General features: G+C 39.9%; 5 protein-coding genes and 1 non-coding gene across 6 annotated transcripts; 5 read left to right on the top strand and 1 right to left on the bottom strand.

Annotated features, from left to right (window-relative positions):
- Positions 1-16,079: 16,079 nt before the first annotated feature.
- Positions 16,080-16,153, bottom strand: Trnam-cau (transfer RNA methionine (anticodon CAU)). Its single transcript has one exon. It is a non-coding gene; the product is annotated as a tRNA-Met (tRNA).
- A 7,941-nt stretch (positions 16,154-24,094) lies between these two features.
- LOC126766753 (uncharacterized protein YcgL-like) lies at positions 24,095-24,883 on the top strand. The gene has a single exon (XM_050484475.1). The coding sequence runs from the start codon at positions 24,095-24,097 to the stop codon at positions 24,881-24,883; it is 789 nt and encodes a 262-aa protein (XP_050340432.1).
- Positions 24,884-25,596: 713 nt separating this feature from the next.
- On the top strand, positions 25,597-26,964 carry LOC126766752 (glycerol-3-phosphate transporter-like). Its single transcript, XM_050484473.1, has one exon. The coding sequence runs from the start codon at positions 25,597-25,599 to the stop codon at positions 26,962-26,964; it is 1,368 nt and encodes a 455-aa protein (XP_050340430.1).
- Positions 26,965-36,115: 9,151 nt separating this feature from the next.
- On the top strand, positions 36,116-36,817 carry LOC126766751 (chaperone protein MrkB-like). The gene has a single exon (XM_050484472.1). It carries the CDS (start codon positions 36,116-36,118, stop codon positions 36,815-36,817), a length of 702 nt encoding a protein of 233 aa, XP_050340429.1.
- Positions 36,818-36,951: 134 nt separating this feature from the next.
- LOC126766750 (outer membrane usher protein MrkC-like) lies at positions 36,952-39,285 on the top strand. The gene has a single exon (XM_050484471.1). It carries the CDS (start codon positions 36,952-36,954, stop codon positions 39,283-39,285), a length of 2,334 nt encoding a protein of 777 aa, XP_050340428.1.
- Positions 39,286-39,854: 569 nt separating this feature from the next.
- Positions 39,855-40,265, top strand: LOC126766748 (fimbria adhesin protein-like). The gene has a single exon (XM_050484470.1). It carries the CDS (start codon positions 39,855-39,857, stop codon positions 40,263-40,265), a length of 411 nt encoding a protein of 136 aa, XP_050340427.1.
- The last annotated feature ends 31,824 nt before the right edge of the window (positions 40,266-72,089 follow it).

The raw sequence follows: 72,089 nt of genomic DNA, 5'->3' as shown, positions 1-72,089 counted from the left end.
CGAGAGACACACAAGCGCGACGAATGTCACGGAAGTTTTTGTCTGGCTCGAAATAGACGCACGCCATGGAGATTTCATCCAGCAGCAGATCACCTTCGTAATCCAGAGTGATGATTTTCGCATGACGGATGACTGGATCTTTCAGCAGGTACTCTTGCCATACATCGATCATACGGGAGATTTCTTCACCGCGCAGATCCAGCAGGGTATGGTTGATAGTACCGAACTGACGAGACGCACCAGAAGGAACAGACAGAGTCTGACCACCTTGCCAGGTTACATCGACGAATTCAGTCGTGGTCTGTGAGGTAACACCGGAGAAACTACGAGTACGCGTTTCCATAGTGTTACGTAATACACCGTGAAGCAGATCACCGCCAGGGATACCAGAGAAAGCATCCGGAGTGGAAAGCACGATGCAGTACGGGCGTTCAGAAATGTAGGGCTCTTCCTGAACATAGCGGAAGTTATTCGCAGCGTAGCCATGCTGACCGCCGGTTGCGGCGTTCAGAACTGCTTGATCGCCCACGTCCATATTCCGATAAAGATCGGAGTTACGCGGGACAATCATGTCGGCTGTACGATGCGGTAAATTTGTGGCCATGATTTACCAACCTTATCTTTGATTGAGAAAGGGGAACGGATTCCCCTTATCTGTTATTACGCCGTAGTCGTCGTATCTTCCAGCTCTTCTTCGTTGCGTGCTTCCAGAACGGCATCCATCATGTAGCGCGCTTTGCCTACCCAGTAGATGACTTTGGAGAACATGCGAGAACGAGAGTTTGGTTCAGATTCACGGAACTCGGTTTGAACTTCCCAGGAACTCAGGCAGGAACCGATCAGATTGTGGATCTGAGAATCCGCATTATCACGAACAGTGGAGAGATAGCTCTGAGCAGGCATAGTCTGGCCAGAAACCATGATCCACTGATCCTGAAGAATCTTCTCAATGATAACACCGTACCATACATTCGGAAGATCCTTCAGTACGGAGTCAGTGATATTGTAAACGGTCGGCAGTGCCGGACGTTTCCATTGAGTCATGTTGCATGGACGTAACGTAATGCAACCATTGGTCAGGTTTTCTGCCGCCGGTACGTCATCTTCATAATCCACGGTTGGAGTATGAGCAATACGCAGAATTGCGTTGGTACCTGCGTCCGGAAGGTTGGCTTTGGAGACACGGCCATCCTGAGAACCACCTGCTGCAGCGAAGGCACACATCAGATCGATGTTCAGAGAGAACTTATCGAAAGTAGGCTCATCGATGTAGAAAGCATCCCACAGGTTGATGGAGATACGCGTCGCCGGTGCGTTGTACTCTTCAGACTCAGGATACTGGATCGCTTTGGAGTGAAGAACACGCGCGCGGTTGTAAATCGTTTCTGCTTCGTTTTTACCACCATAGTTGGTAGCGCACGCGATGGCCAGGAAGTCTTTACGTTTTTCAGTAGCCGCCAGGAACAGCTCTTTGATGCTCTGACGGTAGCCGAGATCCCACAGGAAAGAGGTACGGTTACGGATGACGTCAGTCCAGTATTTGGAAGACAGATATTTACCGTAGTAAACTTCCATCAGATCCTGAGTCATTGTCCACAACTGAAGTTTGGATGGTTGTGCAGTTTCTGCCGGAACAGTAACCCACTCGCCATTTTTGTCTTCATCCCAATCGGTCGGAGCCGTCGGGTAAGTTCCGTCGATAGTCAGGAACGGGTTCAGGCCGCCAGTTGCCGGTAAGCGAGAGCTTAAACCGAAATCTTTCCCTACAAAAGTAGCGTACTGAGTATTAGACTCAGCGACCACGCCTTTAGGGGAAACGATGTGACGATAAGGAACACCGGTTTCATTTTTCAGATCGATCGGGTTCATGATCGCCTGAACTGGCATGCGAGAGGTTTTGAGTTCAGGAGGAGTTTCACCACCGGTGGTGTACTCAGCATCGTACAGTTTCTTACAAACGGTATCGATGTTCTGCTGATAAACTTCAACGGTGTTATACGGAGTTTCTACTAACTCAACCGGACGGTTGTTGTTAGCCCCAGTATAATCGCCCAAACCTTTACGCAGGCTGTATGCAACATTGGTGTCGCTATCGAGCACGTCATATAACGTGAAGTTACCGATGGTCGCGCCGGATTCAGTTGCCGCGTCAACAGTCAGACCGGAGTCTTTGCGCTCACCAATGATCATCTGGAACGGATAGACACCATTGACTTTAACGAAACGTTCGATAACGTCCCAGTCAACGCTGGTGCTATGACCAAATGCAGCATACATGCTGTTGTAGTAATCACCCACACCAGAAACAAAAGTCGCTAATGGGTAGAACGTACCCTTAACGTCTTTGGCCAGGTAATCGTTACCAGTGGTGACGGTAACTTCGATTGGTGATAAATTACGAGAGTTGGAAGTAACACCTTCTTCATCACCGAAGAACTTCGGTTCGATTTCCAGATAACCAGGTTGTGCGAACAAACCAGTGATCTTGGTATCTTTCGGGATGAATGCGCCGTTAGTATCGGTTTTGAAACTACCGTCGTCGTTACGTTCGAAATCAGGTACTTGCTGTCCTTCGAACAGTGCGATACCCCAAACAGTACGTGCTTTAGCCACGTTGTTCGTCAGACGTTTGAAACCCATGGAATACTGCTGAGCATCACGGAGTTTCAGAATTGCAAAAGTGACCGGGTTGTAATACATCCCGTAGTGATCACTCACGGACCCAAAGCGACGTTCGAATGCCGCAAGCGTGACATTCGTACGGTCTAAAGTACCTTTCGGTGTAGGGGCCGCGAAGTCAGGAAAGTGTGCAGGTGAGGTCTGAACCACGTTAATGCTCGGGAAAGTTTCCCCGCTAACAATACCGTGGTTAACAACTTTACCAGGCACAACTTTAGTAAAAGTACTCATAGTTGACCTCTAGGGTTAGTTCGATTTTTTTGATCAAAAAAATTGAATCGTATGACCTGTAATTCAGTGGGTTAATTCTGTAAGAACCCATAAGATTAATACTATTTAGGAACCACAGTTATGATATTAAATGGTTACGATACATATGTGGGAAGCAAGATAACCATTTCCGACAACATTCCATCAACAATAAAGATGCTCTCCACAACGGACCGTTTAAAAGATGTTAGTCCAACCGGAGTCAAAACTGTTGATGCTGAAAATGGGAATGGACTTAAAACCTTTATCTTCCCTATCACCACCGTAGACTTCCGTAATAATAAAATCACAGTTCTGGATAATCGCCACTACATTAATAAAAATGGTAAGAGTGTAAATCCTGGCGAATATGAGATGATAATTACGGCTGCTCTCTTACAACAACTTGTTGCTAAAGGTTCTAAAACGGTACTAAATACTACGAAACCTTTTGTATTGAAAGCATTTGCACGTTCCATTGCTGGGCCTTTGGCCAGAAGAGGAAACCTTACTCGTAGTCAGAGTATTGATTTGCAGATCATTTTGGGGCATTATTACAACTGTTTATTAACAGATAAAAGTTCTGACTGGCGTTTTGTTTCGCAAAATGCAATCAATCAGTCACTTCGTTATAGCCCTGGTTTATCTGCCGGGATCATCGATGAAGTTGGTTATATCGATAGCTTTAAAGATCTCTTTACTGCTATTAAAGAATACCCGACACTTTCCACTTTATCTAAATTGGATCTTGGTGGATTCATCGGGCTCATTAATCAGATCTGGCCAGTTTACTCCGGGTTCCGAGAAATCGTCGGAGCTTCTATTGAAATGCCTCATTTATTCACTGCTATGTGTTATGTTAGCGTAACTAACAATAACTACAAAAAGTCAGGGCTGGGTCGTGAAGTTGACCCTAGAGAAAATGATGGTGCAGAAAACTTTGTTAAGACCATAAATAACGTATGGCCTAACTAATGATAATGGGAGTATAGTCGTGGCAGAATTACCTTCCATGGCGACCCAAGATCGTTTTCCTTTAATTAACTATGCTAAACGTCATTGCTGGGGAAACCCTCAACTGAACCAACAGTTTCAGTTACGTTTAGCACGTGTCTCTCACAAATTGGGATACACGAAAAACTTCGTCTATATGGGTAAGTATTATCTTCTACCTGATGCTGAACGTTTTTATAACGTCTTCACCTTAGGTGGACTGGACGCTGGTTTTTATGGTTTAGGGACACGAGTCTTTAGCTGGGCGCCTTTTGACAGATGGGTTAATGCTAGTGAGTACATTGAGAAGCGTGGTGTTATGCTCGACTTCTATAATGAAAAAGGTTTAATGTACAACCGTACAGAAACCTGGATCATGCAATGTTTCAATGGCACCACGCTGGTAGCGTTTGTTAAAAACAATGTCAGCTACCCAATGCCCGTTGATAAACCAATGTACATGCGTTGCTATAGTCCTGATGTCCCAACGGATAACACCATCGGCTATCAGGAAGACAGGGCTAAACTGGAACTCATCGGGACTATCTATTACGATTTCCGAGATTGGGATAAAGTAAAAGCAGCATATGACGATTACTCTTCCCGCAACTATGGCCGACTAACTGTTTGGCATAATGGTGTAGCAAAAGCGTTTACAGCCATTGAAGCTGCAGTAGGTGATCTGATAGAGTTGGTATTTGATCCAACAATTGAAAGAGTGCTGACTTTCAATTATAGTAAGTTATATAACTACTATTCGACCAGAGATAACAAAAGTAAAGTTATTCTATTCCCTTGGTTACAGAACACCAATCGCAGATATTATTATTTTGACGATTGTGAGTTTTATGTTCGAAACCGGAGAACGGGTATAAGCGTTTACCTGCATCGCAACAATCAAGATTGTATAAGACAGTTAACCCATCAGGACTATGGGGTGGCTGGTGATTACGTTGAGACGGTTGCTGATTACCTGATTAACAATGATCCAACTGGGGCAAGTAAATTAACGGATATCGATATCGTTGTTACTTACCACAGAACAACTTGGGACTTCAGTTTAGGACCAACCAGTTCCCGAATTGCCGAATTGTATTTACTCGAGGATCCTTCGAAAATCCTTGATGCGATGACGGGACCTAAATCCAATGTTCCTGAGTGGACTGCTCCTTATTTAGAGGATAGTGCGCACAACAGACTACTTGGGACTGAATATCTGGACATTACTAATGATCAGGTATATGAAGCATTGGGTTATAATGGTTGCTCCAACGTCCTGAGTAACGTTCTCTTTTATATGCCTGGGATTATGCCTGGAGATGATGGATTTGAGAACTTATACGCGACTCCTCCCTATCTCACAGGTAAAGGTTATTTAGTCCCTCCAACCTACCGTGTTTCCTCAACGGTATACGAGTATGATAAGGATGGTCATTATCTCCGTATCAGAACAATCAAGTGGAGTGAGTACTACAAACCTTCTGACGACGCAGTGTTCTGTGAATATGCTTTAGGTGAAGCCACTACTTATCTTGATGCTACGCTCACTAAGACTGATTTTAAAGTCAATGAAGACTATGGTTTTAGAGTGTACCGAGCACCATGGAAAATTGGTGAGTCTGAGGATCCTGAAGACGTCAGTAAGTTCTGGCAAACAGAATGGTCTATAAGTCGGGACGGTGAACCTTTATATCAAACCGATACGGTGGTTAATCTCCCAACTCAGGAAGACGATAACTCTCCTGATACCGGAAGACCATGGGACGGTGGGGAAATAGCTGGGGACTGGGAAGATATAACTGATGATGAGAAGTTATATACTTTCAATAAAGAGACGGGTTATATCTCTTGGAATATGAACATGAACAACTATGTTGCTATGGTTGTTAGTGATTCTAAGCATCTTTACTTCCAGGTTGATGTTGAGCACCTTGATCATTCACTGTCGTTCAGTTTAATTCACTTGTGGGAAATTGGTGGGATATTACTTCCTATCAGACCTGCGCAAATCGATATATGGATGGAAGAACATCCACTTATTGAAAACGTGGATTATATCTTTGACTTCCCTACGGTTTATATCGTCAATAAACAACACCTTGTCGAAGGTCAAACCAAGTATAAGTTTACCGCAAGAGCAACTGGATTTTCTAAAGATGGTCCATTGAGCCGCAGTGAACTTGGTTTCGTTACCAATGGGGTAATCGGTTATAACGGGCGTTATAATGTTCGTATAAACAGACCAACCAAAACAGTTGCAGATGGAAGAATCTTCTTAACGCAATCTATCGACTGGGCAGAAACAAAAGGCCATGGTAATAACTTTAATGGGTTAGAAGGCTTCCCGTACGAAGTTAAGCACTATGTCTGCTTGAATAAGTATGTTGAAAAATATACCACTCAAAAAGGTTTAGAAGAAGACTACGATCGCGATGTTCGTATATCAGCTTACCTGACTGAGTATGCCACGTATAAACCAGAGACTCCTCCGGATCTTCCATTCTTGACTGATCGTTACTTGGTCTTCAGCCCGTTTATGTCTCAGCTCTATAATGAATTACATTTAGGGTTCCTGACAATTCCTAATGGGGAAGTTACCGACCAGGTAGTTAACGAACTTTGTACTAATATTCGTTACCTGCTAGAATACGATCCTTGTGTGATTGGATTCAATGAAGCGTACTTTGAGATTCATCCTTGCTCTAATATTGGCTACCAGCCGATTACACCGAGACAGTTGATTGTTTTGGAAAAGGCAAATGAGATGTTCTTAAATAGTCGCATCCGCTTAAGAGGACACTTCGAGGTAACCAATGAGTAGTTCCAATATTTTTGATAACTACCCGAATCCAGCTAACCCTGGGTCAGTGGTTCCTGGTAGCATGCCAAGTCGCCCTAACGAGTATTCGTTTAAACGTGACTGGTATATCGACCAAGTCTACGACCCTGATCTTCATGATGTTACTGACGTTTGGGTTAAGTACGTCGTTCCTTACGAGGGAGAACTCGTCAAGGATATTAAAAACAAAAAGCTTTATGTCGTTTCCCATGTTGATGTGTCAACTTGGAAAAGTACACTAGTACCTTTCGAGTTCGTCAATACGGAAGGGGAGAATAATGATTATCCATTATTCCCTAAACACGAGTACGGAATGATTCAAGGGGAGTTACCTCTTCTTCTGGATTATTCGGTCAGCCCTCCTCAAGCTCGTGTGACAAATTTAGCTTACGTCGCTAATCCTTCATACGCTTTACTTTTTGAAGGAAGTACAATCCTGGAAGGGCAGAAACCAATCTCTGCGGTTTATGCTAACCAAGATTATGTTACTGATAAAATTCCAGTAATGACTGTAATGCCTGCTGGGTTTAACGTTGAGAATGATGTTCTCAAATGTACCGATGTGTTCAGCGTTATTCTTCCAAAAGAAACGTTAAAGAACGGAACACGTTGTACGTTGGTTTTCTATGATGAAAACAAAAACCCAATTGCTCCTACCTACAGTTTGATGGTTCAGCACAGCGAATATATGCGTGATCGTCGTTTATCTCGCAGATTCGTTAAGAGCATCGAATTGCTGTCGCCATGGTTTACTAATAGCGGGACACCAAACACCCTGTATATTCCTGTGAATCTGCCGTTAGTAAGTGTGGAGTTCAGAGCACGTATTAACTACAGCGATGGAACAAGCGTTGTTCAGCCAGTCAATGGTTATGATGGAACGAGTGGGTTTACCTTACACGGCACCAACCGTTATAAACCAACATCTCCAAACCAGAAAGGTTCATTGACTCTCTCATACTTCTTCCAAGAGGATGAGGAAGCTTATCTGGCACAGCCGGGTCAGCCAGACCATATTTCGGAAAACTATACCATGGTGGCCGTTCCTTCTGATGGGGCATACAGTCCTCGTCTTTACAGCTATCCATATTGGGATTCCGCGAGTGGTTGGAAAATGAAACACTGGCTGGAAGATCTCACTCGCAAGTTTGTAACTGATGTTACTGACTATACCAGAACTAATCAGATATCCCCGGCGTTCTCCGGTAATTCTTACGGTATAGAACAGCCGATGATTTATAATCTGACGCTGAGTGATGTTTCTCCTTCCTACAGTAACTGGACGTTTACCCAAGCGGTAACGGTTACTCTTTATAACGAAGGGACGTCTTCACTTCGTAAATGGGGCGTGATCCAATCTGCCGGGGTACCTGAATTCCAGAACTTAGAGATTCTCTATGTTCCGCAGACAAATGGTGGTCAGCTTGCCAGGATCGGTGGTACTTATGAAAATCTTGATGCATTCTTAAAACGCGCTTATTACGCGATTGATCCTTCGATTGATCCACTGCGTGAAGAGAAAGCATATGTTCCAACTCACATGACGTTCTTCCGTGAGAATGGTCAGAACTTAACGATGTCTGTAAGTTCTTATAATAAACTGAGCTTAGATGAATGGACTGTGACAAACGCAGAAACATTCTTCATTGCTTGGATTTATCGCGATTCCACTGGTAATGAACTTCAGCTGGGTGTTTCCGCTGGTATCGCTCGTAAAGTTTCCTCTCTTGATGAAGCAGGTACGGGTGCGGGTAATAGCGCTAACGGTTTCGTGGAAAACTATGCTCTCGATCATGAGACTACAGTTTCCGATACTTCTAAAACCGTTTCCAGTTATCAATTGCGCGTGAACGGTTCTAAAATACTAAGGCCTGTTTCGCTAACCAATCTGGTATTCTGGATTGATGGTAAGAAGTACACCAAACTCAATCACAGCATAAGCACTGCGAATGGTGGGACCTACATTCAGGTTGTTCTTCCTGTTGAAGTGTCTGGTGATCTTTCCACTAAATCTTACAAATGGCGTGTTACTGGCACGGCAACAGTTACCGATAGTACGAGTCAACCTGTGACGGTTAACTTCGATGATTCTGGTACTGTGACTAAATAAACTTAATTTAACTACACCTGACAAAAGTCAGGTGTAGTTAATCACATATGTTTTTAAACCTATATTATCTATATGTTAATAGGAGGTAATATATGTTTACTAATAGTATTTGGATAAATATCTTAGTCGGATTAAGCAGGAAGATACAACGGGAATTTATCAACAAATTAACTAATGAACAGAAGGGCCAGATATTTAATTCCATCAAAACTTTAACTGAAATACTTAAATTGGATAAAGTAGACAGTTATGAAGAAAGGGTCATTCTAAGAGAAAACCATATTACCAAATACCCCCATGTTGTATTCTGGGACTATGTCGAGTACCAATGTTTCGGTAAGGACGCTCTCGTATCCTCTAAAGATTTTATAGTCTCTACTGAAGGGGTGGTTATTAGGAAAAGTGAAAATGGTCTATATATCTACGGTACTGAAAGAAAACATGTGGAAGATTATTTTCGAGTTAAAATAGACGGAGAAAGAAGATTAATCCATCGGATAACTGCTAGTACATTTATCACAAAACCTGATGAGTTGAAATCAGTTTGTTTTTCTGAGTTAATGGTAAATCACAAGGATACCATTACTCACCATAATAACAGAACTAATCTTGAATGGGTGAAACACATAGAAAACATAAGGCATGGTCATGGTCACGAAAACTATAAGGGTAAATATTATTTCAAACTAACAGTTGCATTAGACAATGGTTTTAAAGGTAGGGAATTTGTCTTGGATGAAAATGATGAAGTCATTAAGCGTTTAGGAGTAGGGTACGTCAGACGTAATTCAATACGAGTTCCAAATTACTTATTAAGTGGAATGTCCGTTACACTTATTTCAGAAGAGGAGTCTAAAGGTTTCTGTATCGGCTGGCCCGATGATATAAAAACTCTATTGAAAGAAAAGCCTGAATATTTTAATCCCGATATTAAACCTGTAATCGGGACCATACTTAAAGGGCCGCACAAGGGTTTAAACTTTTCTTTGTTTGGTATGACGGAGACTATTCAGTTTTTTGATTTTAGATCAGTAAGTGAAGTTTCATTAGGAAAAAGGAAAAGTCATAGGGGCTGTTCTTTTGTTAAAGCAAGCATGAAAGAAGCTATTAAATTCCATGGTAATTTAACTTTAGAAATTTACAGCACTATACAGTAACGGTTAGTTCACATTCCCATATGGGAATGTGAACTAAAGTTATTCTTTTTTTTTTCTTTCTTTGAAGGGCATATTTTGTTATGTACAAAATTAAGGATTTATGATGGATCGCTTAACATTAGCAACACAACTTCTAGAGCATCTAGGGCATAAACCGAATGATCTTCCCTTACATCTATTTACCGATAAAGAGAAGGATTATCCGTTAGGGGATTTAGACGACAGAGTTTTAGCGCATTATAATGAAGATACGCTATTTGCAATAAAAACTGTAAGGTTTATAAAAGATTTTGGTAGATTTGGGGCTGGGGTTGATATAGATACCACTAATAAAAGCTTCCTTCGAACTGCAGAGCTTTTTAAGCAAATGGGGATAAAGAATTATTATTTTCATCTTCAGCTTAATAACCCACTATTAAAAGGTGTGGACCCTTGGGACGAAAACCTTCCTGATGAGATGAAGTTTATGGTAATGGCTGAAACTTCAAATATCTGGTTCATACTGAGAGAACTTATACAGATCGATGGACGTCGCTTCATTGGTAACCGTGCTGTATTAAGTTTTATTTGGTGTTGTCTTAATCATCTTAATACCTTGATCTTACTCCCTCGTCAGAGCGGTAAAGAATCATGGAACTCTAGTGTGGTTAAAATACCTGGTGGGTGGAAGTATCTTGGTGACATAAAACCTGGTGATACTGTAATCGCACCCGATGGGAAACATACGGCTGTTAATGCTGTTTACCCCCAAGGTAAAAAACCTGTTTACTCTATTAAGTTCCAAGATGGTCGTAAGCACGAGGCAGGCCCTGAGCACCTCTGGAAGGTCTTTGACCCTGAAGCTGGTACTTGGTCAGTCATTACAACGTTAGACGCTCTGGATCGTCATGAGGAGCTTAAAGAGAAGGGTATGAGGATATCTGTACCTCATGCTGTAGCAGAAGACGGACCTGAGTTAGATTTTCTCATTTCTCCTTACTTGTTCGGTAAACGGATGGCTTCTCAGGAAATCGTTCATGAGAACCGTATCAGACCAACAAGACAGGATCGTTATTTAAGACAGTTTAACTTGATGGATAAAAAACCTGAGCAGTTTTATATTCCAGAACGTTACCGTTTTAACTCTAACAAGTCACAGCGCCTTGAAGTTCTTCAGGGTTTGTTAGATCGTGTTGGTACGATCAATTCAGATGGTTCTGTTAACTGTAAAGTATTCTCCAAAGTTCTCGCTGAGCATATCCAGTATCTGGCTCGCTCTTTAGGTATGTTAGGTACCATCCAAGATGCCGTAACTGATGTTGAGGATATGAGTTGGGAATATAACGTTACCATCAATGCTGAAGATACATCTATCTTATTTACGGATGAAGAAAAACAAACTCAAGCACATTTAGCACAAGAGTCTGGAAGTACGTGGACAGGAATGGTTGACTTTGAATCGTTCCGTTTAATGGAAGAAAGAAAGGAATGTACGTGTATTGAGGTTGACCATCCTGATCACCTGTTTGTTACCGATGACTTTATTGTCACGCATAACACAGTAGGTATGCAGGTAATGATCTTCATACTTCAGTACATCGTTGGGCGAGGTTATAAGTCTGGGTTAATCACCTTGGCAAGTAACAACCGTCAACAGTTTGTGAATGCTGTTAAGAAGATTCGTTCTGGTGCGCCTGACTATCTGATCAGTATGTCCTATAAGGATAAAGATAGTGGTAATATCATGACTTATCAAGGTCATGGTGTTGAGAACAATAACATCTTCGAGATACGTGTACCAAGTGGCGGTGCGGATGGTGCAGAGAACGTGGCTCGTGGTTCTACCTTCGGCTCGTTACTCCTCGATGAACCAGCATGGATCAAATGGATTGAAAACATTGTATCAGGTTCTGGTCCTGCAACGTTAACAGAACAGCGCAACATGCTTGAGAAAGGCATGCCGTGGTTTAACGCTCAGGCTACAACACCTAACAGTGTTCTTAAACCTGAAGGTCGTTACATGTACGAAGAGTATCTTTCCTCTACTCCGTGGAAAGAGAACTTCTTTGACTGCTTTAGTGAATCGCATCTGTTCGCAACTGTCATCAAGAACTCACCTAAACCGACCACATTCCCGAAAGTCACTATTCAGTATAACCACCTGCAATTAGGATTTGGTGAAAACTGGGTGCTTGAAACTATGGACAAATTAAAACTGTCCTGGTCTAAGGCTAAGATCGACTTATTGATGATGTGGACGGAAGAAGGTCAGAATAAGATCTTTGATGACAAAACACGTGAACTTCTGAATGCGTGTAAAGTTGAACACCTTCGCTTCCAAGAAGTTGATAAAACTGAATTGTTCTTTGATTGGTTCATCAGTAAGTCTGAGTTAGAAAACTTTATTGATGATGAAACTGAATTTGGGTTAATTGGTTGATGAGTTAGTTGGGTTGGAGCAAGGTTCTGGTGGCCGTATAGACCACGCAGTTAAAGGTCATGATGATATCGTAATCAGTTGGCTCTTAAGCTATTGGTTCATTAAACTCGGTTACAATAAGTCACTTTACGGTATTCCGGCAAATGCTTGTTTAACTGAAATTAAAACATTAGCGGAATCTGCTGGTCAGAGTAAATACACTCAAGCCCAGATTCTCGAGTTTGCTAAGATACGTGAAAAGATTGCAGAGCTTACTAAGAAGTTATTGAATTGTGAAAGTGATCTTATCGCTCCTCGTATTGAGGAAGATATTAGAAAACTAACACGATTACTTCCAGGTGAGTTGAAACGTCTGATAACCATTGATGAGGTTATTGACAATGCAAGAAAAGAACGTTTAAAACGCAGACTTGAACAGAAGCGCCGCTATCAATTAGGTTACAGATAAAATAAGGTATACTCGGCCATTGGCCGAGTATACCTAAATTGTTAATACTTTCTTACTGAAATGCTATCGACTTTTTTCATTCTTGCATCCAGCTGAGAAACAATGTTCTCAAATGGTGTTAAATGATCAACCTTGATGACCTCAACCTTGTTACTTTCGGAAGTGATCATTTCTAGTGCTGTTTTATATTTTTCCTGCATTTTCTCGTAAACGTGTTTAACCATAATCTTCTTATCGAGATTATTCTGAGCACCACGTTCTTGGAAACGAGATAATGCTACCTCGTAAGGGACCTCAACATAGAGAACTAAATCAGGCATAATGTCATGCCCGTATGTCTTCAGTGTATCGAGGTTCAGTCGCAGTATGCGAAGCATGTCAGCATCACTATCGGACTGGTACACCATGTTGGTCAGGAAGTTACGATCGGAAAGCAAATAGGTCGGGGAATTATTTCTTGCAAAGACACTGAGTTTTTCAAACAACTCAATGCGTCCTGCAATTAAAAGCTGAGTTTCGTACATATGCTCAAGACGAGCACCGCGAATCTTTTCGCGAATGTCGGCGCTTGCCAATGATTCCCCAAAGGGTTCATGAACAACACGACACTTGTAAGTAGAAGCCAGCTGTTTAATTAAAAAGGACTTCCCTGCATAATCCAAACCTTCTGCGACGATATAAGACACAATTACCTTCCAGTTATTAACGTGTTAACGAAACGCATCCATAGTGATGGTGCGCAAAACAATATAAAGCATCAAACTTGTACGCATCGCAGTAATCGTACTACGAGTACGTATCCCCGTCATATTAGCAATGATCTCATCGCCTTCATCACGAAGTTTAAACAGTAATGAGTTTGTTGACTTATTCGAAGTATAAGCCCCTCTCATTCTCAAAATCACCTGACGAACATCAGATTGCTTAATGTTATTCGCCGAGATGTATTCAAACAAGTGTGTGATGGTATCCTCGACAAACACTCTGTACTTTTCACCCTTAGGGTTTGAGTATTGGTAAGGGAAATCACGGATAACCTGTTTGAACTTATCGGGTGGTGTTCGATCCATTCCTTTGATTGCATAATCCACAAGTTCTTCTTTGTAGAATGTATCGCCAGAATTAAGAACAGTCTCAATGAAACTACGACGTTGGTTGATATTCTTTTGGATGTCTTTAATGACCAACTTACCATCTAAAAGAACAAACCCGTCATCTGTTTCCATGAGCTGCTCATTTTCACGAACTTTATAGAACACGCGACTGTAATCGTTGATAACGCTTTTCAGTCTGGATTCCATATCGTTAACCATATACACAACATCTTTATCATTCGCCATAGTAGCAAACGTCTTGTAGTGTATACCGCGCTTAGGATCGATTACGTTCTCTGCGCGCGCTTTAAACAGTGCGTTCCAGCTACCATAACGTTTGATATCAAACTTCAACGTCAGTTTCTTCAGGTTCGCGTACGCAAGTACTTTACGAATCTTGTCATTGAACAAGGTCATAAACTCTGTTCCTGCATCACGATACCCGTCGATCTCATCTTGGAGATCATCCAACGGATAGCCATATTTCTGCACTGCCTCTTTAAGCCCACGACGACAGTTCTTATAGATATAAGCTTTCGTTCCCAGTACTGCAAGTTCACCAAAGTACGGGAATGCTTTTGGGCTGATGATCGAAAACTCTTCATCATAACTTAATATGACTTTAGCAGTTAAGTTGTAAACGACCATACCAGCAGTTCTGATAAGGAAGCTGTTACGACCTGTTCTGCTGGTATTAGTAAAACCAGATATCGCTTTATTCGTTGTCAGGTTATTGGTGATGCGATTCATAGCAGCGCCAATAGCACCATTACCACAAGTAGCTGCCTGCGTGCTGGAACCGTACATCATAGACGATCCTAAATTGCCAGGATAGACATTGACAACAGATAGGATCTCACGACCCCCAGTTAATGTATCAGGAACATTAACGTGGATCTGGCCATTTCCAATATAACGAACACGTGCACGACTAAGATCAATAATCTCGGTTGTACCACCTGCTACATTAAGTAAAGGGCCAATCATTTTATAAATAACTTTTTCTCTGATACCCTGTTCGATGCTGTAATCGGAATCATACTCCATTTGCATCCAGCTAGGATACCCGTGACCAGAAATTGGATTGTCGAAAGCCAGTTTCATGGCATAGTCTGACAGCTCATTCGGCCCATTTAATATATGGTTAATACAAAAACTAACTAGGCTCACTTTATCACCTCATTAATAATATTTTCAGTCAAGTTGCCGTGTAAAGGTATGGCTTCTTTATGACTACCAAATCTAAAACTACAGCCCATATGGGATTTTCTTTCACCTCTGGCTGTTCTGTGTACATGAGATCTATTAAAATATTTCTCTATTTCTTTACAACCAAATAAAGAAAATTCTAATCCGGCGTATTTACCATTAATAACTGTCCCAATGACGGGCTTACACCTAACATCAAAGTAATTAGAATCCAGGTGAAATAAGTTAGCTATATCCGCGGGCAAGCCAGTTTTTACATCGCCTAATATTTCAATATTGACCGGACTTATGGTCATACCCCAGAGTATATTTTTAACTACTCCGTTAACTTTAGCTTACCATACTCATGTCTGTTCTCACTTATATATGCTGATACAAAAAATGACAAAAACAGGACGAGATCAAAAAGATTAGACCTTTCTCGTTTTTTATCAGGAGTCCGCTTTCATTACACAATATCGTGTTTCGTTCCTTTTATTTAAAGTCTCGGAACTCATCAGATGAAAAAGACTAAGAGAAAAAGAAACCCTCGATAGCGCGTTTAATCAAGGGCTGGCAAATGCCAAAATCATCAATAGATTTTGTTAGATCTTACAACCACCACCGCCACATTCACCATCATCTTCGAGTTCTGGTTGTGCAACGTTTTCTTCGACTTTCTTTTCGGCAGCTTTCTCAGCTTCGGAGAAATCAGTTTGTTGGAAAAATTTATCCAGGTCAGGTCAGGTCCATCGAGATAATCTCTTTAGTTAGGTTAATGAATCAAATTTTTGGGATTACTTTGGCTTTCTTACATGCTTCACGATGAAACCATATGTTTGCACACTTAGGTTTTGATCACGATCCAACTGTAACCATTCAGTGGGGAGATGAAATGTATGGTGGGCCTGACGGGGCATGATCCCGTAACCTAGCGATTATGAGTCGCTTGCGCTAACCAATTGCGCCACAGGCCCAGATATTTTCCCCTACACTCTAACCAACTGAGCTAAAGGGCCTGAATGTTTTTGTTCTTACAATATAATACACTTCTCACGTAGAGAAATACTTTTTATTCTAAAAACAAAAAAAATAAAGGGGAAGTGACAGTTCCCCTTCACGTTAAAAATTTAACGTAAAACACTTGTGGTGATATTGATACGTCTTAACATAATATAAATAATATTTGTATAAAAATAAATATTTTGCTTAAAGGTACGTATAGTAGCGTAAAAGTCGTTAGGAACATTCATGTCAAACAAAACTAACCGGAGTTGCAGAACAATACACGTTGAGTATACGCGTGCATACCACGAGACACTAAAATATGAGGAGGTTCTTGAGATAGATCTCGATCGGATCTATCAAACGTATCTTAAAGTCTTAGCAGAGGCTAGAGCTACGAAAGATTTAAGTCGCGCACCACAACAGTCGGAGATCAATCAGATTGTTAGTGCTGTTTTAGATAAACTGGGAGTATAGAATAATGTCGCAATACCGTCAATCGGAACCGGCGATTCAGGCACTCGTTCATTTATATGAAGTTATAGACAAATTGGGTTCGGTAAATACTCTTCCGGGGACATTCGAAAATGATCGTCTCCCTGTTTTCAGTAATGAAGATTTGGAGATATACATTTTACGCGAAAATGGTACTATGTATCTGGTATCTGAAAAACAGTACCGTGAGCTTTTACCATTCAGGATTAAACTAGGTTCTGAACAGAATCCGTTTAATCGTCGCGTTATCAACGAACTAAGGGCTAAGTTATTCAAGGTCATTAGTACTGTAACCATGAAGGATGTGGAGCAGTATTTAGGGAATCTCCTTGAAGAAAGACTTACTCTGATCTTTGACTTCATTAAGAACTACCTTAAAGAAAATATCCTTGCGCTTTTATTCAGACGCCAGTCTGTTCAGACCATTTCTGACTTCTGGGAAGATTTCTGTTCTAAGCAAGGTATTGACGCACAGGTAAGTGTCAAACGCAGTCTTTTTGGTAAATATGATATTTCCGTACACGGAAACTTTTACCCTAATACTGCATTAATGAAAACTTTCTTTTTCACTGTAAAAGGTAAAGAAGATACAGTAAAACGTGACTTCATTAAAGCTTTGCGTAAAGCATTACAAGAAAAATAATAACTAGAGTGAGCGGGATTCCCGCTCACTCTAGCGTTTACATGCATAATTTAATACGTATATATTATTAATATGGTTAAACGTTAACCTTAATTGAAAAGGATATGTACGATGAAATATACACATGAAGGTTTGAAATCAATTCGCACTGGTTTAGGGCTTCGCCTCAGTACCATTATCGAAAATACTTTACGTTGGATGTCTGCTAAAGATATGGCTAAATGCCTGAAGACATCAACGAGTACGGTGTACAACATTAAAAACCATGGCGGGGAACGTTGTTCTCTCCCTTTGCTGTTGCATGTTGCTGACCATATGGAAGTCGACTACGATCTTTCCGTTAAAAGCGTATCCGGGGTTAAAACCTATCGCTGCGAGCTGGAACCAATCGGCCGGGGGCTTTATGCCACAAATGTCTTTGCTGCATCATTGATACATAAAGAACCTAAAACTACTGTTAAAGGAGCAAAGCAATGGCACTAAGACATTTCGGTCGCATTGACATTATGGAAGCGTACGGTATCTTTGGACTTGCCGAAGTTGACTTCGATAACACCTACCCTCAGCATACCAAAGCTATGGAAAAATGGATGAAGGATAATGAAGACATTACCCTGGATCCTCCTTTGGCTGTAGCGAATGAAGATGGGACGCTTACCATCTGTATCGAGTCTGGCACGTATATTTATAACATCGTGACACATCGGCCGGACACGATCAAAGCCATGGCTCAGCTGATTAACATCACACGGCCGTCCACGCTCCCTTTGATCGATCACATGATCAGGAACGTGTACCACAACGTCTATCTCGCCAAATAAGGAATATAAAATGGCTAAGTTAATGGAATTGTTTAAAGATCTTCAGCGTAATTTTCAAGATATGAATTCGCGTGGGGATGAAGGTATTTGGACTGACATCAACAAGTATGCTCCATCTGGGCTGGTCCGCTGCAGCACAACTGAACGAGCAGGGTTTATCGTCTATAAGAAATACGTTTTCAATTTCTTATTCAGCCAGGGTGGAAATAACTTTATCCATGCTGTGGTGCGTGCGAGTAATAAAAGTATTATGATCTCCGGACCTAAGTCAATGGAAATCTTTTGCTCGCCTCCGTCACTCAGTGGGCTAAATTTAGTCGGCACTGCTGGCGCTTGTTACGATGACAAGCTTTACTGGGAAACTTTTTTCAAGGCTTATGGAGTCGATGAATGAGTTTTATTATTAAAGCACTATTGGCGGTAGTGGCTTCTTTGACTTTAGTGGGATTGCTTCCTAAAGTTGGGGCAGCTATAAACCCACCGTCTGATAATTGCCAACCTATCTATTTTGCCGAAACAATGGATGGGGATCATGAAGTCCTTGTTTGTATCACAAGCCATGAACTCATTTACCAATACGGTAAGACCGATGGGGAAGTATTTGAAATAGAGCGTTTTAATTTAAAAGATGTAGTAGTTAAAAACTATTACGTCAACGCCTTCGATACGGCAATGTACGAGGTATATCTGGAGAACAAAGAGAGCGGTAAACTCTACGGTCTTATGTACAGTACGGATTCTAAAATCCAAATTGTCGACGGTAATGAACTCTCGGCCGTTATTGTTTTAAACCAGGATACTGAAATTAACAATCTCGGAAACCTGGTCGGTATAGAAAAGTAAATCAAGTACACTTCCGGGACTCCCGGAAGTGTACTTGCTGTTTTAAATCAATGTAACTTTTATTATAGGGGAATACAAAATGTCAAAGGGTCCTGTTGACAAAAAGTCTAAAACAACTTACGTTGGATCTAAACCAATGGAACAGAAAAATATGACTAAGATGGACTACCTCTATCTTCTTCGTAAATTTACGAAAATCGAAACGCTTGAGAAAATTATTTCTCATAAAGAACTGGTTCTTGATGAAGACCAGTTGTGCATGTTCTATGCCGCCGCAGATCATCGTCGGGTAGAGATTATCTCTGGGAAATTGTTCGACAAGATCCCGGCTGAAGCTTGGAAGTTATTACTTTAGTAGGGAGAAAAGATAATGTATGATTACCTGGAAAAAACTAAGGAAGCCAAAAAGAAGAAAACAAATTACATTGTTATTTTCTTTGCTTTCATTTTACTGGCACGGGGCGCATTCTGGTTATTCAACGACCCGACTCCTAAATGCGACGGTAAGGAGACGATAGCTAAGCTTGATGATATTATCAATAAAGCTATCCGTAACTCAGAGTTTAGTGGGATGGCTGCTAAATTCTCCAGCGGTACTGAAATCTCCAAAGGGAAGAATTTCAGGGAATGTAAGGCGCCGGTAAAGATGGTGGATGTAGATGGAACTCAAATAGAAATAGTTCGCTACTACACCATCAGTAAAAACAGCGATAAAGACTATCGCGTGACGTTAAAATAAAGGAGTGGTCATGGAATATATTAAAAGTTTTTTACGGGATAACGTTTGGGGTTTCCTTATCTTTATTTGTGTTTTGGCCACGGCGTATATTTATGGTCAGAATAAATCAGATAACGGACTTCCGTCCTGTACTGATGCTAAGATCACATCAACATTCACAAATGTTGTCTTGAGCGATGTTCTTAGTATTGGGTTCCATGGCCCTAAACCAGACGTTACTAACTTTCAATTCATCAGCTATGATGAGAATGCCAATTACTGTAAAGCAACAATAACCATTGTTGCGGGTGACGAAGGAAATACTTTCGATACGTTATATAAAGTTTATCGCGAAAAGAAAGGTTCTAATTCTTATAAAGTTGGATTTGTCCAAAAAGGTGACTAAAATGAAAAAACTGATTTGCTTGTTTGCTCTTGTCTTAGGTTTTATCTTCGGCACATCTTCCGCGATCGCTGGGGAATGTCCGAATGTGGTTTTCTACGGAAAAACGCTCAACCATAAAAAAGAAGTATTTGTTTGCTTGGTGAACCCAAGCAAACTTTATTATTCTTTTGGTAAAGTAGGAGTTCCCAAACCGGAACTCTCAGTCTGGGCAACACCAAAAACTTCTTCTTGGGCAAGAAATTATAGCAGTGTCGCAAGTCTGTATAACATCAATATTTTCAATGGCCCTTATGTCTATTCGATATCTACCGGAAATAATGATGAAGGAGTTCAGCAGGCTTCAATCGAAGTGTATAAAAGTGATGTTCACATCGCTTCGATCAAACTGGATCCAAATGACTATTACAGCGATATTTATAGTCTGAGTGAGACCAACATTCCTGAAGACGACCTGCTGCGCTAAGGAGAAGATATGAAAAAATTAATCTGTGGTTTTATCCTGGTATTTGGTTTCATCTTTGGCACCGCAGGGGCATTTGCTAAAGGTTGCAATGAAATTGTTTTCTACGGTAAAACAATTAATCATAAGAAAGAGGTTATGGTCTGCCTGATTCTAGTATAGCCGTAGTTAATGTCGCAGATGGGGAAATCTCATATAGCATTTATTCTGGAATAAATGAAGACGGTAAAGCGTTTAGCTCCATCGTAGTCTATGAAGATTTTTCACGGATCGCTAAGATTTCTTTAGACACTACTAGTGTTTATAACAACATCAATGTACTTCGCGATACCAGTATTCCCGAAATAAATAATTTGTAATAACTGCTGAGGTGGGATTATGATAAAATTAATTTGCAGCATTGTGCTTGTATTAGGGTCTATTTTTAATGTCTCTACTGCACTGGCCAATGATTGCCCGAAAATTATCTTCTATGGTGAAACTACTGATCATAAAAAAGAGGTATTTGTTTGCTTGGTTAGTCCAAGCGAGCTTCAATACTTTTTTGGAAAAGTTCGGTCGGGGGACCCTGAAGTTTCTTTTAGTGCCGACCCTAGCACTGCCAGTTGGGGAGATAAGAAAGATGGTGATGCCATTCTTTCAGAAGTAACACTTATCAATGGCGATCTTAGCTATGTGATAAAATACGGGTATGACCATGAAGGTGACTCATTCGCAGGCATTGAAGTATATAAAGATTACAAACGTGTATCTTTAATTCCGATATCGCCAAGCGGTTACATAGGCAACACTATCGGTCTCCGGAATACTGACATTCCGGAAACTGACGATCTTTAATAAACTCACTAAAGAGAAAACCATGAAAAAATTAACTGTAGCAATTATCTGTTCCCTGGGTCTTGTCGGCGCTGCCAGTGCTGCTAGCTTTCACGGCTGCCCTGATAAAGACACCATTTTTGCGGCCCCTACTGTTAAAGGCACCAAAGCAGTAGAACTTTGCAAAGTCAGTAATGGCTTTCGTTATACCTTCGGCCCGGTGGGCAAGCCAGAACTGAGCGTTGTACAGCCTGCAGATAAAGTTACTTTTTATGGTGGGATGGCCGGGGGCTTTGAGTTCGTTAATGGGAATATCGAATATTCCGTAGCCCTCGGGAAATTCAGTGGTGCCGACCTCGTGGTTACTAATCTCAAAACTCACAAAACACTGGCGACCATCGCCGTTGATGACATTTCTGACAATTATGTTAACGAGACGTATCAATATCGTTAATATAATTATTTAACAAAGAGGATCCCATATTGGGATCCTCTCTTTACATCTTTTCTTTTTCTTTTAGGAGTTTATAATGTTTAAAGATAACGTTTTAGAATACGGTGGAACACGTATTGAATATGACCCGTCTGCTCGAGTATTTTTATTCCGCTCTTTCCATCGGTGTAATGGAAAGGTAGAACTTTTAGAACACGGTAAGTTCCGTATTTTCGATCCGTACACAACTGTCATGTCCAATGGCTCTCACAAAGGAATTCGTGAGATCATGGTTATCAATGATAAGATCTGGGGAGGGTCTGTGAAAGTAAAATTTGCCATACTTCCTGATGATTTCCAGATCGAAGATATTGGAAAAGTCATCAAAGCTCTGGTAGACAAAGCTAAACCTAATTTATAACTATTTAGTTAGTAAGGGCATCTGCCCTTACTAACTAAAATTTATTTTAACATCCATTTGTTTTTAATTAGATATTATTAACATGAATAAGTGAATTAATAACTTTGTTAAAAGGAGTCTACTATGTTTATCGAATATACCCCGACCGAAGAAGAACTTGAAATGGTGGAACTAAAGACGTTCCTCAGTCGTAATAATGACGGGCCAACTAACCAAGATGAGCTGATTGCCAAATTGGTTCATGCAATCCGTCATTTCGATTTCTATTATCACTATAGCGATGACGTTAGTGTCTGGCGTAGTGGTGAGAAAGAAAAAGATTGGATCGATGATAATCTAAAAAAGGTCGAAGATCCAACTATCCAATACCATTTGTCTTCTCATTTCAATAAAGATAAGTATCAGGAAGTGGGGAGTATTTTATCGTGGGGAAAATACCTGGGTAAGTCAAGTACTTATGTCCGTTATCGTTGGAATGGCAAAACCGACCTGGAAGCTCGTATGCTGGTTGGACTTAAAGAGTGGTTTGATCGACTAAGCATTATGGCTATCGAGTGCCATGCTCAGGGCCGTGTGGTTTATTCCGACGATATTCTCATCGCAAATAAACTTTTGCGTGAAGGTATCACTTGGTACGATGATAGATATCCACTATCTCCGGTTACAGTTTCAAACAAGTTTTGGAATGAGTTATGTGAATTTTCCAAAATGTATCTAAACCGTGTAATTTCTTATCGTGACCTAAAGGAATGCATGCCGTTTTCAGTTGAATTGATATTAACGGAGAAGGCGGAGATTCTTCGTCTCGGTAATTTCTACGTTATGTTCACTTATAGTAAACTTCTTAAAAAGAAAGGAATGTTGAAATGAAGACAGTTGTTATTTACACAAGCATTCTAATCGTTCTTATGGGCAGTGCCGCCTATCTTTGTTTCACTGGTTAACAGGGGTCTATTATGTTCGCTACCATGCACATTAAAATGAACGGAGTAGAAACTGAATCTGTTCGTTGTATCACTTCTCAGGCTACGTTCCATTCTGCCAAGGGATCAAACAGTAGTTTCATGAAATCGATTCGCAGTAAACGTTTCAATATCATTCGTGTTATCTTTGAGCGCACTATGAAAGATTGCATTGAATATCACTGCGTCGATTTCACTGGCAATTCTTTTGTCATGCAGGATATTCATAAACGAAATCATACCGGTAAAGGGTTGGTTGCATGGATCGATCGTGTAGATCAACATTTAGGGATGACGATTCATGACAATTTGATCGTTCATGAATGTCGGGAGAGTGGTTTTATCAGCCGTTCTCCTCTGGAAGAGGAAGTTATATATCATCAGTTCATTCGAACTGAGGTTGGTGAGTATTTTGGGTGTAAACCATTAAAGATAATCCCAACAGCTGATCCATCTCCAGAGGAGCTTTCTATATTAGAGAAAGCTTTAAAAGGTAAACAACAATGAAAAGCATGTCATTTTTAAATTATTTAACTCTGATAGTCTGCGAACCGTCTACTTGGAATAAACCTGATACTTATGGAACAGTTCACTTAACAGATGTGGACTATTCCCCTGCAGGCGTAATTACGCAATTTAAAGCGAGCCATACGTTAGGTTCTATCTTTATCGAGGCGGTTGGTACGGATGAAAAGATTCGTATCTATAAATGGGGCCATACTGCGTGTGTGCTGGAAGTCTATGTGGGAGAAGAAGAGAATGCTAAGATATTCCATCTTCCTATTGGCGCAGCTCCAGCCTTTATCGCTAATGCCATCAGGGCTATCATTAAGGGGGATGTATGACATCTTCATCTTTTCGTCGTTTGAATAATACCGGGAATCTCACGGGAGAGATGGTAGAGCGTATCAGAAGTAAGATTGTAGAGATTGAAAGGAAAAAGAACATTCGGGTTATTAACTCTTGTGTCTCCGGAAGTCGTTCATTCAATCTTCATAATGAAAACAGCGATATCGATCTTCGTCTGATCTATGTCGATCATCCTGATTGGTATTTCAAACTGAATAAGGATAATGACTGTTTTGAAGAGCGTGATGGTGATTTGGATATTGTTGGGTTCAATATGCATAAATCCATCAAGTCCATCATCGACAGTAATGCCGCTTTCCATGAGTGGGTAAAAAGCCCTCTTGTGATTGAAAGAAGTATTACTCCAATGGCGGGTATCGAGCACTTCTGTAAGAAGTTCTATAACCCCCTGCGTGTTTATCACTATTACGATAAAGTTGGCAAAACAACGATTCGTGAACTTCAGGGCGAACGTGCTAAGTACGGTGAAGATTCACTAACACCGGAAATGATAAAGTTGATCACGTTGTATGTGCGTTGTACTTTATCTAAAACTCTCTGCAATAGCTTCTCATCCATACCACTTAACTTTTCGGCATTAGTCCATGATGCCAAAGTACCAGTAAGCCTTAAAGGGTTAATCTGTGGTTATATGGATTTCATTGATACCTATAACGGTACGGGTAGTATCGAAGATGTCAATGTGATGTTAGGGTCATTAATGATGTTCAATACAGGTATAGATGAACGAAACATTCAGGCTAGTGAATTTGTTGATCCTTCTGAGATCTTTAAGTTTCATCGTGATCTTGTTATCCGTCGTTGTGGTGTATAATTATTTTATTATGAAGTAATTGTATATTATGTTCGCAAGAATACTTCTCTCCTAACGGAGAGGGGGAGGATGGAAAGCTTGGCGGTGAAACCCTGGTTGAGAGGAGGTTGACTTATTATATACGGAGAGAGTACTACTCAGCACTAGAGTACTCTGTTAAGAGTACGGTTAGTGTGAAGAGTAGTAGTACGATCGTAGTATTCCTTTTAAGTAGATATGCTCTAAGACAGCATATCTACGCTTAAAGGGTTTATGCTGTTTATTAGAGAGAAATAAGATTACAAGGAATTTGTGATGAATGGTATAATAAGTTTTTGTGGTATAGATATTCGTAGGGTAGGGGATGTCTTATGCTGTTGTAGTTTTGTCAGTAAAGATAAGCCTTATACACCTGAGATTAAGATCAGTGCGATTCAGGATGTTTATTTTAAAACATTTAACAGTAATCGTACTGATGATAAGCCGTATATTGCAATACGGGCATTAAAGGATTGTGGTAGGGGATCTGCGTATTATCATTTCTATATTCCGACTTATATTGGAGTAGGAGAGAGTGAATGCGAAGATTTTGTTAAAGGTATTAAGAAAATGATCGGAATGGAGGTAAAAGACCAGGAAGATGTTGTTTAAGTAATTAATAATCAGACTGTAATACTGTGATCAGTGAGCATGATCGCTTAATAAGAGTAGTATTAATAACTACGAGGTATAACATGAGTAAATTAACTGAATGGCTGAAAGTACCCGAACCGGCCCCACGTCTGCCTGCTAACAAGGTTAAAAGTGTTTATAACTTTAACCGTTATCGGGTGTTCCTGAGTATCTTCATTGGTTACATGGGTTATTACTTTGTTCGTAACTCAACCAGTGTGCTCTCAGGTGTACTGGAAATGTCGGCAACAGAGATCGGTATCATTACCTGTGCTGGGTTCTTGTCGTACGGTCTTTCTAAGTTCATCTCCGGGCTTATTTCTGACAGAAGTAACTCGAAGGTGTTTTTGGCATTGGGTCTTTTCTTAAGCGGGTTGGTTAACCTGATCATTGGTGTGGTTCCAGGTATTGTTACCTCGGTTCTGCTCTTTACGATCATGTACCTGCTGAATGGCTGGATTCAAGGGATGGGTTATCCGCCTGGTGCACGTACCTTGATGTACTGGTACAGTGATAAAGAGCGTATTACCTGGGCGACACTTTGGAACTTGAGCCACAACTTCGGTGGTGCTATTGCGCCGATCTTGATTGGTCTTTCCTTTGCATTCGCTGGTGATACTGCAGTGAGTCAAGTACAAGCTGGCTTTGTTGTCCCTGGTCTGGTTTGTATGGGCATGGCTGTACTGGTGTTCTTCATGCAGGTGGATAATCCACAGGCAATTGGTCTTCCGACCATTGAAGAATATAAACCGGATGAAGTGATCAAATCAAAAGGTGTTGCAGAAGCAAGTGATCTTTCCATCATGGAAATTTCCAAGAAGTATATCTTCTCTAACACTAAACTGATCAACTACTCCATCTACAGTGCGTTCGTTTATATCCTGCGCTACGGTATTGTTAGCTGGGCGCCTAAGTTCCTGAGTTCCAGTGCAGAAGTTGGTGGTAAAGGTCTGGGTAAATTGGCCTCTATGGGCGGTTTCTCTGTATTTGAAATCGGTGGTATCTTCGGCATGCTTCTGGCCGGTTACGTATCGATCAAATTCTTTAAGAACTCTAAACCACTGACCAACGTGATGTTCCTGCTGGTAACAATCGCGCTGCTGGGTGTTTACTGGATCATCCCGCCGGGAGAAGAATACCAGATGTATAACTACATCATTCTGGTTGCACTCGGTTTGGCGATCTATGGCCCGGTAATGTTCTGCGGTCTTTACTCTATGGAACTGGTTCCTAAGAACGTAGCAGGCGCTGCTTCTGGTATCTCTGGAACGTTCTCCTATATCTTCGGTTCAATCGTTGCAACTCTGGGTATGGGTATCATCGTAGATAACTACGGCTGGGGTGTCACCTTCGTTGTACTGGTAGGTGCTGCTATCGGCGGTATTATCTTTAGCTTACTGGCCCGTGATAAATCACTGGAATTCAAGTAATCTATAATTCTCTACCTGGGAAGTTCCCAGGTAGAGAAGTCTAACTTATGTCAAAAGGAGAAATACAATGAAAAATAAAGACAATGTTGTTAAAGTTCTGAGCTTCCATTTAGGTGAAGGGAAGTGGGTTTCATTTGAAACAATTCTTGATCTACTGATTTGTAGTAAAGTAAACCCTGAAGATGTCAAGATTGTTGTTCGTGAAATGACAATTATTGATATAAAAGAACATCCTAGTAAGTATGTTGGTTTCCTGGGAATGTCGGATGGGGATAATATCTGGGAGAGCGAAGATATCTCCTGCTGGAATCTTAAGTATGTTAAGGAACGTTTCCTGAACCAAACTGCGATTCGTAGTTCACTCGGTAAATTGTACGACGAAGTGATGAACATTGAAATAGGTGAGCCTGCTGCATGAATGTAATCAAATTAATTAGTGGTATTGATTTCAACAGCTACAAAACCGCATATCTCGATCAAGCTGATGGTGATAATTATCTTCCATTGTTGCCGGTTGGATATGCAAGCTTTATTGATGCTAAAAATAGCTCAATCGTAAATCCATGTTCAGGGATTATTTTTGGTGATGCGCTGAAGGTTTGTATCACGCCAGGTATTCTGGAGAAACTTCGGATTATCGATCCAGTAAATCTGTCCCCAGTCCAAGTTGTTCTTGCTGGGGGTAAACTTCATGTTAATCCCCTGTTTGGTTTCAGAACAACTTCATTGGTTAAGGACACGGTCATTATCGGCAACTTAGGTCCCGATAAAAACATCGTTAAAAACTTTGTTGAAGTGATGGGTAAAAATATTATCGATCATCCCCATCGTGATTCTATCGGGATCGCAAGAACCAAAGCCGTAACAAAGAAACGTAAAGAATGTGAATTGTATCAAAATCATGTTTACGATTTATCATTCTACCTAAGGGTTCTTAAGAAAACACCTTTAGGTATTTATCTTTAATTATAATTCTAGTAGGGTAAAATTATGTATACCATTAAAATTAAAACTGCCGATATTATTTCCATGAAATCTATTTTAATCGGGGGGATTTTGTTAGATTGTTTTAACAATCAAGATAACAATGTCACGATTTTAGTACTTAAACATTATCAGGTATTGGAGATTACTTTAACCTCTAGTACTTTGAAGAAACCAAAAACTCGATTGATTCGACAGCTTTCTTCTCCTATTAAAGATATCGTAAACAATACAGTAATAGGAGATCCGGTAGTAGTCTTTGTCATTGGAAACGATGAATTTGATTTTGATATTGTCCCTAAGAAATCAAATTATCACATGAGATATGATGAGCTTTGCCAGGCTGAAGATGATACTATAAATCTTAGCAATTACAAAACCTACCTTCCCGGTTATCATTTAAGTAACTATGAAGTTATCAAAGAAAAATTGGAGCAGGGTATTGATATTCCTACTTATGGTTTGTATCAGGAATTTATTACACCTACTGGGACATTAGCGATTGTCCAAGGGAAAAGTGTGCAGGATGGTTCTGATCAAGTTTTGTTCTTTGAAGGAATTGTTAGTTAAAAATATTTTAGTTAGGAGTCTCATATGAGACTCCTAAGTCATATGTTATATTTCTTTTTTAAGGTGAGAAAATGGACTACTTATATGATAAATTTATTAATTAACCTTAGTAAGATTTGTAGGGAACGATATTTATCTTCCCTTAGCAAAGAAACTTTAACTATGGTATTTAATTCCATTCCTACGCTCACCAAAGTACTTAGGTTGGATTTAATTACTGATTATGATGAAAGGGTACGATTAAGAAATAAATTCATTATAGAGAATCCTGAGGTGGTTTTTTGGGACTACCTGGAATACCATCATGAAACAGGATATTTTAAAAGTAGTAATCGTATTATTTCTACTGAGGGTAATGTGATAACTCTTAACAATAAAGGGTTATTTATTATTAAGAGTCAAGAAAGACCCTCTAGCTATTACGTTAGTATTCAAGATCCATTAAAAACTATTTCAATGGTGGTGCATAGAGCAGTTGCATCCACATTTATCCCGCGTCCTAGCTTTCTGCAAGGTATTTCATTTGAACAATTGGAAGTCAACCATAAAGATAGAATAAGGAATAATAATTTTACCGCTAATTTGGAGTGGACTACGCGTTCTGGAAATAACCTCCACGCAACAAGGATGATAGATTACCAGGAATCCATGATCACTGGTCCGTGTACATTAAAAACTAATTAAAAAAGGAAAAGATGATGGCTAACAAAACTTATGCAGTTGTTCACACAGATACCGAAATTGTTTTTGCACAGAACTTTGTCCGTAATTACAGCGATCTACCTAAGATCAATAATGCAAAGCTTGCTATTATGGATTACGGTCTTTCTCATGAAGTACGTGAGGTAATGACGGTTATTACTGTTAATTTATCGAGCACTAAGAAACATATCGATCAGATTAAAGATCTGGATGTTGATACTCACATCATTAACAGTGACTGTCAGGAATATGATTATATCTTCCTGGCCCGTAACCCGGCTGCTTTATTTGAGAAATTAGGTCTGGAGGTTTGTAATGAGCAATAAAAAACAGCGCTTTGAGAATCCGATGATTGAGGATAAAACTATTTATTATTCCCGTGAGCTTTTTAAGGCTGCGGTACAGATTCTCTCTGAGAATCTGAAAATAGAGATAGAAACCCCAGAGCAACTCATGGTCATAAGTGACATACTGACCAGAACCTATCTTAACGCAATCGACAATCGTGGGTTGGTAATAGATCCTATCCCGTTCTTCTTTCTTTATCTGCCCCCGCGCATTAATCTACAGACCGCTCAGTCAGAATACAAGATCGATGAATATACGTACGATTATGTTACCGCATACTTCGTTATGTCAATTGAAAATCTATATGAACAGCTCGACAGACTAACTAAAACTTTTTTACGCTTTAAAGAAGAAGTGGTCGATCGAGATGACGAAATACAGTGGGTTACTCAATACCTAGAAGATAAGCTGATCAAAGAAAGACCTGATTGGTGGAAACTTCTTGACGGCACTCGGATACGCGTTGAGGTAACCGAGCCTTTGTTAATGAAAACATTAGGGCCGAGTATTGGTACCGAGTTATTAGTTTGTAGACCGTATACGTTACAATCACGCCGCAATCGTTGGGAGATAGAAAAGCAGGCTGTATTCATTAAAGGCGGAACGCCTAGTAACGGTCCATTCTATCTGGACTACGCCAGAATTAAAGTGACCCATAAAACAATCGGTAGTTATGGTGCCGTCAGCATCATTGCTAAAGATGAATATGGCGATAACTTTGTTTGCGATATCTCTCCCGATACTAAACCGGAAGATGTATTATGTTGCTGGCGTGTATTTGTCGACCTTGGTTTAATGGGAAATAGTTATTCAGAACCCCACACATTTGTTTCGATAAATGACTTCAAACGTGTGAATGAAGTTTGCGGTAATCCATTAACCGAGTTCAAACTTAAGACGTTAACCGAAGATGCATTAATGAAAACTATCCCAATTAATCATTCAATTTTATAGAGAGTGCTCGTCGCTCTTTTGGCTACATCAGTTTAGTTAGTTAGGGAAATCCCTAACTAACTAAACATTTAAATACTCATTATTTTTTAAACAAATATTATCATTATGTAATAACATCATGATCTTTATTTATTAGGAGATATCATGGCTCGCCCAGTCCGTAAGAAACCAATTAAAGTAGAAAATTTATCTAAGGTTGCCGTGCAAGCACCTCCACCTCCTCCCCAAACACTTTCCCCAAGTGGAAAGGTGGCAGTTCCATTCTGGAACAAAATCAGTAATGAAGAATTACATTCATTACGGGATGATAAAGCACTTTTAGTTGAGTTACAAAAACTAGTTGTGCAGGATCCATACTTCTATTTTGTAAGGTCTGAGCCTAATGGTATTTCAGTCTTTGCTAATTCTAAGGGAAGTATAAAACTCCCAGTAAGTGGTTTTAAACTTGGCACTTGTGTGCATATGTGAGGTAAGTATGGCTAAACGTAATTTGTTATATGCATTACCAATCCAGGTATCTCTTTACAATGACTATGATTTTGTCGACTTAAATGTTGAGATCTTTCCAACATTTAAAAACCAACCCGGTGTCCTGGTCAAGTTTCCATTAGTCCAGGATAAGCTACAGTCATCAATTGATGATATCTTCGCTGATATTGTTAATCATGGGTTTTCTTACACTGCCACTGATAACACTATTGACTTCCCTAATAGTTTTAACAATACCTTTACCGTAAAAATTAAGGTATTGGTTTATGGCGATGTTGAGAAGGTGATGACTTATCTTAATAAGCTCACCGATAAAACCAATGGTTGTTATAATTTTAATGGAAAGGAGAAATCAGATGATCAAGATCGAGTTTCCTGATGGTTCAATCGGAGTGGCTTCTCCTTTCGGCGACAAAGAAGTAGATGACTTAATCAAAATGGTAAGACCGTTAATTAGCGGAAATGCTTACGTTAAATTTATGGATGAATGCCTAGAGTACATCCAAGATTTTTTAGATTGGGAAAACACTGAACTGACAATTGTTGAACCACCAGTGGATGAAAACATATTCACCGGGTGGGCGACATTAACAGATCCTTTCCAAAATTACGAAGCACAATCAGTAAGAGCTACTCGTTGTTCAGCCGGTGATTTTGGGGCAATGCGCCGAGTTCATTCTGAAAGTAAATCTTTACGCAATAGTTAATGTTATGGGGTGCGTTATTAGGTCTGATCGCCTGGGGAATAGGGCGGATAAGTTACGTGGAAGGAATGCTTAATAAGATAACATTGTCCGATAAACAGATTGGAACAATTTGGCGTTTCTCATGTCGTTATTCTGTTGGTAAGGATATTAATTTCCAAGACTTTCTGGATAAAGTTGATAAGTTAGTTAGCGAAGTATCTGACAGGGTTAGAGCAGATGGCGCGGATGTTTATTCCGTAGCCATGGCCTGTATGTGCATTCACTACTCTAATCTTTGGAAAGGGAATTGGTGCGGGGGAGATGATGGAATTAAAAGATTAGTGAGTAATTTTCATGATCCAATGAAAATGGTCGAGCATTATAAATCAAGTATATAAGGTGATATAAAATGAGAAACAATCCAGGTGTTAGTGTGAAACGTGGTGACACTGAGATTCTTCTTATAGGTAAAAGAGAAAACTTATTTACGGAAGAGTTTATTGGCTTTCGTAATCCGGCTTTTCCTTACCTTGAAGTTTCACTTACTGCATTAAACTTCCATGAAAAAGTAAGAACAAAGAAACTATTCAAGAAAGCAGTAAGGTTCGCAATAAACCACCTAAGAGCGGAAAATAAGATTCCTCTGAAGATGGGTAAGGAAGCGAAGAACTTGGTCGATAAAGAAAAGTACGATCAAGAAATTGAAGATATTATTTTAACTCATCAGTATCTTCTAAGAGAAGATTATGAGATTCTTCCTCAAATTACCATTGGTAAAAAATCCGTAGTGGTTGTTTTTGAGAGCCAAACCCAAGGGGTTAAGGTAAGAATTACGTTCCAATTCAAAAGAGCCCAGTATGTCGTTTTCGTCATTGCATATGACGAAGATGGGAATGCTTATAACTTAACCCGGTGGAAGAAACTGAGTAATTGCAATTCTCTTATTAAACAGTGTAAAGATTGGGAAGAGGAAATCAATGATCCCAATAACTTATTCACTAAAGCGATGCCCACATTAAAATCACAGTTGATTCTCTATCGTTTCCAGATAGACAGATTAATTAGTGATATTAATGACTACACTGCCTCTTTCAAAAAGTCATAAGGAAATCGATATGTTTAGTTATGTAACTGACGAACAATTTGCGAAACTCTGGGAACGTTGGGAGAAAACAGATATTTCTGTTCTCGATCCCCGTATTATTCCCACCCTTACCAAATTAGCGGAGCACCCTGACTTAGTCCCTGTATGGTCGTGTTCAGGTCATAGCGGTGCCGAGCAAGAAAAGAAAAAACCTAATAAAAAGACTGTTACCATGCTGCAGTCTCGATATATCTATTTTGGAGTGCGCAAAGGACATACCAAAATCTTTGAGAATTTTGATAAATATACTAGCGAGCTTAAGTATATTGACCATAAGAAAATTCATCCCCGAATGACAACAACATTGTTGAATTACGGGATTGCTGATAAAGATAAAGATCTTAGTACATTCAGTGTCTGGAAAATTGAAATCACATATAAATTATGTAGTGATTCTTTCCGTAGCGAATATGCTATTAGCCCAAGTTGGGTAGAAGATCTTTGGGATAAACTAATTAGCACTCTTCTGGAGGAATGATGAAGCATATGCCATGAGCGGGTGTGCTGTTATTGTTGGTGATTCCCAAGTAGAATAAGGTTTGAATATGAAAAACTTAAATGATTTTATTGACGGGCATAAATCAGTATTAGTTATATTGAAACAACCTTTTAATACTGAGTATATTGCTTTTGTTGGGACTGATGAATCAGTTAGTGAGCTATCTTCAGCATTAACCGCAGGTTCCGATGAAAGTTTCGACATCACTCACGGACTGTTCAAAACTGATTGGTACCCAGCTGCATTTGGAAACACCATAGAAGAAGCAATTATTAATCTTAATGTTAAGGTATCTGCATTTATATCAGATTCTGGGACCGTAGAACTATACGAATTAGCTTATTGTATTTTAAGCAATAACTTATTCAGTTTTGACCAAAAAACCTGGGACGGCGGTTTTAATAAATTATTATCACAGAATAAGTTTCCTAATTGGTTAAGAAAGTATTCAACTTTGTCTCCAGAAAAACTCTATCAATTACAAGAGGGTCTGAGAAATGACTAAATGTTTTCGTTGCGGTTCTTCTGATTTGCCTGAGCGTTTCTATGAAGTAAAACCTGGCGATAGTCTTTGGGCTATCGCATTACGTTATACAGGAGTAGGGTCTTATTATACAGACCTGCTTCCCATAAACCAGCATGTCAAAAATCCAGACATGCTTCCTGTTGGTGAAATACTGAATATTCCTGAACACTGGGCCAAGATCAAACAGTTGGGAATTTCTGGCGATCGTATCAAATATGGTCAGGATATGGTCAGGGAATTACTGAACCTCTGGGTTAATTACTGCCATTATAATTCTAGCTACACTATCAGTAGATTAGAACTGTATGGACTGTTCTTAACTGAGCAGGAGATCGGAACGTTCCTAGGTGAACATAGTGTTCTTACCGCACTCGTGTTTGGACATGTTATTAAAGAACGACTCGATGGAATATTTCCAATCTCGTTCTTTCTCTCCTCCGGTCAATATTATATTAAAGTCGGGGATTTAGCCTTTAGCGGCGAACACCGTGAAAATCATCCGGTACCGGATACAATTAAAGAAGTCACTTTCGATGAGTTACTTTCAAACTTCGGAAGTAGTTTGACTCTAGAAGAGTCCAGACTGTTCGTGGGATTCTGTTCTCAATTAGGTTTAAATCCACCTGATGTTGTTCAAATTCCTTAAGGAAAAACAATGGGTATAAAAGAAAACATTATGGCAGTCCTTTGGGTAGTCGCATTTATTATTTCCTGGATGCTTGGTTTATATTACACCAAGAAGAAAGGATACCTCTTCAAAAATAAAAGGCTGAATGCTTTTGCAGAAAAGTATTTTCCTTTGATCTATGCGGCAATTTTAACTTGTCTTTTACTATTGCTCATTGACGCTTTCTTATAACGTACAGTAGAGTTAAGGGCTAATAGCCCTTAACTCTTTAGGAGAATCCCTATGAATTTATCATTACCAAAACGTAATAAAGTTGCAGAGATCGCTCATTGGCATGGAAACCATACGGTCAGGTCTTATATCCATTTGAAGGTAGTATTGGAATTGGCAAAAGGTAGGATTTCTTCACTTGAGAAAAGAAAAGAAAGACTTCCCCTTTCTTTCTATAAAAAGGAAAGATTAAAATGGGGAATTATGTTAATGACCACCTCTGCAAAGTTACGTGCTAGAAAAACATTACTCGCCAATACTAACCTTTTCTATTAGGGAGTTTTATTGTGCCCACGGTATTCCCAGAGAAATATAAACGCGTCATTACTGCGTTTAACCGTAGTATTGATGAGTGGTTTGATCCTAAGCCACCGACCAAGTCTAAACGTGTCACACAACGCCGTGCCCCTGACGGAGGTCTGAAAGTTACTCGTGAACGTTTACCTAACAATCAACTGAACACTCTAATTGATGATCTTACTTCTAAAGTAAAATTAGAGCTGCATGTGATTACTCAAAACTACCAGACCACAAGAGTGATGGCATTGAAATACGGCCATGCATTTTCCGATAAACCAAATGTGCTATTGGCAGAATTTCCTTAACTAAAGACTTTATCTTATAAGGCAGATATATGTTTAAGATATTTATATTCATTTTATTTATAGTTGCCGTATTCGGGTTTCTTATTTTTATAAGAAGTAAAGTTGGTAAATAAAGAGTGATCAGGAGTCCTCTATGATTTTCTATTGGTTATTGTTATTGACCGTGCTTGGAACATACGGTTATTTTCTTTGGAAACTTTCACTGAAAAAAGTTGGGCCTTTATTCCAGTATCGAAGGGTTTGGGTCCTTGAAAATATTCAGCGTATTTTAATAGGAGCATTTCTATTATTCGTCCTGATAACAACCATTTTAGTTAAACCAATTGGTAAGACTATTTGGTGTTCTTATAAAGGCCATGAGCACAGAAGGTGATAAAGATAAAGAAACCAACCATAACGTCACTGATCAAAATACGGACCAATAAACTTTTATTTATTTTGTAAGTAAGGTTCGTATAATTTGTAAATAAAATAGAGATGAACGAATCATCTCTACAGGTATGTCTTTTTGCTCAATCGAGATTTTTAACATACAAAAAAATTCAGGTATATATTATTTATATGCTTTAATGAGATAAGTAATATTATCTTTAATACATCTACGTTTATTAACACATAAAGGAAATACCATGAAAAAGACTATTATCGCTGCTATCGCAAACAAAGTAGTTAACACTTATCCTTAGTCATAATAAGAGATAATGGCGAATGCCATTATCTCTTATTTTTTTTGTTTAGAGGTTGATATGAAAAAGACAATTGGTATTCTTTTACTGGCTTTAAGTGCTACAGTTAGCGCGAAAAACATTGTAGTAAATGGCACTCGCTTTATCTATCCTGCGGGAGATAAAGAAGTTACCGTTCAGTTGAACAATACGGCTAACCGTCCGGCATTAGTTCAAACCTGGTTGGACACCGGGAACCCGGAACAAAGCCCGGATACGATTACAACCCCATTCTCCATCACTCCTCCAATCACCAGAGTTGACGGGAACGCTGGTCAAACTCTCCGTATCCGTGCAATCAATAAGGCGGGTATTCCTACTGATCGGGAAAGTATCTGGTGGTTGAACATTCTGGAGATTCCGCCCAAACCTACCGCAGCAAAGGCACAAGGTGAAAGTGTATTACAGTTAGCAATTCGTTCTCGCTTTAAGTTCATCTATCGCCCTGAGAATTTAGGTGATCGTGATAATGCTGCTGAGAAACTTGTACTCAAAGCACAAGGGAAGAATTTAAGAATCGATAACCCTACTCCGTTCTTTATTACTGTCAGTAAAATTACTAAAGGTACGGGCGTAAGCTTAAATAGTGCCGCTGTCATGATTGCGCCTAAGAGCACGCAAACTGTTTCTTTGAAAGCTGAAGTACGGTCAAATGAGAAGTTGACTGTGAGCAATATTAACGATTACGGCTCCGATACGGAGACCCCACTTACTACAAACTAATTAAAGGAATACCCATGAATACGACGTTAAAGGCACCGGGGAAATTAAACTTAGTCACCATCCTTATCCTCTCTTCATTAACATCTTCAGTTTTTGCTGATGAACAAGTTTATGAGTTTAATGATAACTTTATTATGGGAAGCCATGATAAGGCAGATCTCTCAAAATTCACATCTACCGGTATTGCCGCAGGCGTTTATTCACTGGATGTTTATACTAATGGTGAGTGGAAAGGTCGTTATGACATTACGGTAAAGAAACAAAAGGATGGTAAGATAGGGGCTTGTTACGATAAGGAAATGCTGAATCAATATGGCATCTCGGAAGAGAAACTTAATGACCAATTGAGAAAGCAAACTAATTATTGCGGGCCGTTGTCTGAATGGATAGATTCGGATAACGTAACTGATGCGTTGAGTAAGCCTAAGATGAGACTGGATATTTCAGTTCCACAGGCTTACCAAAATCAGACTTATCGAAATTACGTAAGCCCTGAATTCTGGGAAACAGGTATCCCGGCCATGAACATAGGCTGGAATGGAAACATTTGGAATTCTCACTATAACTCAAATGGTGGGACGGATACCACTACTGGGTATCTGGGACTTAATGCTGCAATGACGTATGGCGGTTGGTCATTGAAGCACAGAGGAGCGTTATCTTGGCAGGACAAGAAAGGTACTGAATGGAATAGTACTCAAACGTTCTTACCACGTCCACTACCTGCAATTAAGTCAATCATCTCTGCCGGGCAGGTTAATGGCAGTGGTGAGTTCTTTGATTCGGTATCTATCCGTGGTGTTAATCTTAAAACTGACGATGAGATGTTCCCGGATGGAATGAGAAACTTCGCACCTGAAATTAGAGGGATTGCTCAAACCAACGCCCTTATTACTGTCCGTCAGTCAGGTTCGGTAATTTATCAAACTACGGTTACCCCGGGTCCCTTCGTCCTTAAAGACGTATATCCTACCGGATTCGGTAATAACCTTGAAGTAACTGTAAAAGAGTCTAACGGTTCGACAACAAGTTTTATCGTACCTTATAACTCTGTCTCTAAGTTACTTCGCCCTGGAATGAACCGCTATGAGTTAACAGTGGGTAAACCAGATGACTCTTATCTTAAAGATAAACCGGTTATCTACCAGGGAACATTCCAGCATGGTTTTAATAACATTATTACCGGGTATGCTGGTGTTAGTGGTTTTGATAACTACCAGTCCTTCTTACTTGGAACTGGTGTCAATACAAGCTTAGGTGGTTTCTCCTTTGATGTTACGGATTCTAAACTTAAAGGTAAACGGAATCCTGAGAAAGGAAAGATGTATCGCGCAACTTTCTCTCGGAGTTTCTCAGAAACAAATACTAGTTTCTCAGTAGTAGCAACTAAGTATTCCGATAAAGGGTTTTATAACCTGAATAATGCGCTATATATTAATGACCGCCCATGGGAGACATACCGTACTGAAAAATCCAATATCAACCTTTCTGTCAGTCAACAGTTACCAGATGGCTGGGGTAGTGTGAATGCATCCGGTCGTTTGGTGGAGTACTGGGACCAAAGCAAAAAGGATAAACAATATCAGGTTACATACAACAATGTCTATAAAAGACTTTCTTGGTCTGTAAGTGCAGAGCGCACTAAATCACTGCTTAATGGCGTTGATCGTTCAGATAGCAGAATCTCGTTGAACTTCAGTTTGCCTATGAACTTCGGCGATAACAGAAGAACAACGTTAACCTCAAATACCTTAGTGAATAACTCACGTTATAGTTCAACGCAAGTTGGATTAAACGGAGCCTTAGGAGAGGACAATGATTTCAATTATGGGTTGAACACCACGGTTGGGGATAATAGAAACATTTCCTTAAACGCAGGATACAAAAATACCTGGGCCAACTTAAATGGTACATACGGACAAGGTTCTGACTATCGTCAAAGTTCCATCTCTGGATCTGGGACGATGCTTGTTCATAGTGAAGGCGTGACATTCTCACCTGAAAGTGGTAACACTCTGGCATTGATTAAAGCAGAGAACGCCAAAGGTGGTAAAGTTGTTTCTTCACCAGGAACCCGAATCGATTCTAATGGTTTTGCAATTATCTCTACATTACGTCCGTATAAAGTAAACTCTATCGAGGTGGATCCAAAAGGGACTTCTGATAATGTAACGTTAACAGAAACTGTAAAACACGTTGCCCCATATCAAGGCGGGATTGTCAAAGTTACGTTCAATACGGAACTCAATGATAATCTCTATATCAAAGCTAAACAAGCTAACGGTAAAGCTATTCCATTCGGTTCTATCATCTATAATACAAAGGGTGATGAAATCGGTACCGTGAGCCAGGGCAGTATGTTATTTATTAAAGATGCCTCTTCTTCAAATGCCGTTGTTAAATGGGAGAGTGGTTCTTGTAAATTCGCACTGCCTAAAAATAAAGAAGGTGAAGTGAAATGCGATTAATCAAATCGATAATAGTGGGAACAGTCTTCATGCTAGGATTAGGGACGAGTATGGCCTATGCAGGTTGTAATCGTCTAGCTTCTAACCCAGTAACATTAGATATGAATCTTGGCAGGGTTGTGGTTAACCCAGACATACCTGTCGGGGGAGTCATTGCGAGTAGAGAATGGTCATTTAATAATGCCCCCGCGAATTACAAATGTACCGCAGGGAGATATAACTTCATAGCCAAAATTGTAAGCGATGGTGTCGATGTCGGCAACAAGGTGTATTCTACAAATATACCTGGAATTGGATTGAGGATGATTAGGACTGGGGCGATAAGCATGACTTACCCTAGTGTATACCAAGCCACTGCCGGGAACGGAACTACTTTCTCGTTAGCAAACTCCACCTTTACTTTAGAAGTTGTGAAGACTGCTGAGATAACTGGAACTGGAACATTAAAAGCCGGTCAATACTCTACTTATGACTTAGAGGGAGGAACAAAACCGGTTCTTATTACGTATTTATCCGGTAGTTCTATTACGATTATCTCTCCATCATGTAACGTTCTCTCCGGGACTAACATGGATGTAAATATGGGAGAAATTAGTAAGAACAAATTTAATGGTATCGGGAGTACAGGTGGAGACAGGAACTTTAATATTGAACTTCAGTGTAATGGCGGAACTACATTAGTAGGGTATGCTAATATTAACATGTCTTTCTCTGGAAAGGTTCCTGGAACTTTATCGAACAACTCTGGCGTTCTTGAAAATGAGAGTGCCGGTAATTCAAAAGCCAAAGGAGTTGGAATTCAGGTAATGAAAGATTCTCAGCCAATTAAGTTCAATAGCAACTATAAGGTTGGGACGGTTCAATCCGATGAAACGCGTTTCATTACAGTCCCGTTACAAGCTAAGTTCTATCAGTATGAGAAAAGCATATCGGCTGGTCAAGTTGAAAGTCATATGGTCTTCAATCTCAATTACGACTAACTAATTAGTATGCAGCGCTTTTGGCGCTGCATACTTTTATATTCAAATATTCTTTTTAGATTCCGATATCAAGAGGTTGCTTTATCATGTCTACTACATTAAAAGGTAAACGAGGTTTTTATTCCATAGATAAAGAGAATGTTTATTATCGTCTTTTTGACAATGGAAAAACCAGACCAAACACTTGCCAAATAAAAGGTATGATAGATCCACTAACCCATGAAGTTGTGATCTATTCAGAAAGAGATCGGGAATTTTTAATAATTAACAGCGATAAGTCTGTTATGATATCTTTAGGTAAAGTTCTTAAACGTGGAATGCTGATTAGCGAAATTATCGTTGAAGGGGTTAAACGTAAAATCCTGCACGACCGTATTAAGTTCAGACGATTACCATGGGACGATGTATCGGTATATACCAATGAACATCGTTTCTACCATTACCTCAAAAACGCATAACGGGGAACAGAATGTCAAGTACTGTTAACATTCCTTTCTTTAAAGAAAGTACAATTGAATTAGTAAAGAGTAAGATCATTGCCGAGTACGGTGATGTTCCTCCCACTACTGCGATTATTATCGATGTTGAAACATTCGGTAAAAATTCCAATACCGCAGTATTTAATCTGGCCGCATTATTCTTTTCTCTTGATCACCGAGATCAGGCAGAACTCGAAGAGAAAGAGCCTGACAATAAACTGGAATATCGTTTTGATCCAGTTGAGCAATTAGCGCTCGGTCGTGATATGGACGCCAGTACAATTGCCTGGTGGAAGACCGAGAACAAGAAGGCGGCATTGGAGGCTATCTCCGCATTACCTATCAGTAACTTTGTCGATTCGATGCAGGAACTTTACGACTGGGTTCGTGCCAAGAAAGAGAAACATAACTGCCGTGTGTTTTATCGCGGCATGGATTTTGACGGCCCTATCATTGACAGTCTGTATGAAAGTGCTGGTATCAAAACTGAATGGCGTCGCGGTGATGCAGCTCGCGATATCCGTACATACATTGATGCTAAAATCGGGACTTCCACTGGGTATCTCTATGGAATCCCAAAAGAAGACCGTTTAGTATCTCATACTGCGATCGGTGATTGCTATAACGACGCACGAGCGATGCAGCTGGCTAACTACCTGAATAAAAGCTGGACTGCACTACACATCTCTAAATGAGGATATTAAGATGAATGAGCCTAATTATTATAAAACCAAAATCTATCCTGTTTTCAATGAAGAAAATGCGGATCAGTTTGTGAGTCCCGATATCTACTCACCCACAATGATAGATTATCCTGACGATACCCTTGAAAGAGAGTCGCATCTTACTAGCTATCTCTCCAACACTAGATTGTCGAAAATAAGACCCATTTGCCAGGATTCTAAATATAAATTTGTAACTGCCCGAAACGCATCAATCTATACTCCTAACTTAAAATTCGATAGCGTACTGATTGGTGTGGATAATAAAGCAGCGGGCGGTACTACTGTCTTTGAAGTATCATTATTAAACAATCCTGATCAATTCAGATATGTGGGCCAGCATACTTGGGTATTTGAAACTACCGCAACTATTAAAACGGAAACCGATTTCGAATTAATAGTCAACGATGAGTATATAAAATCACCTACATTTGAATCTAAGTTAACAGTTATCTCAGTCTTTAATTGGGGTTTCGAAACTTTGAAAACTGATTTTTACTTCATTAATGATCCTGCGCTTACTATTAAGGTATTGGGATATAAATTAGACGCTACGATTTATAGCCGTAATTGGGTTTTACCGGAAGAAGAGTAATTTTATAATAAGCTAGTCGTCTCTTAATAAGAGACGACTAGCTAGGAGGTTATATGTCAGAAGAAAATAAAAATGGTCCTTTCTTTAGTAAAGAATCTGTAGATGAAATCAATAAGATGTTTGAGGACAGTTTAGAAAAGGGTCTTCCGAAAAACAATGACGTCCTTGACATGCTGGATATAGTTAATGCTAAGAATGACCCGGCTGCTCGTCAACGCATTATTGATTTAGTTGAAAGAGTAAGGAAAAGAGTAGCCAATACCACCTTAAATGAAAAATTCGGAATTAAAGAAGGGCGGGAAGGTCCGGTATTAAACGCAGATCTATTTCTTTCTGAGATGTCCGCGGAGTTTGAGAAAGTAGGTCTTCCTCGATTAGATGGAATTCCTATTCCTCCGATGGATTATCCTAGAGTAGATCCAGATCCAATAATTGGTGAGATATCGATTGATTTCGAGGAAGTGGATCTGGGTTTACTGCTGACGGTCTGGAAGATGTAGAATTCTTTCCTTTCTCGTTGATAGACATGGATCTGTTTGTATTCAAAAATACAGACAGAATTACAGGTCGGCTGAACATTACAAATAAAGGAACGCACTTTGAAGTTCTGGCTAATTTTGCAACTATGCCTCCTTATATCTTTAATGAATATAAAGAGATGTTCTTGGTGAAAACAAACGAAGAGTTTGGAGAAATTGTTAATAAACTCAATCGACTATTTGCCGAGGTTACTGAACGTGAACATCGATAAGCTACCGATAGGTTATCTTCGTACTTTCGTTCTGGTCGTGGACGGCGGTGGTGTAAATGCCGCCATCCGTTACGGAGTCATGACCAAAACAACGGTTTATAATCACATAGCTGCTATTGAAGCTACTGTATTAGGTAAACTCTTTGAGGGTGGGTATAAGAGGGAAAATCTTACTCTCATAGGAAAAGTTACCTATAAACAAAGTGTTGAAACAATAGGGCTTCTAGATGGTCTAATGTCAACTATTTTAAGTGGAGAAGCGGAAGATGGTAAGCAAAGCGTTTAAGATAAAAAGTGCGGAAGTCACCTCTTCAAAAGGTGCCAGTGAATTCCTGAAAGAGAAAGGGATTCAAACATTATCACAAGAGGAAAAAGATTTCCTTTTAACTCAACGAAAAGATACACGGGATTTCACCCCACCAGCTCGTTGGAAGTTGAATGGGGAACCTGACCCGCATGGTGATCGTTTTAGTTCTGAAGAACGTAATCATTTAGCCATGGGGCATTTGACTGATGATGAAATAGCAAATGCTGCATTCCTACTGGGTGATGATCGTATAAACCCATTAGGGGGAATTGTAATTTTGACGGCTGCGAAGGAACGCATACGGTGGTTGTCAAGACGCGTTACGGAACTGGAAACTGCGTTAAGTAAAAAATCTTAAATTGACAATCATTTGTATCTGGAGAGAGTTATGGTAATGAAAAAGGCCCCAAGCATTGAGTGCATCATTTCTGTTTTAGAGGCTTTAAGCTCTAATGAGATTACGAGTCTCGACGATGTACAAAAGGCAACCAAGTATTCGAGAAGTAGTTTAGAAATTGCAGCATCCTTCTTGTCTTGCTGTATCAGGCACGAGGTTTATTTAGATTGTTATTTATTTTTACAAGCATTCGATTTCAAACCTATATTATTTATATGAATATACGTTAATAAGGGAACTAAAAATGTTCATTCCATATCTTTTATTAGGCTCAACTCTGGTATGTTTTTTAGGTATTTGGTTTATTACAGTTAAGACAGATCAGATACTTTCCAAAAGTCCATTGAGAGGACATGAATACACAAAACTTTATTCACTTGTCAGGAAAGAGTTTAACAAAGGCAATTATAAAACGTGGACTCATAACGATATCATTGAAAAATGCTTAAATGTCAATACTGAATGGAACGAAGATCCGATTAATACAAAAGCCGATGTTTCCATTTGGGTATTGATTTCTGCATGTCTTTATATCTCAAATAGTCACTGTAAAAAAGCCCCGATCAAAAAGAAACTTTTTAAATACAAACACAAGTACTTTTTGGAATATTTACTATTAAAGGCAATGGTGAAATAAAATGAATAAAGTATTTTTAGATTTGTCATACCCTAAAAATTGCTCCAGGCCCGAATGGAAGAAAGCCATGGAAAGGGTAAGAGAAGGAAAGGATGGACTGATACATTTAGTAGAAAACAGAATACAATCCAAGGCCACTTTCATTAAGATAATGATTTGGGGCACGCGGGTTGATATAAACACTTGGCTTGATTTGCTTTTGGAATCAAACCCCAATGTGGCGTTAGAAGTTTTGGAATTAAAAAGAGCAATACGTCGTTCTTTTATCCAGAATCATGTTAATGAGTATGGTGAGTATATTATCACTTTAGGAGACCTGAAAAGAAAGGTTGGTACTTCTGAAGGGATTATTGCTAAACCGTGGTTTTGGGAGAGGGCAAGTTAAAATGAAATAAGGTGGTAGCTATGAAAGAAATATTGGTAGCATTAACTCTGGGTATTTTTACTAGCTTAGTCACTCCGTATAGTGAAAGCTATGCCGCAGAGATTGTTACAGGTGGAGTCATTCATTTCAGGGGCGAAATTGTCACAGGACAGTGTGATTATAATTTCTCCGATAACAACCAAAAGGTGACAGAGGAATGTTATCCTCACTCACCAGTCTCTTATACATTTAACATTAAAGATGGGCTGGCTAACTATCAAGAAATAAACGCCAGGATTACCCACGAAGTGATAAGTGAAAGAGTCATTATGTTTAATGTAGTTTACTATTAATAAGCAAAAGTGCCGGATGAACCTATCTGGCACTCACTCATAACTCTAAAAAAAAGGTATTCGATTATGTTCTTAAAAAGTGAAGCAAAATCAGCAATCGCCAATGTCGAAGTAGCAAAAGAAGGTTATGATAAAGTAGCCAAGCGCGTAGAGAAAACTTGCCTTAGTCGCTTTGACCTTTGCCAGGCAATCCGCCAGGGCGTTTACCCGCCACTTGATATGATCATGTCCATGATTACCGAAATAGTAGGTAAAACTGCGGATGCGAAAGTGGGTGATCGCAAAGTTGATATCGAACGCAGAATCAAAAGAACCACACGTAATATGAAACGGGCCGTAGAGATCTTTGATAAAAATATCACTGATATCACTGCGGCTTTTGAAGATGTTAAATCAACTACAATCGCCAGTGGAACTGGGGTTGTTGCTGGTGTAGGCGTTGCTACAATGGCCCCTACTGGGTTATTAGCATTAGCCACTACGTTTGGTACCGCTTCTACTGGTACTGCGATCTCGTCGCTCTCAGGAGCTGCTGCGACTAATGCTGCAATCGCCTGGTTAGGTGGCGGAGCAGTGGCCGCAGGCGGCGGTGGAATGTTTGCCGGTAATCTGCTGCTTACCTTAGCAGGTCCTGTTGGTTGGGGTATTGCCGCGGCATCCGTTATTGGCGGTGGATTATTTCTGCGTAAAAAGAATAAAGCAGCTATCCAAAATGCAAACCAGGAAGAAGCCAGAATTCTTGAGCAGACCAATAACCTTAAAATTAAAGGCAAAATCCTGCGCGAAGATATCAAACTCAATCGCCCGCGTGTAGACGCAACTATCATCCAGATGGTTAGAATGAGATGTTAAACAATGACGGTTTAACAGATCCAGTCCTCAATGAAATTCAGGTTCTCATTGAGGCAGTCAAACAACTTACTATTTTCATGAACAAACGCATCTCCCTCACTGAGGAAGAAGCGGCCTAAGTATTCCTAGGGGGAATTATGCAAACTGAAACTATCGTATCTAAAACTGTCGCTGAAAGCATCAACTCAATCCGTGAAGACGCTTTAAACATAGCTATGGAAAATGAGTTAAATCTGGCAGACAAAATCCATGATCGTTACAAACTCGACAAAAATGATATCTTATTCGGTTACTGTAACGGCCCAGAAACTACCAGACATGGTGTAAATGCAGAACACATCACCGTTGCTGAGTTTAACTATAATGAAGCACGCCAGGCGTTTATTGAAGGCCGTGAACCCGTCTACATGGAGAAGTCCAGTGATGTAAATGGTCCTCATGATATGATCAGGGTCTTTAGTGATACAAAGCGTGAATTGTTTCAGGCTAAGTATTGCAAAACTACAAATTCCTCCTTGGATCTTTGCATCGGGCATATTAAAAAGTACCCCGGTGATTATGCTAATAATCCAGATGCATATTACGTTATTCCTAAAGATCAATTTCAGATCCTTATGGATATTAAAAATGGCAAACTTCCAAAGGGGATGAAACAACACGTTGCAGATAATCTTCGTAAAAAGATCAAAGTTTATGAGGAACTGAAGGGTGCTTCTTTAGAGGAGTCCATGCAAGGCGGCGCAGTAACCTATTCTGATTCATACCAAGAACATAATCAGGAAACCATTAAGAAACAATCTAAGGAAATCAAAAAGGAACATAAGAAAGAAAAAGAATCTATCATTGAAGAACATAAACCAAAACTGGTTGAATGTGTTAAAGCTGCTTTAAGTGCGGCAGGTATTGGCGCAGCGTTGTCTTCTGTATTCCATATTTACAATCAGTACACTGAAGGTAAAAATATCTTCACTGGTGATTATACAGAAGAAGACTACAAAGAGCTAGGTTTGCAAGCCGCCCGTTCCGCAGGAGTAGCCGGTGTTTCTTCTGCCGTACTTTATTGGGTAAATGCTGTCGCTAAGTCACATGCTAAATGCATCGTGGCTTTTGGTGAGATCTGCAAGGCACTCCACCCAATTCGTACTGCATATATTAATAAAGAAATCACCTTCGGTGAATTCATGGGCGCTGCATACGCCACAAGCTCGACCATCATCCTTACTGCTCTGGGTGATAGTGGGATGTCGGCAATCGTAGCTGTTGCTATTGAAATGATTGCCACCGCAGGATTTACCATGCCTGCTATCGGTGGTATTGTGTTAGGTATTGTCGGTTCCATTATCGGTACTATGGTTACAACCAAAATTATCGATATGGCTGATAATTTCCTGAATGCAGATATTCAGGCCCTTATGGCTGAACGTAACCAGTTCATTAATGACTTGGCAGTTAAGTTAGAACTGGATTACCAAGCAATCGAGAAAGAATATAAGATTGCTGCTAAGCACGCAAAACGCGCCGGTGATCTTCGCTTTTCTCCAGAAGAGCGTTTGAAGGCCATGGCTAAAATGTCTAACCAATATGACGGTTATCAGGTCAATACTAAACTTGATCCTAAAGCCACACTTGCTAGCTTATTATCATAAGGAAAGAACTATGAGCATCAAAAGCGATAAGAAAATTATTTCTGAAGCGTGTAAAAAACTGTCTTTAGAATATACCTTAACCGAAAGTGTGATGAACACATTTTATTCAATGAAATGGCGTGTTGAGGATAAGAATCATCTTATTGCTTTCATTGCATATCTGTTTTTGCTGCATCGTTATCCGTCCATTCCTTTATATTACATCTCTGGGTACATTCAACCAACCATTGATGCATTGAAGGAGTTTGACAGTATAGAGAATAAGGTTGAGCTTGAAGAGTTACTGACCGAGGCTTATAATAAGCAATGGTCAATCAGAAATGTTCCCGATGTGCATGTGACAATTCTGACACATTTTACACTAGGGTTCATTCCTCTATATCGTCACTACGTGGATCGTAATTTCTGAGGAGAAGTTTATGGTAAATAAGAAGGTAGGTTTGTTTGGGCCAGGTTTACCACACGGGGCAAATGAAATGGAAGGTGTAGCGATTATTCCAGAAACACCGGTCGATGGGTTTACCCCAAAACAAGTCGGTACGTTGATCGACATGTTCGATGTCTTTGATTATGACGCCAGTAAGCCTACCATACTGGCATGGATTAATTCTTTCCTTTCTACGAAAAGTAACTTTAACAACAAAAATGACGTCTTTGCCTTTTGGTGCTGGCAGTCGATGGGTAATGATCAATCTGAAGATCATTACATTAAAGCCGGTGAAGCGTCATTTGGATTCCGGCCTTTCAACCTCGATCCCTTCTGGACGGAGGAAGCTTTCACTGCGTTAAAGGAAACACTACACTCCTATAACGTACAGGGAAATAAAAAGGGCTTTGAAGAAATCCTTCATTCAAAACTCAAACGCCGTATGAAGAAAGGGGCTCCTGTTTATATACGTTTCTTTGATGTGTATATCCCGGAGTACCTTAAAAATTATGAGAAACTTACAGGAGTGAAGATCAAGTGATTAACGCGTACCAGTCAATTATTATGGTAATGCGCCGACTTTTTGAAGAAGGCGTGATAACCCGTAAAGAGCTGAATACCTTTATTAATAAATTCAGCCGTATCTTCAGGGTCAACGAAGCAACCGCCACTTCATATATGAAGATCGGTGATGACCCGCAAGCTTACTGTGGCACTCTTAATGGTCTGCTTCAGTTTAATCAGGTTTTTGTCAGAACTGATGTCGGGGATGGGTTCCGAAAAGCCCGTATTCACTTTGCCACCATGGCCTACTCCAGAGATTTGATCCTGGAACTTGACCTTAACTATGTCATGGAAAATGATCCCAAAATCTTTTTCTATGAAAACGGAACTCGCAAAATGGTGATTTCCGAGATTAAAGGTAATGAAGGATTAAGAAAGCTCATCATCTCGTTATTAACTAACTAATACCTTTAACTCTAGCTGGAAATCCAGCTAGAGTTAATCATCATCTAAAAGGAAAAAGATATGTTCGGTAAAACAGAACTAGAAACACTCAAGAATGAATTAGAAGTAGTAAAATCTAATCACAATAAACTATTAGGAGCAATCGAATTTATCGGGGAAGAACGATTTGAACTCTGTAAAGAGATCATCGAATTTAGCAAAAAGGTAGAAAACCTTTTTGAGATGTCCACAAGTGATAAATGTCAACTTTCTGATGATGCGCGTACTGACATAGCAGTAATGGCATATGACTTAAAGGAATCAAAAAACAATTTCAATAATGTTATTGTATCAGTTATCGAGGATTATAACATTGATCCTCGTAGTGCTGATGGGATTAAAATCTTTGATGGAGTCATCGCAACTGGCGTTAGTCAGTTGGCAAGTACCGGGGTAGTGGAAGCAATAAAGAAGGCAGTGGCGACATTTGGCGTTACAGCGTCTGGTGCCAGAATTGCCGATCTTCATGGTGCTGCAAAGATTACTGCGTCGCTTGCTAGTATTGGTGGTGGAAGTGTTGCATCTGGCGGTGGTGGTATGGCAGCTGGTATCTCCAGACTTACTGCTATTGGTACTGGAGTTGGAATTGTCACAATGTTAGCTGTCCCATTATTAATCGAATGGAACAATAATAAGAATTCAAGTCGTGAAATCAGACATGTAATTAATAAGTTAACAAAAGCCAATGATGGCTTGATAGTGGCAAAAGAGGAGTTTAGAAAAGAGCTAAAATTAAACACTCGCCGTATGCGTAGAGTTCGTGAAATGTTCATGGAACTAGACCATGCTTTGAAAACGAATAACCAGGAAGAGCTTTCTAAAATCAATATTGATGAGTTATTCGTGCCATTACAGAAATTGACTGCTTACGTCAATAATGGCATCAATATTTAGTTAGTATACCTCTACCTCCCGTAAGGGAGGTAGAGGGTCAATTCCTTTCTTTATTTTTTCCAGCTAATACGTGGAGTTATCCAGATTCTCACCAGGAACTTCCTGCTCATTACCTGGATTTATTCCTTCTTCAGGAATATCGACAGTGGCAAACTCTTGAGTCGCACGCTGTGCAGCTTCTTCCTGAGTCATAGTAACCGGGTTCATCGCTCCGTTAATGAACTTTTGTTTTGCAAAAGGAACGACTTCATTAACAACGATATTCTTAAGGAGCTGCCCTATATCACTGTTCATGAAAGCCATTAATGCTTCAAGGCCGCTAGGGTTCATTCGTCACCATCCTATTTCAAGAGACTTTTGCAAAGGGGATCTTTATGCATATGAACGAAGTTCAAACGTGGTTTTCCTTTATCACGGCCTTTTTGTTGTGTACCGGCACCATAACGGTCGCAGATTATCGGGAAAACATTGTAAACATGTAAAGCGTAACTCTTATCTACAGCAATACGTTTAAACATTTGATTCATGGATTCCTTCATAGGCTTAGGCAGCATTAGCCCGTATATGCCTGTGCTAAGCGATTCCCATAAAGCTTTGATAGCAGGGAAAGCCTGCTGAGACCCACGCATGCGAGCATTCGTATTAGGATCAGTAGTTAATAACACATTGCGCATAGCAACAACCCCTGGGTTTTGATCCCAGATAGGAAAACTAACTTGTCTTCCAGATGTTGCCGCTTGAAACAATTGCTGTTTTTGATTTGGGCTAACGCCTTTCATATTACAATCCCGGTGTTAATTTCTGCCTTTACGTTGTTTTTCGGCACGCCCGCCTTGGACATTGATAGTAGGGCCATTGCTGACCAAGCTGCTACCAACACCAGCTTTTTCTGTAGGTGCGGCCGGTTCTTCTACCACTGCTTTTTCTGGGACTTCTACTACGAGCGCTGGCTCAAGGACTTCCGGCTTGGCTTCTTCAAGAGCAGGAACCTGAACCGCGACTTCTGGTGTTTCGTTCGCCACGGTAGTAGGTAATGTAACTACTGGGCTGATGCTGACTTCATGTGCTGCTTTAAAGAATTCACGAAACAACTCTTTAGCACTACCGGCTGAGGTACTACGACCAAAGTCAGTAATTTCCATACGACGACGAACTTCACGGAAGATCTGACGGTCGGAAGGATTGGTATAACCGATAGTTTTGAGATCTTCGACAACCTTATTCAGATAAGCTTCATCTTCTAAGATATCGAGTAACTCTTGACCATCCAGGGTAAGACCAGTGACACCTTCCAGAAGTTGAACAGTCAACTTAGGCGTAAACTTCTGTACTAAAAACAGAGAGTAGCCTTGTTCTGGAGTAAAGTCTTCTGGAGTAACGATCATACCTTTACGTGCCCCATGATTATGATATTTCACATCAGTATGGTCACGCACGTATTCCAGGGATTCACGGATCCCGGCAATAGTGAGGAGATTCATAAGCTCGTACTCTTCTTTGTCAATATGGTAAACTCTGACCATCAACTGAAAATTGACAATAGAGTTTATAGCAACTATTAGAGGGCCCTTAGGCCCTCCAATGTTTATCCGCACTTAATTAATACCCCAAACGATCACCAGAAACGCGACAAACGCCATGATGATCCAGGTAGAGTTGGTCTGGGAGCTACCTTGACCAAAGAAAGCCTGAGCAGCCGGAGAACCTGCAGGAATAGTAATGCTGGTGGTTTGGGTTGGTTCGGACATATTGGTAAATTCCTTAGCTTGTTCAAGCATAATCGAATCCAAAATTTTATTGGCATCCAGCCAAGCGCTTTCGCGCTTGACCGGATACAGTGGTTTCTTTCCAAAGTTAAGTAATTTGTTTTTATGGATTAATTAAACCCAATACTTTATCAATGGGAAAATCTAACGTAAGGAATAAAGAGAAAGCTCAATGGATTTACCATAGAACAAATCACAGTACATGGAAAGAGTGGGTTGTTTTCTCAAATGTATTTAGCTAACTATGATACATTCGAAAATCACCTTACGCATAATATACAATTAAGCTGGATAAATTTATAAGTAGATATTATTAACATGAGAAATAACAAGAGAGGTTGTAATTATGTTTAAAGCTCGTTATGATGTACCTGTCGCTGGTTACCCTTTAGAAGAAAACTCACTGGCTGAAAAGTTAGAAGAGACTTATCTTCGTCATGCTAAAAATATGGGCATCGAAGTAGAAGAGGGCGATGTAGAAGTTCGAGTTTATTATACCGATACTGCACGTGACGATGATGTAGCTCGTGTGGTATTTGAATCAAACACTGATGAAGAACTTTCTCAGGAAGTTATGGACGGTGTGATTGATTCGGAGGTTCCTCGTAAATGTGAGGAATCTCTCTGTGAATACCTCCAGGATGATTCTCCTGATAATCCTAAAGAACAGACATATGTCGATGAAGACGGCTGGGAAGATATCCCGGGCGAAGATTACTAATAACAGAACTTTTGACTAGAGGGGGTACTATATGTATCCCCTATGAGGAGTTATGATGAAAAAGATTACCGATATCGATGAACTGAAAACTTTCGAAGCCCATGAACTGGCCAAATCCAATGCAAAGATTCTGGTTTGGAACGTATTGACTAAGGAAGTCTATCATTCCCTTAAACGGAAAGTTAAGGACTCAGAACGCAAATATGCAAGGATGCTTGAGAAAGAAGAGAAAGGAAAGAGCATTGGGATGCCTGACCATCTCAACACTCTGATGAGTCAACTTAAAGAACGTCAGAAAGCACGCGCTCAAGAGATTGAAGACGAGAAAACGTTTTATACAAAACGTATCACCGAGCGTAACGCGTATCAAACTGATGTTCTGCTGGCTGCAGATCTTCTCCCGGAAACACTGCTGCGCGATATCTACCTTAAAGATGTTGATAACTTTATTCTCATTCGTAGTGGGGATATCTATGTCGGCGTGTTAAGCAAAACTATCAGTGGCGGTTTTCTCTCCATGCTTAATGGAAATGGCACTGGAACGCCTTACAGGAATAGTTTTGGAGGGGATCCCGAAGAGACTATAATTTCAATGATGCCTACTTTTATTGGCGGAGGTAATGGATGGTAAAACCAAATCAACGAGTAGTTATGATAGTAGGCAACTATCGAATCGTTGAAAAATCTGAAGGCGTTTATCGCCTTCAGTATAAAAAGCGTCTTTCTTTTTTCGATTTTATTCGCCGAAAAAACCCTTGGCGTACTATTTCTATAGACTTTACTAGCCTCAATAGGCTTAAAGTTAAGATGTATACCTATGAACTCAAAATAATGCATTATAAAAGAGGGCATTTAAATGAAGCATTTAAAATCAAACCTAATTGATGAACTCGAAGCAGCTGGGTATAAAGAAAAATTCTATAAACGTTTTGGTGCGCTTATTGATGTCATCAAAGAGGCAAATATTTTTAAAGGTAAATATCACAATACAGATCACTTGATCGGGACCGGATATATTATTTACCTGATGAATAAATATAAAAGCTATCCTGATACTAGTTATCATGACAGTTTTGTTATTGCCGGGTTATTCCATGACTTCTGCTATAAAGGAGAAAAGGATGACTCTATTAACATCGAACACAGCAAAGGTATGTTAAGGCTCACTGCTTTTGAGCATCCTGATCTCATCGATAAGAATTATCTTTCTTTTATCGAACGTCTTATTGATCATACGCATTATGATTTTGATAACCCTAATCCAGAGCCACCTGCGAATGCTTCAGCCAGGATGGAGTTTTCTATCATGAGAGATGCCGATCAGACATACGCATCTCTTTTCTTTTCTGAGAAAATGTTTGATCAATTGTACGAGGATATCGGGAAACGTTTTAATTATTCCCGTGAAGAATTTATTATTCGTAATAAGAATTATGTTCTTCATATACCTAACCAGGTAGAAATGGCGTTTTCTAAAATCGTATTGCGAGAAATCGCCGATGAGCTAGCAGGTGCTCACGACAAGCTACTCTGACCTTAAATGTGCGGTTAGGGTAATACCTAACTGCACTAGATATATAAGGTGATATCTTAAGAGGCCGGTAATATGAACACAACACAACAAGAACTAAATTTCCTGAAATTCTACACTGTTAGCAAGGAACAAGTGGTAGAGCAGAGAAATTATAATAAATTTAAATTTGAGCAATTCGGTAATTTGGGAACGAATTTAGTCAACCCACTTTTAGTTAGATTTCTTGAGTGCGAAGAAATTGCAATCAAGTGGTCTTGTGAAGGTTATAATGATGCACCAAAATACAGGTTGAAAATACCCCATATAGGTTTTATTGTAACTGAAAAAGGTTTTGATCAGTTACTCTGTTATTTAGAAAATTGTCGTCGAGAGATCGCGATAAGTTCTGAATATTGGTTAGTAACGTTACATCATGGTTCTCGAAAGATGATACGTTATCCCAGATGGTAAGTTGGAGTTTAAGTACTTTTCTTAACGATCCACGCAGAGAGTTTATATTTAAAACTATGTGTGAAGAGTTTGATTTATATTTTAATAAGGGTAAATAAATGAGTGTTAACTTCATCCTCGTTGGCGGTATAGAAGAATTAGCAAGGCGGAATTACGAGGAACAGAAGAATGGAAAATACCAAAAAGATCATGTTGCTGAACATATGGTGAAAGGGGATTTTCAGAAAGCATCTGAAAGTCTTTTTAATAGCGCTATGTTTAGTGAAATATTTGGTAAGAAAGCAGAGTTTAGCTCTGTCTGCACTTAAGTATAAGAGGTTAGTATGGCTAAGAAGAGCAAGAAAACAGTTCAGGTAGAAAGAACACCATTTGAATTACTTGGCGATCAGTTGGTAGACTTTGTGAAAGGTCCTGATGGTTTTTCTATCGAGAATTTAGAAAGGGTTCTTTATGAAGGCCATATCGTTAACGAATTTGCTAATTTAGGCGTAATGTTTAGCGGTGGGCAAATGGAAGATTCGCTCGGCAAGATGTTCAGTAAACTTGAACCTTCAAAGGGAACTCGTATGGTCCAATGGCTGTTTAAAGAGCGGATCATTGAAATTCTCGGAAGAGGAGAACGCCGGGAGAAGTATCCAATTGACGATTTATTTGTCAACGTCGTCAAGGAACTATTGTGGGTGTGTTATTACCTCCGCATCAAGAACCCACGACGAATTAAACTTATCGGAAGTCCACTCGACTGCCTTTCCAGATTACAAGGTGTTTACCTTGATGAGAGTATACCTGTAAAAAGGTATAGTGATAATAAGCAAGAATATATTATCAACATCCTAAGTTTAAAAGATACCCGATACTCTCTTTTACCATACCCAGATCAGATTGACCCGGCTGATTTGGAAACTTTAGTTTATGAAAATGATCTAGTTGATGAAGGGTTATTATGGGCTATAAGAAGTTTAGTTAAAGAACCATTTAACCCTTATGAGCGATATCATTTATTTAAGTTTGTGAGAGACTTAGTGTTCTCCAAACTACAGGAGAAATACGATGGGGCTAATTAGCTATTTTCGTGAACGTAAGGCAGCAAAAGAACGTGCTCTGATGTTAAAGAACACTCCGCATATGGAACGTATTTGGTTGTTCAGACATAATGAGTTCGTTGAGTATTGTGATCGTAACAATGCTTACGTCTTTTGTATTGCCAGGGCGGCTGACATAGTTCTTTATCGAAATAAAGAGAATGTCGATGAGGAACGTTTTGCTTTTAACAAGGTTATTGTAGAACGTTTTACTAAAATGGTTTCCCATGCCCATAACCAAGTTACGGTTCCTTTTCGTGTGGGGTGTGATCCTAAATTGATGACCCCGCATCCATTAGAGCGCTCCCGTATAAACAATCACGTATATAACGGTTTGACGGCAATGAAACAGATTTTAGATCCTACCTGTTCCATGGCTATTGCTCAAGCATTAGCCGACCGTTATATTATTGATCCTTATCAGGAGAAGGTGGAGGTTTAAATGCCTACGTTGCCAAAAACAATTGAAACATTCGGAGTTTGGACTCAGTACACCAATTTCCGATTTAAAGAGCCGCACGATATTCTCTTGAAAGATGGTAAGATTCTTTTAAGCGCATACCCCAATGGAGGGGGATGGTCATTACGTGGGGACGATAAGAAATCCTGGGAATTGTTTAACGCATTTCGCGAAGAACATAACTGCGATTGGATTGAAGACTCTGAAGTGGTTGCTGTAAGACTGCTTACTGATAGCGATATCGAAGAAAGGGGTCTTGAATGGTTTACTGGCCAGCAACGCATGAAACGCATTAATGAGTATCATGCAGAAGGGCGTGCTCATGTCATACTCCCTAAAGAACATTTGGTTAAGGATGACCAAGTGAGGGAGTTTGTAAATGATATCCGTGATATCGCAACTAAATACGGCGCTACTCAACAATTGCGAGCGCATGTTGGTAAAAAGGTTAAAGACGTGTTCAAACACCTTTTTGCTACTGACTTTAAATAAAGGAATTTATGATGAAAGAATTCGGTAAAATAGCATCTGGGTTTATTGGAACAATATTTTTGATTGTTGGCGGTATCACAGCCGCAGGAGCAACGGTAAACACCGGAACTCCTACCTATAAATCAATGGGCCCGATCTGTAAAGTCGGCGAGACAGTCTTTTATGGTGAGCTTTCTAATAGTCACTCAGAGGAAAAACTCTGTAAGCTAAGTGAAAGTGAATACCACTTTTGGACAAAGAGCGGTAATAGTCCTGAAGTAGTAGGAACCAAAGTTAGTAATGTAAAACGCACAATACTAAAAGGGACTGCCGGATATACCATTGGTTACTCACTGGAGCTGGGAGTTGGCGACATTATCAAGTTCTACGGAGTTTTCAATAATGAAACTTCCTCAGCATTAGCCGGATTCTTCGTTATCAATGACAACATTATTGAGTTAGATCCGCTCACAATCATCATTAAGTAATCTAAACTACACATCCGAAAGGGTGTGTAGTTTAATACCCAATCCTGTATAATTAAGAAGCAATAACACTTAAAGGAAAAAATAGAATGACTGAGTTAAAAACCATGAAAGTTTCTGTTAATGAAGTTCACGAAGTGGTTAAAGTATTTCGTGATCTGAATGATGAAATTTTAGAGATCATCGTTGACTTGGCAAATACAAAACTGCCGACCGCTAATTATGCTATTAAGCATAATGACCATACCTATGCTCTTCGTTTTGAGCAGACGGTACTGATGAGCGATGAAGAAGCCTCGGCCATCACCGAAGCATTTCAGACCGCAGTGAGGAAGATTGATATTTTCCTCAATAATCATAGTTTGGGTTGTATTCATCTCACGATCGATGATATTCAGAACGGACTGAACGAAGCAGATAAGTCATACGTTATTCAGTTCATTACGGCTCAAATTGCCAAATTGGCCTTTAATCAATGGTACTGGCCAAATGTCGGCAACCCGGGATTTGGTTTCAGCAATCTTTCCGATTACATTGCTTTCGTTAAAAGCATGTTAGGCCGCGTTAAACACGATGCCCAAATTAACTGGGATGGTCGAATCTGTAACTTCTCTGTGTATCTCCTCGAACCATTTGAGGTAAAGGTACAGCAAACCCATTACTGTAATGAACTGGGTTATCTGGACGAAGATTTCCTATTGGGTAGCGTCAGAACGACAATCCATGCGGTCTTCTTCGAACTGTTCCGTAAAAAGCAACTCGGCGAAAATGTTGTGGTAGACATTAATTATGTCGAATAAACCATTGCTGGGGTTAAAGTTCTTCGGGTCATCAACCCCATATATAGTAACAAGACCCAAAGCCACTAATGTGGATAGTTTACTCCGGCCTGGTTTTGAAATTATATCAAGTATGGCCGGTACTATCCAGGTCTACCATGTTACTGGTTTACCAGAACCATTAAGTCGTAAGAACATGGTAGTTTCTATCTTCCTCACCCAACTTGTCAGAAAGTTCAAGAATCTTGGACCTGATGATGACCATGAATTATGGGTATTTTTAGGAAATAACAAAGACGATGTCAAACGAATCCCCAACACCTAAAGAACTTGCCTTTTCCCCAGGGTATATTATTTATACCGGACAGACTCAAGTCTCTCGTCCTGAACATGAATCCAGTTTGGAAGTTGTTCATTTTGTATTGAACACAGTCCCTGGTGCAAATGGTTTGCTGTCAGGTATGATTCTCGATGAAGATTGGGAATTACTTACCGCTAAGATTACTTTATTCGCAACCGTGGATGAGTTCTTTGCACTGAACAGTTACCTGGTCAGAAATGGCATTGCGGTGAAACCACCTAAAGCATAAGAGTAACGTACGAAAGTGTAGTGGGATGTCCCACTACACTTTTTTATTTTTGCTTATATATTTTTAGACAAATATTATTAATGTGAATAATGAATGAGGTATTTTAAATGGATATGCTGACCGCAAAAAGTGTAATGAATAAAATCTGCACGAATGCAATTGGTCTTGCATTTGGATGCACTAATTTAGGTAAAAGGGTAGGAGATACTTTTGTCGTAGATGAAACTACCCCTACTCTTAGGTGCATGCGTACGAATAGAGGTAGCTTATTAACTAACGATATAGTTTATCGAAGAATTATTGACACGATCAATAATTCAATCACTCTGTTTGTTGCAGTTAGATATGGGGCTGGGTGCATTGATTTATTAGAGATACACTCGGTCTTTAATGGCGATGCCTGGGTGTACAATAAACTATCTGAAAACCCAGGTGATAAGGGGATCATTCAATTACGCAAAGATGGTGCACTACAGCACAATAAAGATCTTTGGGCTGAATTTGAGTTTCGTTTGGCGGAGGAGTTCACCAAACTAATAGAGAGGAGTTAGCGATGGAGTTATCGGACCAATTACTAAGACAATTCCACGCTGAATTGTTGAGAATAGATCGACCGTATTTCAAGAACATATACCAAATTAAAACGATACATAGCGTTCTTGGTGATTCAGTATTATTCTCCTGTCGTTTTCGTAATGATAAGCACAATACTTTTGTATTGTCTATTCATGTGCAATTCAAACAACCCACGCCAATAGTTCGCTGTTCCGTACACTTACTCTGCCCAAGAAAGATTTTCTCAAGAGAAGTCTTTAGAGCAGAGCAACGTTTATCGGAAGAAGAAACGATAACTGGAATAATGAAGGTTGACAAATACCGTCATTATTATCAAACCAACCGCCAGTTGCCTTATAGCATAATGGCAGACGTATTCGGTAAATATGTTAAACAACAGTTTATTGAATATATCAATTTTATTAAAGAGGAAAGTTTAACATGGTAGATAAACAAGCAATGAAGGAAGCGAATGATTTGGCTGCGATGGTCCGTGAAGTTTTGGATCAAGTCAAGAAAATGCATGAAGCAGATAGCATGCCTAATACGGTTCGCTTCGGAACAGATCAATGCCAGTTTAACCTTCAGATGGGGAAACAGTGTAATAATCTCATTATGAACTTTAATGTTTATATTTGTGGGATTAACAATTACCTGCTCAACTTGGTCACCATGTTCCCGCAGGACGACTTTTTATTCCCGGAAGGTTCGGACGAAGATACTAAGTTGTTTAAAGTACGCGGTGCACCATTCTTGGGCGCACACTCTCTGGATAAACCAATGACAGCACTGAGTCTCGATGAAGCTATCGAAGCATCATTGGAATATGTTCATGATCATGCCGATGACATCATTCTTGAGGCAATGGGCGCTGCAGGGTTATAAACATTCTCTGTAGACAAACCTGTGGGCTTTTGAGAGGTTTTTATAAATAAAATGGAGTACCTATCCATTGTTATGAAATAGCCTCTCAAATAGCTTTATATTTTGTTTAAACGCAATGGAGTTTTAATCGATGAAATTCAAAGCATTTGGTCTTGGCGGTTGTGGTATCAATATCGTTAACCGTTTTGGACTCGAAGGTATCTTCCGTAATCAGTTTGATTTGCTGGGTCTCGATACTTCCGATGCAAACATGGAAGACGTTAAAGATCTGAAAGTGGAGTTTGTTCCGGGTGCATCTGGTTCCGGTTCTGATCAGAGCAAGAACGTTGACAAATATGATGCGTTCTTGAAAAAGATCATTACCCAATACGAACCAGGTGAAGTTAATATCCTGGTCTATTCTGCTTCCGGTGGTTCTGGTTCTTCCATGGGTCCTACTCTTCACCGTGCATTGCTGGAACGTAACATTCCGGTAATCTCTATCACCATCGGCGATAGCACAACTATTACTGAAGCAACCAATACCGTCGGTACGCTGCTCAACCTGAACCGCCACACCGAAACCGGCCATCCGGTTATCTTCTCGTACTTTGAAAATACGAAAGATGATACTCATGGCATCGTAAACAAAAATGTGATCGGGTTCATTGACTCTCTGCGCGTCATGTTGGGTGCAGAAAACAAACGTATCGATCGTACCGATGTTCATCACTTGTTCTTCTATAACAAAGTGGTTAAAGCAGCACCGGTGCTGTCCCGTCTGGAAATCGTTTCTGGCGAAGATGCGGAACGTTATGACCGTAATGCGGTAGCAGCGATCTCACTGTATGATACCGAAGATAACATCCGTCCGGTATTCCCGCAGCTGCTGTATCGTAAAGCAGGTATCTTTGGCGATCAGTATGCTGGCTCTGGTTACACCTCTCTTCACGCCGTACTTGATCATGGTGATTCGGTACGTGCCCTGAAAGACATGCTGGATAAGCAACGTCGTCAGAATGCAGAGGTAAATGACTATTACCAGACTCCGGTAACTTCGGAAGAATTACCGACTGCTCCTGGCGGCGCTGGATTTGTTAAGTTCGATATCTAATCGATACTGGAGTAGGGTTCGCCCTACTCCTTTATTATTGGATGATAAATTTTTGTTAGGGGGAAGATAATCGTGATAGGAAACAATGAAAAGGTAACTAAGCGAATAAATTTGTTACCATATTTCGATGCATTTGCAACATTAGCTGTACAATCTCGTGGTCCGATTATTACTTCTTTTGTTGAACATGCAGTTGCCGATTTAGGGTTTAGCATTAATTTGGGTTCCAGTGACATTCGGAACGTACAATTACGAAATGCCCCTGAAATGGTAGATGTTGTTACCGATATCGTCGAAAGGACGCTTTTGGCGTATGGGGCAGAAAGACATATTACTGTCAAGATGATTGCTCCATTTGTCTATTCACTCGATATCGAGTAAGGGGGAAGAAATGCACTGTATTAGCCGTTATGCTACCCTGAATGATATTGAACTTTTGGCATCGGGGCATTATAACAGAAAAGACGTCGAATCTTTTTCAATGGAACTATATCAAAGTGTTCTGGAAATTGTTATCGATGCCCTTAATAACACAGCAATAAAATCATTGCCAGATCGAATTGATGCGGAATTTAGAGCGCGCGATATTCCTCAGCAAATTCATTTGACCTTTTTCGAAATTGCGTTGAGGATTGCCGAAGAAGCCAGAACGGAGTTTCTTCAATTTGTGTACCGTACGGGGCTAAGTATAAGTTAATACTTTCTCCGACTAATCGTATTAATTCGTTCGACAAAATTGTCGTTGATTATGAATCAACCGCTGAAGCTATCATGAATAAACGTTCTAAATATGAAGATATGGATATGATAGTATCAGATAGTCCGTCGTTAGAGGTTCTGAATGATGCTTATGAAAGAGTCGAAAAGGAGCATAATAAGAAAGATAAGAATCGATTTACGACTTTTCCATGGTGATGTCTGTGACCATCTAAGGAAAAATTCTTTATATGCAAAAAGGACAATGTCAGAGAACGATATTCAAGCTCTTATCGATCCCGTCATATCCTTCCTGTTCTCAATAACTCCGAATTTGTTCTCGACAAAGTCGTATGGTAGAAGTACGAGCATTTCCCTATATTACGATCGGGACGACTTCATTGAAGTACATGATGACTTAATACTCGCATTTAAGAATTTTCTTTATTACTATGATATAAGTAGTGAGAGAGGATTCGAGGTAATCCGAGTAGACAACTTCGACACCTTGTTTTTGGAGTACGAAAATGCAGGTGAGATCAAAAACATTTATGCACAATACCAATCTGATTTGGAACACGGCGGTAAAATTCGATTTGAATTTTAGTACACTTGCCGATGTTGTGCTAGAGTACATCAAAACAAATAACGGTGATTTATATTTTATCCGCATGTCTAAATTGTGTGGGCGATATGATGTCTTCGTTAAGCAGATACTAAATGAACTGATTCTTGAGTGTCAAGAATTTTATAACATGTTCGATTCAGTGGAGCGAGTGACGCTTACAGAAAGTCGATTAATTATTTTATACGAGGATTTCAACGATGAAATTGATCGAGAAGCAAAGTTACTTATTTCAGAATCGCGGCATTCCACATGAAAACAATTTAAACATGATTGGAATGGCGCTGACAAGCCGTAAGATCATCCACAAAGTTCCGGTGAGCGTCGATTTTGAACCAGAGGCTTATGTTAAAGCCTGTGCGGGCGATACCAAGGAAGTTATGATCGACGTCCAGGAATTATGGAATGCGGCGGATGCACTGGGACTGAAATATAAACGTGTTGAGGCTGAAGTACTTATGATGCCCCGACAATACAAAATCATATTCTACTGTTACGGCGACTAATATGGAAGAATACGCATTTTCTTCATTAATCAATGCTGAGGATTTACTGGAAGAGATGTGTAAAAATGTTGATCTTTGTGACATCCCAGTGACTCAAAAAATCATCGACTTTTATTTTGGGCAGATCGCAGGTGAAATGGAGGATATGGAACAAGAGTTTCTAGACCTTGCATTTGCGATCACTGATTTCTTTGATCGTCCATCAGAAGTTAGAGCACTTGCTATATTCTTACAGGCAGGCCCACAAATACGATGCGAAGATTATGTGTTACGTTTCCCAAAAATAATTGCGAGGTATTAGTGTGGCCACTGTAGATCAGCTTAAAGATGGAGACATTGTCTCCTTCTCATTAATACGTTCTGGTATTATCAGTGACAGTTTTAACAGCGTTATTGTTGATTCCATAATCGGCTATGATTTAGCTGCGAGACTGGATACCAGTATTAACGAGAAACACAGTAACCTTTATCCCTTCTTCAAGGATAAAGTTAATAATATCAACGACCCCTCCAACTACAGATATTTGGTTGTTAAGGCAAACAACCTGACAAACAAATATCTCATAGTTGGACTCCCCTGGATTCAGGAGAGTAGTTTAAAAAGTACTTCTACGAAAGATGAACTTCTTCATCTTTATAATTTCGAAGAAGGAAAACGCCCTGCTCTGGAAACATTCCTTAAGAATGCAAATATCTCTTATGCATTCTCGGATACTTCAGATAGTTGAGTAATTATTTTCCTACCGGCCTACCCATAGGGTAGATCGGTAGGTTAACTTTATTCTATTTTTTTTTATTTGAGGAACGAAAAAATGTCTGAAGTAGTTAGTCCGTTTCTCTCTAGAGCGTATAGCGCAGAACGTAATATCATGCGCACTGCTTGTAAGCAGCATTCATTCTACCTGAGCAAAGTCTTAGGTGAGGATCAAGAAGAAATTTATGACAATCTGGTTGCTTATGTTAAAAGCAATACGGATCTGTTTCAGTCTCGTAAAGCAACTGTCCTTATTAAAGACAAGAACGAAGACAGACAAGTCAAAATTGTACCATTAGCAAAACTTTTACGCTACGCAGAGAAAAAGAATTACCATTTATCTCCCTCGATGGTCGGATATAAAAACTCCGATGAAGAAGAATGTATTAATGCGATAGGGACACGTGAGTTTATTAACAATCGTTCTTTCTATAAAGGACTTCGCCAAAAAGCAGCAGCTGCAGATGACAAAGTTCTGTACGGCAAGTACGATAAACTCCAGAATGCATTTAAGATCTTTAACAATGCCCAATCAGGAGCAATGTCTTCTGAAGGTACCCCGATTAATAACATGTCGGGACATACCTCATTAACAAGTACTTGTCGTTGCTTAACTTCAACAGCAAACTTGATTAATGAACAATTTGTGGCAGGTAATAGATTCTACAATACACCGCAGAATACATTACAATCGATAACGGCTCGAATATTGAGTACTGACCTTGAAGCACTTCGTCTGGTCATGGAAAAATATAACCTTGTTTATCCAACAGCTGATGATCTCATGGGCGTGGTTAAACATTGTTCTTACCGTTATTGGGAATCTGCTGGTGACATGGAGATCATTCGTGAATATGTTGGCAAGCTTACTCCTCTGGAGATTGCTTCTGTCATCTATACTCTTGACCTGGTTTCTCTTTTCCGTCACAACAAAGACTTTATCACTCAGTTCTTCGATGATTGGCAGGCATTGCCTTCTGATACAACTGAGATGCTTAAACCTGATAATGGTGATAAATACGTACTGGCTATATCCAAACTTCCTCCTAAGTCTCCACAGGAAGATATCCAGCGTCTTAACTATTATCATGAACAACTGCAAGAGAAGTATTATGACTTCTTACATCAGTTCTTCCACTCACCAATTCCACCAACAGGTCTGTTCGATGTAACATCGTCCATTCGTGATTGCGTATTGACCTCTGACACTGACTCCAGTATCTATACTGTTGACAGCATGATCGAGGCGTATACCGATGACAAACCTAAAGGTGTTCGTTTGAATGCGGTATTGACTTACTTCATTCGAATGATTTCGGTTGACCAACATAGACAACTTTCAGTTAACATGAATGTAGCTGAACGTAATCAGAGCATGTTGGGTATGAAGAACGAATTCTATTTCGGGGCTTATGTAACAACTCTGATGTCTAAACACTATTATGCATTGCAGCGTATGGTTGAGGGCGTTATGAGGAAAGAACCTGAAATGGAAGTCAAGGGCGTTCACTTAAGAAGCTCTAAGATTGCGAAGAATATTCGTGATAGCGCATTGCATTTCATGGAAGACATTATTAACGCACTCGAAAACGGTGAGAAGTTAGATCCGGCCGTGGAACTGAATAAGATCGGTGAAATGGAAAGAGCGGTTAGAGATGATCTTTATGCAGGTAAATGGTTATGGTTAGGTAAGCAAGGCGTAAAAGGTAAGAAATCTTACGCGGCTCCTATGTCCAGTGTTTACTTGTACCATGAGTTATGGGAGCGAGTATTTGCACCTAAGTACGGTGCAGCACCTGACTTACCTTATGTGGGTATCAAAGTTGGGGTTGATTTGGGTAGTAAAACGAAACTTGCTGAGTTCTTTGATGGAATGGTAGACCAAGAGTTAGCAGCTCGCTTCCGGGCATTCTGCGAACAAACAGGTCGTGAGAAGTTTGATGGGTTCGTGTTACCTATGGAAAGGTTACAATCATTAAACGATATTCCAGCGGAAGTGAAGGGTGTGATGGATGTGCGTTCCGTAATAAAACAGAACTTTAAATCTGTTTATGCCGTGTTGGAATCAGCGGGTCTTTATTTCATGAATGAAAACATGACGAGGCTTGTATCAGATGAGCACTAAAGATTCTAGACCGAAACTAACCTATAGTGGCTTGACAAAGAAGCTGATCGAAGAAAAGAAATCTGAAGGTGAGAATGTAGTTACTGTATCCTTTACCGCAATACCATTAACAGGTGAGGCGGCAGAGCGTGCAGCAAATGAAATCATCAAGCGAACAACGGTCACACATGAGTGTGTTGAAAAGGAATCTCCAGAACGAATGGAGATGTTCCGCCGCGTAGGGAAGTTGTGGGGAAAATACGTTCTTGATGACCCCGAGCCCATGCCAGATCCTGATGAACTAATTCTCGATGAGTCAACTTTGTCCGTCTATTTCTTAGATGACATGGGATTACTTCGTTTCTTAGGGACTGACACCATACCTTACTACGTTTTCATTGACCCGGAGGGAAATCCTCACCACATCCATCCAGAGGTAGTTTATATACCTGAGGAAGGAGAGGTAATCGAAAAGGGTCAGGCGGCTCCAAAAGGGTACATGTTTATTGCAGCACCAGAGCATGTATCTGAAGAGGCTAAAGAACGTAATAAGAATTTCCGGGATAACCTTAACGGAGGAGCTAACTAATGAGTGACTTTACTAATTTCCAACCTGAATCTTTAAAACACGTTGGATCGGTATTTGCTCCTGTCTTTACACCTGGATTAGGGAATAAAGAGTTAGTCGAAGATAACGGCCTGAAACAGGCTATGAGCTATCTTGACGTTAACCCTATCGGTTGTGAGAACTTTACATTAAAGTCTCTCTATAAACGATTCCCGCGGCCCATGATCGATGAAATGGCAGAGGCTATACGTAGACGTGTACCAGAAGCAGCAGAAGCACAAATTGTTATGACAATTCTTGCACACTTATAAAACTAACCTAGAGTGGGGACTCCCCACTCTAGGTTTATCATTTCACCGCTAACTTTTGAAGATCGTTATAAAGACCTTTAAAATGAGCACTCCATAATGGATCAGGAATAGAACCAGAAACAGTAGGACTTCCTTGATACTGGAGCAATCGTAAATAACGACTAGCCCAATCCATCCCACCAAATGAATATTCTAGAACGCTAGAAAGCGTACCTCTTCCATATTTAGATGTGGCGTAATCGACGGTATTCTCTTTCAAAGTTAAAGAATACATGAGTATCTCTTATATGTTGGGATAAAAATATATTTGATAATTTATTTATTTATCAGATATATTTGTATATTATGAGATGATGAGGGATTTCCCTTATCAGCATCTGCGGTAGACATATCTTTTTTCTATCAAAGGTCTGATTCAAAGGATAAAAAATCTTTCTCTATAAATTAATAGGTAGATATTATTTATGTGATGAGTTGAAGAAGTAATTATTATTTTTCAACTTAATATGTGATGACATGTCTACTATCGATAGTAAGTAAATCAGGAGTGTTATAAATGGCTACTAATTCCAATGGTTGGGGCAAAAACGAAGACAACGCTGGCAAAGATACCGCTGGCGCAAGTCCGGTAAGCCCATTCTTCGGCCTGCTGGAGTCTCAGTCTCTGATGTCGTTCAACAACAACATCATCGAGCTGAAGGATGTCAAAAAGCAGATCGAAGAAGTTCTGAAATCTCAGCGCAGCACGGTGACTCACGAAGCCAACCGTCAGGCCATTCCGAAGATGATGGATATGTCCACTGAGCAATCTCCGCATTTGCCAGGGATCATTCTGTACACCGTACGTGATGCAGAAGTTTATCTGATGCCGGTGCTGTTCTACAAAAAAGGTGCGACCGACGCGCTGGAAACTCTGAACCTGGGTAATGGCAATACGCCGTCCACCTATAACAAGTTTGCAGAAAGCTTCGTTACCGACGACATGCGCGACAAAGTTAAAAGTGCGTTCAGCGTATTCGAAGGTAAAACCATGCGTGCAGTGCGTGTCATTGCAAGCTATGTGATCGATCTGGATCAGTACCTGAATGCGGCGAAAGATCTGGAAGTTGCAATCAGCAACGTAAGCAACGGTGTTCTGCGCGAGTGGTATACTGCGATGTTCAACTTCACCCTGATGGCGATCGCCTACACCGACGCAGGCAAAATGCCTAACCCGTTCCGTGAAGGCAAACTGCTGGGCAAAGACGACACCGCTGTCGCACGTATCGATGTTCCGCAGCATCCGCTGCTGCTCGACGGCAAACCGTCTCCGGCTAACCTGATGGTTAAACTGGCGACTGCGCCTAAAGGCAACATCTACAGCCAGAACTTCAACAACGTCAAATCTGTCGCAACCACGTATCTGAACATCGCGCTGGAAGTCATGTCTCAGGACATGTATCGTCGCGCCATGGGTAACAACCAAAACGGTCTGACCAAAGGCCCTCTGGTTCCGGTAATCTCTCTGGGCAAAACTATTCCGGGCGAGCAGTTCCAGAATAACGACTCCATCCTGAATGCCATCCTGGGTATTCACATCATGCTGTCCGCGAACAACCCGGTGTTCTTCACCGAAGCGATCCGTCAGCGTCAGGTTGGTGCACGTGGTTCTCTGGTAAACATGGCGCAGGTTGCATATCAGGTTTCTGGCATTGATCATGTTAAAAATCAATATTCCTGCAGTAGAAAAATGGATAAAGGGAAAGCTTACTAATACTTGGGAAATACAAAAGTTTCTTTCTTTAAGTAATGAAGAAAGAAAAAGTGAATCGGAAAAATATGGCCCTGTTTACTGTAAACGTATCTTTGAGTCCATTCCAAAATTAACGGATGTGTTAGAATTGCATTTATGCAATAATGACGAGGAAAGGGAAGAGAAGCGTAGGAAGTATATCAATAAGTACTCAGATATCGTTCTCTGGGATTATGCTAAATTTTATAATTTAGAGAAGTTTGTTGGTACTAAACCTGAAGGAATATTCAAAAATGTGATAGTTTCTACTAATGGAGACTATGTTATTTTTGATGATAAAACTAACAGAATTTGGGCTTATGTTAATACGCCAAATAAAAATAGTAGACGATATAAAAGTATAAGATTAGGAAAGGGAAAATGGCTTTATAAACTTCATCGAATAATAGCCTGTACTTTTGTTCCCGTTCCAAAAGAAACTAATGTTAGGAAATTGATTACCAATCATAAAGACCTGGATAAATGGAATAATGCCATCATTAATCTTGAATGGGTAACGTTTATAGGAAATACTCGGCATGGATTAAAGTTACGTGATGAATTAGGTTTATCACATATCCCATATCTATTTGAGATTATCTACGGGGAATTAAAAGGTCAAAAATTTGTTCTTACTAGACAAGAAATGTCTCGTTTAGGAATAGACCCAAGAATTATCGATTACTGCGTAACTGGTCGCGGTAAGCATGCCTTAGGATGCTCAATAAAACGTCTTGAGAGAAAAGAAGTAAAAAATTATTCTACTGAACTTAAAAAAGAACAGTTAGTATTTATAACGAAAGATTATAAAATTTATCCCCGATCAAATATTGTTCCGATCATTGGAGAAGTCCTAGTAGGAAAATATAAAGGACTTAAGTTTTCTTTATTTGGATATACGGAGACTGAAAAATACTTTAATCAAAGTAGCATCAAATCTCACATAAAGAATCAGACAGAATCATATCGAGGATGTAAATTCAGATACGATACAATTGAAAACGCGCTTCCTTATCGTTTTAAGATGACTAAGGAAATTGCTGGACAGCTAAAGTTAATTTAAAGGAGGTAGTAAAAAATTGATAGCCTATGTATCATTAGGCAAATATTATTCATGTGACTGAAGCAGGATTATTAGTTCCGTAGTATCAGGGGGTTAGATGTCAACATTAACGTTGAAAAAAGTGTTTACACAATTCTTCGAAGATAACTTGATGCCAAGTAAGCTCTTCGATGACATGATCAAAGATGTCAAGTTTGATATCAAAGATGATGAAAAGTTCTATAATCCGGTTTATGTCGGCTTCGATAATTTTGACAAACGTCATGATGAATCGATGCAACAACCGATATATCTGAATGACTTTGATTTTAATGTTCAGGAAGATCGTGACGTTATTATCGGATTACTTCGCACTGAGTATGAACAGAATAACTTCTCCACCATTGGTTCGTGTAACTGTGGCAAGTATCATGCCAACATGAAAGGTTACAGGGTATCTTAACCCGGCTATCTATGACACATTCCTTAAGAAGTTGAATACCAAAACTCCGAAAGTTAATATTGCGGATTATTGGATCAACAAACAAGTACGTCGTGAAAGCAGATTCCGTGACCCCAATAACAATGCGTATAAAATCGCTCAGAAGTTGGATGAGTTTCGAGCAAGTCTGGGAATTGAATTCGGGTATAATGACTTTGTAGCTCATTTGGATAAGATCATTGTTGCTTTATTGCACAATGATTATCTCCGGATACTTGACCTCAAACCGGACGATCGCGAACGTTATGCGGAATTCTGGAATCGTTATAAGGATTGTGCTGTTTCCAAGTATTTCCCTGTACCGAACAAAATCATGACTATCGTCGAGTCCGATAATCGTAATAAATATTATACCAAAGAACAGATCGAGGTAAACCGTCTTTTCCAGACCATAGCCGATCTATATAAGGAAAATGATCCAAGATCTGAAGGAAACTCGGACATCATGGGCAAGTTGTTTGAGCCTCTGGTTGTCTCTCTATCTAAGGTAAGAAGTAATGTCCTCTTCGGTAAGAAAGGTGCCATTCGGTATTCGGCTGGTTCTGCTCGTCTGCCTTTTACTGGTCGTACTATTATCAGTGGCGAGTCTGGTGTTTGCCGTTCTGATACTGTTATTGTCCCTTGGCATTATGCACTGACATGTCTGGACAAACATTTAACCAACTGGTTATATCGTCGTGGGTATACGCCATTAAAAGTCAAGAAACTTATTCGTAATGCGGCTAACAAACGTTGCCCTATTGTAGAAGAGTTTCTGGATTGGGTTGAAGGGAATCGTTATGCAATTGCAATAGCAGGTCGAAATCCGTCCATCCAATATCTGTCAGCTCGTGCTATGTTTGTGAAGTTCAATCGTGACGTAGAAGATTTATCCATGCGTATTCCGATTACTTCTTCCAAACAGTATGGCGCTGACTTTGATGGTGATGCGATGTATATTCGCTTCCTGCCTGATATGATCAGTAAGATCAACGCCTATGGCGCTTGGGGACATCAGCAATGTTTGGATGCTAATAACCTCTTCCGTACTGGCGGGTTCTGCTATCAGACTAAGTCTAACTTACTGTCTGTGAATTCATTGGTTATTAACACCCCAATTAAGAAAACGTAAGACCGTTGTAGGAGGTCGATCAAATGGGTTTGAGTGCGTCTTCAGCATTTAACTTTGCTGCATGTGGAAGCATGACAGAAGGTGCTGCGAATGAATATGATAAGTTCATGAAGAACTATTATAGTAAATTCGAAGGGAAAGGTGGTTGGCTAGGAGAGGCTTTAGATCGTGCGAAAGAAACGCATGATACATTTATGCGCTCAAGAATGTGGGAGTTTGGTAAAATCATCAAAGGCGATCAAGGTAGTTTCGTTGGTCGTTATGAGATTGGTTATCTCGGTGCATTGAAGTTTCAGCAAGCAGCTGAAGGTTATATGCGTGATATCATCAGCGCTAACCCAATGGTTATGAGTCTATATGAAGAGGGTCGGGTATCCGGATACGACTCTGGACTCCATAAGTTAAACATGGGTGTTGGTGAGGATAACTATTTCTATCGTAAAGTGATGGATGGCGGTTTGACACTCGGAAATGATCAGCCGAATGAAGGACATAAGACATTCCTCTCTTCTCGCGATAGCTATACCCACTATTCGATGCGTGAACGTATGGATGCTCGCCGTACTTGGCGTGCCACCGAATGTTATATCCGTAATGGCTTCGATCCAACTTCTCCTGTTGGCGATAAAGTGCTTTCATTGGAAGAAGTTGAAGAACGTCGTAAACTTGCGGAAGAGCAAAAGAATGAGGAGCAATAATGACCGATATTATTGAAATAAAAGGTGTTAAGCTAAAAAGCGCTAAATCAAGCGAGATCATCCATGAAGATGATTTGGTTAGTGTTGTCAAATTAGATAACATCGGGAAAGGTTATGCCATCGTAACTAAAAACCCAAACGCAAGGCAAGCGTTGTCCGGGATAGGGACAGATGATCTGATCCCAACACCTTTGGATTTATCTGAAAGTAAAGACATTCCTATCTCCAATCAGTCTGTTAAAGCTGTTGGTGGATTTAAGTGTCTGGAAAACGATATTGCAATCGAGTGTTGTAAAGCAGCCATTGAAGCAATTCAAGCTCGTCAGCGCCGTCGTAAAGCCGAAGGTAAATTAGGAACTCAGGAACCTGAAACAGAAGGCATTATAAAATTGATGTCTGAAGGTGGGGCGGAGGATGCTCCCGTAGGTGCCGTCTATAAACGTAGCGAATAACTAAACTAAGGAGAGACTGGGGGAACCTAGTCTCTCTTTTATAAATAGGAGTAAATTTTTTATGAAAGAAGATGAAGATAAAAAACTTCCTTTAGATGGATTAAAGGGATTTGTTTCTAATGACTTTGATTATCCTTCAGGAATGCCGCATGTAAAAGTGGAGGTGACCTATGAGTCTGTTCAGGCTTGTATGAGAGGGGATAAACCAATTAGCGTAGATTCAGTTGAGTTTGTTAATCCTAAAGGCGCTACACGGGATAAGTTATTTAGACCGGCGATAAGTACGATCTACCCCAAGACCCCGGAAGAAACTAATGAACTCTTAAAAGAAGTTCTTAAGATGCAGGTATTAGCAAGTGAGGGTAAGTTTATGGATATGCC

Source organism: Bactrocera neohumeralis, unplaced genomic scaffold, assembly GCF_024586455.1.
Source record: "Bactrocera neohumeralis isolate Rockhampton unplaced genomic scaffold, APGP_CSIRO_Bneo_wtdbg2-racon-allhic-juicebox.fasta_v2 ctg238, whole genome shotgun sequence".
NCBI lineage: Eukaryota > Metazoa > Arthropoda > Insecta > Diptera > Tephritidae > Bactrocera > Bactrocera neohumeralis.
Note: the sequence above shows the minus strand (reverse complement) of the source record. Positions and strands in the feature narration are given on the sequence as shown.

Coding starts and splice junctions, on each gene's coding strand:
- LOC126766753 (XM_050484475.1), top strand. CDS start 24,095: ATGGTAGAGCGTATCAGAAGTAAGATTGTAGAGATTGAAAGGAAAAAG.
- LOC126766752 (XM_050484473.1), top strand. CDS start 25,597: ATGAGTAAATTAACTGAATGGCTGAAAGTACCCGAACCGGCCCCACGT.
- LOC126766751 (XM_050484472.1), top strand. CDS start 36,116: ATGAAAAAGACAATTGGTATTCTTTTACTGGCTTTAAGTGCTACAGTT.
- LOC126766750 (XM_050484471.1), top strand. CDS start 36,952: ATGGGAAGCCATGATAAGGCAGATCTCTCAAAATTCACATCTACCGGT.
- LOC126766748 (XM_050484470.1), top strand. CDS start 39,855: ATGGATGTAAATATGGGAGAAATTAGTAAGAACAAATTTAATGGTATC.